This window comes from Lepisosteus oculatus, chromosome 11 (genome assembly GCF_040954835.1).
Source record: "Lepisosteus oculatus isolate fLepOcu1 chromosome 11, fLepOcu1.hap2, whole genome shotgun sequence".
NCBI classification, from domain to species: domain Eukaryota; kingdom Metazoa; phylum Chordata; class Actinopteri; order Semionotiformes; family Lepisosteidae; genus Lepisosteus; species Lepisosteus oculatus.
In genome coordinates, this window is record NC_090706.1 from 4,512,166 (window position 1) to 4,582,781 (window position 70,616).

At 39.5% G+C, this 70,616-nt stretch overlaps 2 protein-coding genes across 5 annotated transcripts; both read left to right on the forward strand.

The window, feature by feature from the left end:
- Nucleotides 1-8,310: 8,310 nt before the first annotated feature.
- On the forward strand, nucleotides 8,311-31,501 carry LOC102692751 (thyroid hormone receptor-associated protein 3). Of its 4 annotated transcripts, none has more exons than XM_006631371.3 (12): nucleotides 8,311-8,411; nucleotides 8,814-8,933; nucleotides 17,233-17,399; nucleotides 20,527-21,444; nucleotides 22,779-23,555; nucleotides 23,721-23,893; nucleotides 25,002-25,107; nucleotides 25,490-25,574; nucleotides 26,834-27,021; nucleotides 27,868-28,051; nucleotides 29,083-29,232; nucleotides 29,602-31,501. In XM_006631371.3, exons 3-12 carry the CDS (start codon nucleotides 17,266-17,268, stop codon nucleotides 29,833-29,835), a joined length of 2,949 nt encoding a protein of 982 aa, XP_006631434.1. In that variant the 5' UTR covers nucleotides 8,311-8,411; nucleotides 8,814-8,933; nucleotides 17,233-17,265; the 3' UTR covers nucleotides 29,836-31,501. The 4 variants fall into 4 exon arrangements, with proteins under 4 accessions (XP_006631434.1, XP_015204189.1, XP_015204191.1 ...); XM_015348703.2 differs by having other exon boundaries at nucleotides 29,086-29,232; XM_015348705.2 differs by lacking the exon at nucleotides 29,083-29,232.
- Nucleotides 31,502-34,255: 2,754 nt separating this feature from the next.
- Nucleotides 34,256-59,830, forward strand: sh3d21 (SH3 domain containing 21). Its single transcript, XM_015348807.2, has 18 exons — nucleotides 34,256-34,473; nucleotides 36,551-36,708; nucleotides 36,907-36,964; nucleotides 39,130-39,242; nucleotides 40,243-40,327; nucleotides 40,700-40,773; nucleotides 41,649-41,697; nucleotides 45,083-45,177; nucleotides 45,717-45,815; nucleotides 46,509-46,560; nucleotides 52,633-52,713; nucleotides 53,637-53,754; nucleotides 55,135-55,205; nucleotides 56,556-56,683; nucleotides 57,492-57,560; nucleotides 57,900-58,069; nucleotides 58,468-58,531; nucleotides 58,851-59,830. Exons 1-18 carry the CDS (start codon nucleotides 34,470-34,472, stop codon nucleotides 58,890-58,892), a joined length of 1,530 nt encoding a protein of 509 aa, XP_015204293.2. The 5' UTR covers nucleotides 34,256-34,469; the 3' UTR covers nucleotides 58,893-59,830.
- Nucleotides 59,831-70,616: the final 10,786 nt, after the last annotated feature.

The window sequence follows — 70,616 nt, forward strand, 5'->3', positions numbered from 1 at the left end:
TGACAAAGTATATAATTAACTGAAGCAGTCTTTCCACTCAAATTTTACAACTAGGTCCATGCAACTACAGTTTTCTAAAATGCAATAGCATGTTATTTGTGATACATAAATATGCATATACCAAACATGAACTTAGCAGCCGTATTTTTTTAAAACTGAATCAGTTTCTGTATCCTGTTTCAATTCCTCATTGAGTCGATCGGTTATCCACTAAATGCACTGTGCCGTCAACAAATTATATGCCAATAAAAACTATATTTGCTTCACCACTTCTTGATTTCCTTCCAAACATCCCTACATGCTGACACAGTCCAAGGCTCAGCCCGGTAACGTCTAGAAGGCGTTAATGCATTTTGAACAGCTGGGCTCCCATCAGTGTCACTGACAACAGCCAAATCCATGAACATTTGTACTTGCTATCTGAGTGAGTATCCAGGTCAGGTCTCCTAGCAGACTGGACTCTGGACCTTTTTGGAAGTTGGTGGCTGATTCCAATTTTAGGATTCGGGCAGTCATTGTTCAGTATAGCCTGTATTCCATGCTGACTCATTCAGTTATTCATCTCCACCTGCATGCTGTCTAATGCAACTCTGAGACATAAAAGCTGCAACCCAAATTAGTACTTAGAATTCCAAAGTTCAGTCAGATATCCCGCATTCAGAACTAATGTATTTCTCTGTGACATGAATGAAAAAGACATTATATGCCTTATCAGACGCAAGTCAAATGACTGAATTGCTCAAATTTGCTGTGCCATGGAAAAATGCTCAATTAGTCCCCACAGACGTGCTCTGTAAACAAATTTTAAAAATCCTTAACAGATCATATTGGGTCAATTGGCTTCAGGGCATACTGTCAGTGCCTCCAAGTAGTTTGCCTGGAAACTCGCCGGTATTCCAATTGGAGCCAAAACAGCTTAGATCTTTTCCTCCTTAATGCAGCCCAGGACACAGAAAAAAGAATGACTGAAGGGAACTGTTCTGTAGCTCAACCACATTTTAATTTGTAATTGCTGGTCTTCACTATGGCTCCATTGAAGGGACTCTAATGAAAGTCTGGGTCTGTAATTAAATATCTGTGCTTTGTAAATCGGAGCAGATGTTAAAGTGTTGTGGTGGACAGGGCCACAGCGATATCCAGCTTTGGAAGCTGTCAGGAGGTTGTACTGTATCTAGCGGCCCTGTTGCCATATTCAGAGCAGTTGTTACAATGCAGCCCTACAGCTGTCTTCATGAAAAGACAAAGTGAAATCCCAAAGGCAGAACCTAATGTGTGACTTAACACAGTCCACAAGTTGTGGACACGCATTTGTGTTTAACACATCTCACAGTTTTAGTGATTGCGATTACTGAAGACTGCTGGTTTGTAAAGTACGTGCTATTTCAAATTGCACACGCGATTCAATAGGTAATTCAGTCTGTACTGCGCAACCTTATCATCCCCATTACAAAGCTTAAGTTACCAACTGAAAAGTAATACTAGTACCAAAGGTGCCATTTGACCAGATATAGTTTTCAGCTATAAAAGCCCCAAAGTTTTTTTTGGGCTCCATCTATGTAGCAGTGCTCTTCTCGTCCTTTGTGGCCTGTTTCTGCCAAGTGATGTGTTATCAAGTTTCAAACACATGCTGAGTAACAAGGCTCAGATTTTAGAAGCTTAATTGAAAAATCAGATTCTAGGAGGAGACGGAAACAAAGCAAAAGCGAGCAGGGACTGAGACTGTGTCTTGCTTCGTTCCAGAAAGTTATGTAGTTTGCGTTCGAATTATCTACAGTATGGAAAAGCACCAATAAAAGAGGTGCCAAGTTCTAAAAACCCTTTGCTGCCGAAGTCAAAGATGTTTTTTTATGCAACATACACTGCTAGCACTAGCGTCCATCAACCACCCATGTGATTTTATTTTAGGATTTGTTTTTTATTTTAGCAGAATAATATCTGTCGGTTGAGACAAATAAAAGTTTAATATCTTTACATATTAATATACTTTTGTGCTGAGGGTTGCAATGTGCTGTTGGATGTGAGTAAGGAGTGTTTAGATGGGAGCCTGCTGTTTTTTCTAACAAAATAATTCCGGTTAAAGAAATATCATCAAGCGCATTAATCTTTTACATGTGAGTAATATTGTTGTTTATGTAACTTTTACATGTCCTGTGTTGGATATGTATTTTTAATTGTTTGAACTTCCTACTCATAAATACATTATTTTTCAAAAACTTAGGACTAGAACTGTTAATTTGCTAAGTATTTAACTAATAATTAAGTGAGCCAATATGTGTTTGAAGGAAGCTGAATTCATCTCCCTTTTCATCGCAACCTTTAATCCAAGAAAAGGTAATAATAATGAGGCTGAAATGTACTTCTGTGGATTAATTTACTGATATTTTTTTCTTTATATTGCAGTGTGATGCTACTAGCTCATAGATTAGATATTCATAAAAATGTATTTCAATTAAGATGAAAGTAAACAATCTTTTATCATTTTGCTCATTATTTTCTAACAGCCTGCACTCTTGTATAGTCAAAAAGAATAAGTTCCTGTTTTTGAAGAAGTGATTAGCCTCGACTGCACTAACCATTAACAGATGGCAAATACTGTAAACCCATGAAAGTTAAAATAAATTGGCAGCTTTATAAAGGGGAAAATGAAGAGAAAAAGAAGCCTAGCTCAGTAGGAATTGTTCCTGGTATTCCAGCTGCATTGATATGGCAAACTCTCACACACAGACAGCCAAAGGCCTTTGCGATCAGTGCTTTTTGTTTGTGTGTTTCACGAACGTATTTCATCTTTATTAGCTGGGATATCACTTTGTTTTAACCCCACATCCCCAACCCTTCACAAAAGAGATGCTCTCTGCCTTAGGTACTGCAGAATCCAACTCTGGGACTGCATCCTCTCAGTGAGAACAGACTGTTCACATGGGCGTGCGGAGTGGAGGTCATGTCTTCTTTTAACTGAGGACAGAGACTGTGAAAATATCCTGGGATACCTGATCCAAAATAACCGCCTGTATCTGGGTCATCATTCCTGCTGGTTAAGCTGAGAGTGAAACAATACAATGTCCCTCTCGCTCCTGCTCCTCAGCTAGTTTCACACCACCTCCCTTTCTGAAACCCACAGGTGTGGGAACTCTCTGACTTTTTCTGCATTGTTCATGGAGGCCCACACCTGACTTTGGAAAACCGAGACTTTCATAAAGCTTGCAATTGAGAAGAGGCCATCTAGCACATGTGGGAATGATCCAAAATTCCTGAAATTATCCAGGCTACAGGCTGCAGCCACACCCTGGTGGTGCAGCTTAATTGTTGCTGGTTGTCGCCTAATATAATCTCAGGGTGATATTCACATGCCCAGTACCACCCTTAATTTTAATTTTTTTAATCTTTTACATGTTATTTTACTGTTTTTTTTAAATGTTTTTTTTATTAAAATAATATGTATTTTTTCTCTCTTTATTCATCTCAGGGATCCAGTCAAACTGCAGTCATATCCACAACAACAAAATAATGTTTGGGAAGAACACCTGTGCTGTGCCAGCCTTTATCCATGTGACATTTAGATACAGGGTATTTTTAAAGTTATTCAACCTTTCCAGATATTTGTTTCGTCACGAGGAAAGTGCAGTAGGAATCAGAGGAATTTACCACACACACAAATAAGGATATAAGGGATACCAGAAGGGTCATAATATAAGCACTATTTGTGGCCATAATGGCTGACAAGTGAAAGAATAGAGTACATAGCTGTGTGAAGATGCGAAGGGTCTGAGAAGACTTTGTCTTTCAGAGTGCAGTCCCCCTAGTCTTGTTTGAATGTACACCAATTGCCTCTCTGTCTCTTGTCTCTTGTCATATTGTCTCAGTATGCAGTTTTCCCATTTTAGTTTAAATAGGTAAACTAACTTTTTTATGTAACCTGTATTGGTCTGGTCTGCAATTAAACTTAAACTTTTTTATGTTTTCAATGTAATTCTAATGATTAACAGCTATGATGGTTATACTGTATTTATCTGAAAGTCATTCCTCACAGCACTGGCACGATACCCAGCCAAACTGCCTTAACCACTGTGCTGCTTACAACATTTTTTTTGTTCTTCTTTATCACTTATCTGGGGAATGATTAATAAATATACAAAGAGGAATTTATTGGTTTTCTCTGCAGGATCTCAAAAGGTCTTCAACCTTTTTCAGCATCCCTGTCATCAAGCCTTTGAGAACACAAAACGTCAACTGAATAAAAGAGAGAAAAAATAAATATTATTTTAATAAAAAATAAAAAACAGTAAAATAAAATGTAAAAGATTAAAAGTTTTAGTATTTTGGGTGGTACTGGGCAGGTGAATAATATATTTTAGATGAGTATTCTTTTAAACACACAGTAAATATAATATTTTTTATGGTTCTGAAAAAATGAAAAGATGGAACTTTGGTGAATCACTTTATTTTTAAAGTTACTTTCAAGGCAAAAGTAAAACATCTGTGTGCATTACAAGATAGGATGTCAAATTCCCAAACAGACATTTTTATGTTGTGGTGAAGAAAAATAGCTTTGGTTTTCTGACTGACATTTAGATACAGTATTTTTCTTAGTTGATACTTAGCCTTTTTAAACATTCCATCCATTGGTCCATTTGTACATTTGGCTGATTGTACTATAGGCGTTTTCAGTGTTTTAGTGAAAGAAGTTTTGGATAGAATCAGTGTTTAAGTCATTTTTCTTTTGCTTTAATATAAATATTCAACACTTTATGTTAAAGTTCAATTCATTTCCAGCTTTATTAGCCCCTAGGGCAGTGGTACATAACCTGGGGTGCACATACTCCCCTGGCAGTTGCAAGATGCCCTTTCTGGGGGAGCGAGACAGGCCAGATTTCATCTGTAAATCATTAAAAAAACTAATTAAGCACAGGCATGTACTGTCAATACATTGGCTATGTATCAGCAAACCTGGGTATTTTAATGTAAACATAAAATATACGTAAAACATATATTTTTTCATGTATTCTTAATATTAAGTTAAAATAAATACATGATTCTATCTCTTTCATTCTATAGATATGATGTACTGTGTCTCAGGGTTAAAGAACTGCCCTACTTGTACAGTTTTGTCAAGGGGTGAGAGAGCATATTTTGAGAACCAAGGTGCATCTCAGAGAGGAAAGGGAGAAACTCTGTGGGAATTATTTACCAGTGACGTTTGAAACTGCAGATTGCCCTGGAAATAAGTAACAACGCATTGCACACCTCAAAGGAGATGGCTGCCTATAACTATATAAGATGGAGGGGAACAGACAGTAACTATTAACAGATGCTGAAAGAGTCCTGATTCTAGGGAAGCTAAAATAAATCTGGCAGAAACTATACTCCAGCAAGGTACAGTATCCGGTAGGAGGTGGTTTCATTAGCACTATCATGTGAATCGGTTTGATAGATCGTCTGTATTAGCTATGCAAACACAGACAAATTCGTTCTAACACTGCACGTCAGCAGGTGGAGGATACGGGGAGATTGTGCAGATGTTTGTAGATGGGTATTTAAAGTTTGAATCACATGTCTACAACTCACACAAAACCTTATTGATGACTTCTGGAAAGACCCTTTTTTTTAAAAAAAAAACCAACAAACATTCATCATCTCCTTTAAGCTTCTTCAAAGGAAATGTTCCACTTTGGCTTGAGGACTTTCTAGACAGGAATTGTTTTTTTTCCTGATGTCATGACCCTGGGTGTCTCCCAGCAGCACAGGCTGCAGAAGCTGTGGATACCTTGCCAGACAAGTCTAAGTGAATCCTGTTGTATGAGCTCTTGTAGTTGCAGTAACTCTGGGCCTGCATGAAATTAAAGCTTTAACCTATCTGCCAGTGGCAAATCACAAATTCTCTGTAGCGCTCTTGGCAGGAGCCTCCTGCTTCTATCCAATAGAAGCCTATCATGAAGACCAGAGTCTGCAGTTTGTAATTAGCTATTGGGTTAAACTCTTGATGCAAAAAACTTATTGTATACATCATTTCCATCCATTCTTTTTCAGTCTGCTTTTATTGTGAGGGATGTGGCTACATGTGTCGCAATATTTGTTTAGGAAGAACAATAAGAACAATACAGAAGAAAGAGGAAGTTCTGGATCTCCTTTGCATTACAGCCCACGCAGGACTGTTATTAAGCATGCAATGGAGTGCTGTGTGTGTGTTAGACTTGTGGAGGCACGCAGTATTTGTAACTGATTGTCACTACCCTGTGACCAGAGGCAGCACAGTCGCCCCCAGAGCACCGAAAGAAAGCATGCCTGGTATTTTTCAGTGCAGCCACTCTCACGCAGTTTCTCAAAAAGCCTCTACATGTTCCTGGACAGTGTCGTGCATAAGGGGGCAGTTTAGTCCACATGCCCACTAATTCTGGACCCTGCTGTTGGCATTGCCTTAGTTTTCTGTTCTAGCTTTTTAGTGGAAATACCCAGCCTTCATCAAGTGGAGGAAAATGTTGCATAACAAGGGCGAAAATGCCAAGTTTAAAGGACAAAGTACAATACTGAGTTTGTGCTCATAAGATGTGCGTTTTGGTGCTTTGACAGACACATGCAGGTTGTAGTTACTCTTTCTTCCACTGCAGAACACACAGGCCTGTTAAGTAAAATGAGAATAAAAATCTTAAATGTTTCATTCTCGGTCACTGAATCAAATAACACCGAACCTGCTACTGGTTTCATTACATTATTTAGCAGTGCAGGCAGATGCTAGTTTCACCTGTGGAAAAAAAATAAATGTCAGCAGGACCTGTATAGACAAACTGAAACAAACCACTTCCTGTTTGTAGTTGTGCAGTTTTCCAGAAAATCTGCGAATGCACCCACCTGTGAAATAAGTAAGAAATTATTCTCAAAGTTGGTGTCAGATAAAATCAACCCATTTTTCTACCCCCTCCACTAGAAGCACGGGTTAAATCCATTTAACAAGAATAACCTTTGTGCTCAACTTAATCAGTCTGTTTATTGATTTTTTGTCTGTGAATCAGATTATTATTTCATGTGTTCACAGCGTGCAGGACATAGCCTGTTCAATTAGATGATTTCTGCTTGACAGAAGGTTTTATACAGAAATATTTGTACATCGTGTATACTGCTAAACCACAGAAACCATAAGAAGACAAGTCTCTACCTCTTTGAACAGATGCTTCGGTGTTTGTGTGTTGAATTGTACTTACAAGCTAAAATTAGTTTTTTTTTTAAACCCAATAATGCAGTATCTTCCCTGCTAAAACATTTTTTTTTCCTTTTTAGAGCTCTACCTGGATTGTAGTGGTCATTGAGCTGTGCATTATTTTGGTCTGACTCCATGTTAGGAGTAAGTTGCAAGTGTGTGCCAGGAACAGACAGTAAAAGGCATCTGACATTTTAATTTCATTGTACTTTGCCCATTTTCTACACGTAGTCAGGAAGAATCTCATTTACAGAAACAGAAAAGCAAATATTTGCCTTGGAGATGTAACCTTTTGTCAGCGACAGCAGTTAAAGCCCTTTTAGTTGTACCAGTATGTCTGCTGTTGTGTTAATTGCCTTCATATAGTCCAAGAATATTCTGGGTACCCCAGTGATTCCCAAATTATGCATCTGACATAGAGTGCACAGTCACAGTTAAGAAAACACGTCACATATTAAATACAACTACTATGGTATGTCATTCAGAGCTAAATGTACAAATCACAGAAAAAATTGTCCAAATCTGTTTTTTTATTAATGGTCAGTAAAAATCTTTACTGTACAAAAATATTTAAACATTGTGAATATATTATATTTGTAAGCAATCTCCCCATCAACACAAACAGAAATGCTACTTCACATGTAATTATCATGGAATGAAATTGTTATCTTAAGTTTTTTTTAATTATAGTTTTAATTATATGCAGATTCTAATATATTTCCTTTTTATGGAGAGCACACGAACAACATTAATGACATGTTGTCCGAACAGTTGCTACCATGTGTGTGCCAATTTAATCTAACACATTTCTTTGGATGGCCATAAATGTAAACATTTCACTTTTAATACTGGGTGTATTCGGTAGTGCTCTTTTACGTCCTTCAGTGGAGTCACAACAGGTAAACTTTTCCAAATAAATAACATTTTGGAAGGTGTGTTTTTATAAGTTGCTCAAATTCAACGTTTGAACAAAATAAACATCAAAATCCCATTTAGTTATTTATTCTAATCCACGGCTGGGAGCCAGACTGACAGCCAACCACAAACATTGTAGTTTAGTTTAGACTTTGCTCGGACTGACCTCATTACAGTTTAAACATAAAAAAAAACAGTGGCAATCTACTATGCCTCTGAGTACAACTCTCTCGGCAGACATCTTCGCTCCCCCTTCATTTCCGCTCAGCATTTCCATGACGACGCAGCTCTGGGCCTGAGCACTTAGGTAAATCTACGCGACGCTGCGGCTAAAGGGATTAATAATAAAAATAAAACGATACACATGGCGTTTGAGCGTCCGTGCGTTTAATGTGGGTCGTAAAACGGTATTATTAGACCGCGGTTTTGGAGATTTGTTGCGTTTTCCTATTTCTTTAAAGCAAATGGAGGCGGGAAGGAGGTGTCGTCGTGAAACTTGTTTGACAGGGAAAACCAGGAAGGAAATTTGACCTCTTGTGCTGTAATGGAGTGTTGCCATTTGCACACGGCCAGGCGTTTACCAGGTTTTTAACAAACCCTGAAGTTCGTCCTCATTTTTTTTTTTGGCTCCGCGTGGTGTCAGGTTTCTAAAGTGATAACGAACAAGTAGGCAGTATTGTAAACATACATAATTCGTATCTTTCAACAGGTAAGAAGAGAGGAGAGGGTCTAACGAATGGTAGATTGGAAAGCAAAATACGTTTGGTAGTTGTGCTGTAGCACGATTGCAAGCTGGTTTCCAAGAAGCACATTGCAAAACGAAACTGAGGTAAGCTGGTCTTTTCTCCCACGTTTTATCTCATTTTGTGCATTTATTTTCGTACTGCATGCTTCCGCGTCGTGTTTACCAGCATATAATAGAGTACGTGTCGCACATACTTGGTATTTTTCTTTTATCTGAAAGGCATGTTTTAACCATTTGGTGTACGTAAGCTTGTTAACATTCTTAGGCTTTGGATCTGGCGGGTTTCTAACCGCTTTTTTAACTAAAAACGTAAGCAAAGATACTGCGGTTACGTGGACGTGTTTTATTTTTGTATTGACGTAATGCGCATTTATATTATTGCATTGGGTATTCGCGATCGTTTGGACCGTTTGCTGATGTTATTCACACGATAATCAGGTTGACTTCCAGGGCCGCAGAAGGAAGGCCCAAGAAGAAGCCTGGATTTCACGTATCCCTTCCCCCTCGTCTTTTTTTCTTCATGATCTCCCAGGGTTGCGCATTAATGGTGATAGCTCTTGAAACCGTTACAAATTAAGTATATTTTCCTCCTAAACGTACTACCTGTGTAAGTTAAGTAATGCATTTTCTGTTAAGGCTCTGACTAGTAAATTTTCCATACCGACATACCAGTCACATGGTGCGTACTTTGTCATTAGGTATTGCATCTAACAGGGGTTGAAATGGTAGTTTACAATGGCGTTATTGCCGATACAACATATGTAGGGGGCAGGCGAGTCTCTTTCGGCAACGAAAACTAAAAATAACCGATTATACACTGGTGTCATATTTATTTGTAACTCAACAAATATAAATAGCCAAAATGATACAGTAAATCAATGAAAAGATGTTGGGAATGAGTGTGTGTCGAGGAGGGTGGGATTCAGTTGCATTTGAGCCAATCGAGATGGAAAGATTGGAGAAGAGGTTTTGCTGAGCCCTAGTAACAAACTACAGCAGTCTTAATATTCCCTTTTTTGATAAGAAAACGTCTTATATTTTTATACTCTATTGTAACCATGTTCAGTCACTTAACAGTACTCCCCTTTTCACGTGTATAGCACGTGATGAACACTGGTTATGCAAATTCTAATTTGTATGCTGCATATTTTTCATTTCCTTGTTACATAGACAGGGATCCTACATCTACCATTTAAACCATCATTTTTTCATATGTATAATTAAAAACAACATATAGGTAATTTAGAAGTCCCTTTTTGTGTGTATTTTCCTTTAAAAGGGATTTACCCAAATCGGTGGCAGGGTTGCTCTATACATCAGTCTTAGCAATAAGAACATGCATAGCCCTTTTCAATTCTAGTCTAGAAAACATTTTGTTTGGAGAAACACTTCGAGATTTCTGTTTCTCCATTTTCTGTAGCTCTCTAGGCTGTGTTTTGCAGTGTGGTCAAAATTCAGGAATAGCCTTTGGTTATTTTATCAGCCCACATCCCTTAAAATGGAGAGAAAAGACTGATGGTAGTGTTGGCTGAGTGTCTTTTAGCACTGGACATTCACAATGGTTTGGACTGTTTACTGATTGTATTCACATGATTGTCAGGTTAATGTGCATTGCAGCAGAAGGAAGGCCCAAGAAGGGGCCTTGAGTTTCTCCATTGATTCCCATGGTCTTTGTTTTCTACATTATCTCTCAAGGTTGCATAATAATAGTGATAGCTCTAGAAAAAGGTACGTAGTAAGCTAAATTTCCTCCTTAACATACTACCTTTGTATGTTACGAGCAAGAATGCCTTTTCTGTTACCCTGACTAGTAAATTCTTCATGTGGACATGCCAGTTACACAGTACATCCTTTGCCATTAGTTATTACTTCTGAGACGGCCTTCTGAAATTAAACTGAGCTGCCATGGATGGCTACTCCTACTCGAACAGTTTTAAATTCACTCGTTCACTCATCAAAAACGTGAAATCCAAAATTCAAGTTTAAAAAGGCCTCGCACTCATCATTCCTGTTTTGGATGTAGCACAAACAGAATGTTGGTGTTCAGAAACATAACTGAATTTAATCTGTAGCCTGAAAGAATCTTACTTTGAATGCTTCTGATTTTCCTGATCTGTGGGGTCCTGTGCTGGTGAAAGGGATTAAATCTAGTAGTTCATTCTGCAAGGTCCTTAGCCCCTCCTTATAACAAGGAAGTTGTGGTTGATGCAGTGTTTTTTTTTTTGCCATGCTGTAGTTTGTTGGTTTATCTGTTTAAAATCAGTAACATTTACAGAGCTACAGATCATGCTGTTGATTTCAAAGACATAAAGCATGTACTCCCTTCACTTTACGCATTTTCAGTTTTCCTTTATGTATAGGGTGCATAGACTTTTTCTTTCACAGTGCGTGACGTGACTATGTCAAGTATAAGCAAGTTCACAGCTGTGTAAGCAAAGTTCATTGAGAAGGAGAGAAACCAAGGGCCTTCAGTATCTTTGCTGAAGCCAGTACAATTTTAATACATGCATAGAGCACAAGGCAAACTCCCAGGATGGCTGAACGCTACATTTTGCTACACAAGGCTGTGGAAATCTAGGACTGGATTTTTAAATGAGATATCAACACAAGCATCAGCCATGCCTTGTCAAGTTAAATTTGAACGTAATTCTGGGAGAAGACCATATACCTATTGTATAAACATTCTTAGTTTTAAACTGGTTTGTTTTTGGTTAAGTATCCGTTTTTCAATAAGAAATGCCAGGAAATTTATCTTAAATCCAAGAATAACTTTCCTTTATTTACGTTTTGTCTGTGCAGCACATGGGAATGTGAAACCTGGCTCTTTAGTGATCCCCTGTTTTTTGGCATCTAGGAAAAAAGCCCTGGTTTTCTGTCTTGTTGGAATGTCCTGTAACAGCAGGAGTTAAAAGTACTGAAAGGAAGGTCTGATGTACTAGAGATTTGAGGCCTTAAACCCAATTAAAAAAACAGTTTAGAGTGTAAATCTCCTAACATCTGGGTAATTGATTTCACTCTTTAACCACTGACATCCCATTCTTTCTAACTTTTCATAGACATCTATAGGCTTTGGTGGTCCTATTTGGTATTTATTCATGCCCTACCTTGCTTGGCATGTTTATGATGTCTCAGTTTTGTCATTGGGTGCACAAGGGAGGGAGGCAACTTCTAGTTCTCAATACTGTACATTTAGTTAAAATAGACTGAGACAGAAATGTTTAATTCAGCTGTTGAAAGTAACTAAAGAACATTTTTTATTTCTCATGTATGGTGTAAGTCAAGAAGGTTTTAGGGTTATATTTTAAGAATGTTACTTAAGACCAGTGTCAGAATTTCAAGTAGCTTTAAAATAACTGAATTATAGACTTTAAATTGCCTGCCCAGTTATTCTAAGGCTTTTTTCCCAATCAACCATAATCCTAAATGATGTAATCTTAAATATGAATGTTTCTGGCACAGTTTTAGGTAGTTATTCATTTTCCTTTATAGACCGCTGTCAAACTGGCTGTGCCAAAAATGAATTATTGAAAGGAACTTATGGATTGGAGTATGTTGCTCAGGAATGATGTGAGGCATGATGCATTATCGAAGTAGTGAATCTTGTATATGGAAGCAACCTCTTTTTGTACAGCTTTCCATTAAACCATGGATGGATACAAAATGTTAGTCAAAATAGTAATTGGGTATTCCTCAGCAACAATCCTGGGGTTCCTCCAGAAATTTCGGAAACGTTTTGCTCAATGAGAGAGATCCAAATACTCATAAAAATAATAATAACATGACCTTGTTTGTCAAGAACCTGTTGTCCTGCAATACTGAATTATCAAAACATTATTAGAGTTCTGTAACTTTTAGCAATGGGGAGTTCGAGAGCAGCTAGTTCTGGCACTGTTTGCAAGTGAAGTCCCCTCCCCTTCTTTAGGAGGAAAAAAAAACACAAACTTGAGGGTCATTACGGTGATCTTCCCTTAACAAAAGTTTGAAATCTAAAACCTGCAATTTAGAAATTTACTTTTGGCTTCCCTTATTAAGTCACATTTTCTTCTACCAAAGCTTGGTTGAGTGCAGTGAGCCAGGGCCTATGACGATAATGAAAAGGCAGTAGATGAATGTGGAAAACCAGTTTGATTTAAAAGATTTTTGTAGTGGCATTAACACACCACCCCCCACCAGACATAAAATACAAATGCCTCTTAACTTTAAATGACTTAAGAAGTATTCACTTGGAGACTGCATTGACTCACCATTCCAAACACATTTACATTTTTCTTTGCCCTAAATATGTGCTGAGTGGAAAGACTGTAGTGGATTAAGTCAGTGTATGATGCAGTTTGTGTTCTGCTGAAGATTGTAACAGCTAGTGAAGCAAAAGAGGAGGACAAATCAAATTAAGATTCCCTTTTGTTTTTATTACAGCTCTTTATTCTAGTCTGTATAGCTGGTTTTGACTTTAGTTATCTTATAAATTATATATAATAAATCATCCATAGTGAATGTATTATGGTATTATTTATGTGTCATAAGGAATCAAATTACTAAAAAATATATTGAAACCCAAGAGCACAAGAACTGAGACAAGGGCAGTGCACCAGTTTCAAATTACCCATTGATGCATAAACTCCACTGTTAGAATCTCAGTGAAACGCCTTCCATGTTTTAGATGGTGGTGAAACACATTTGGTACAGTTAGTGGAGTTGTCATTTTTATATTGGATATTTTCTAGTTGCCCAGAAGGCAAATCTAAAGTTTGTTGCTTAGGCATTTGTGGACTGCATGATTTGTAGAGTGAGAGCAGTATCACATTACACTTCCATTGTTCCCAGGCACTTTCACCCTAAATGAAATCAACAGGTGAGGGGCTAAGCAACAGCTGCCTCTTTCCAGGGACGGGCTTGGATTGCAGGAGGTGATCATGTCGAGTATTTGCCACACTCTTTTTTAGATGTAAAATCCAAGTGATATGGCCATTCTATACACATAAAGCCCCCCCCTCCACAAACAGCGACAGCTGCTCTTAATTATCATTTAAAGTACTTCACTCTGAAATCAATCCCACCATCACCAACACCCTCCCTTCCCTTCTTTGATATCTGCATAGGTCGCTCTTATTACTTCTGTTACATTAAGACTATTTCTGCTGATACCACGCATACCTCGGCAAGATAATTCTGTCATGTATAATAAAATGTAGACTTAGCACCTCTTATGGAAATAGTTATTCTAGCAAAGGTGTTCATATGGTCTTAACGGTTTCATTAACTTTCTTAATCTATTCTTTACTGTCCAGTGAGAACTTGGTTTTCTGAATGAAAGAGTTTCTTCTTGAATTTAGAATGAACTGCTAAAAAGGAGGAAACACTATGCACTACATATATGGAGGAGAAAGTATCTTTCTTTTTCTAATTTTCAGTCTAGGAAGAGTTTAGTGAATGTTTTAATGAGCTGCTTGATTTACAGAGGGAGAATTTAGTGAATATTTTAATGAATTGCTTGATTTACAGAATTCTTAACTGCTGGCTGTTTATCATATTGTTTTCCGTTGTGGGTATTAAGTGGTACAGAAGCTTCCCTTAAAATGTGCACAGTAAGGGAAATGGAGAGTCTGTCAGCAGCCACAAATATTGTTCTTAGGGAGCCAAGAACAACACCACCGAAAAATAAGGCAGGGGCTCTGCAGAAAAGATCCATAGCAATATCCTGAAAAACTAGAATAGGAGTAATGTAGTGATCAAAGTGTATCATGCCCTGAAAAGACTAAGGACGTCTTCCAAACTGCTTTAAGGTTTGCTTGTAATTTCCCCCTTTAAAGCCCATTAGATTGCCTGAAATGAAATCTGATTTATTTGGATGACACAGTGTATGGAATCGGGTATGGTGTGTGTGGGCTATATAAGTAACATGTTAGCTTTGTATTTTAATATTTTTAAATTAAGGAGTTCAGATTGTACAATCAATAAATAGCCAATCTACCATTAAGGGAGTTAATTCTGCAGAATTTTCATAATCTTTTCATCTGACGCTGTAAATTCTGACTAAAAGTAACACGATTACAGAAATTCTTAGGCGTCACTTTGCAGGAAGTTGTTCTGTTGGAGATGACCAGAAACCCACAAATGACGTAGCTGCAGGCAAAATTACAAGCATTTTTTAAATGAATCTACTGTAAGATGATGAAATGCAGTTTAACACATTGTGCAGAACAGCAGATAAGGATAAAACTTGACTTTGCTGGAGACTTTCTAGATGTTTTTCTTAATCTCTGAAAAATGACCTTGTATAGAACGGGAACTTGTGTATTTATTTTTCTCTACAATTCCAGATGTGTACCTTCCACAACATAAACAAAAATCCAGATCCACTGTATCTTACTTATATACACGCATACTTTTCTGTGCTGTATAGAGAAATCATTGACTGTGGAATAGTTTAAAAAAAAAACTTAATGTATATGCAATGATCTGAAGAATACAATGTAGCCAAAACATTTTTTTTGCATTTCAGCATGACATTAATCTCTACTTGTTCAAGTACTTAATATATTTAAAATCTTTACTATAATACCTATAGAGAATATTTTAATGGTGATGAATGAATATATATATATAACACAAATGTCGGTAATGAGCCTGATTTGAATGCAAATGCATACAAATTTCTAAGGTTTAGTCCCGAGGGGCTTGTGATACCCCTGTAAGATTATAAATCACTTTGTGATTTTTACATGTTTCAGTTCTTGATGTCCCATAAACACTTTTACATTTAGGTAAAAACTAAACTATTAACTTTTACATAAAACAAAAGGCCAAAGGCTAATTTCATCCATGCTGTTCTTAAATTTGTTTTCTCACATGTTTTTCTTTTAAAGCAACATGTTGCTTTTCACAAGCAAAAAATGGTCTAGTGTGTAAAGGTAGCCACAGTGGATAGCGTAATACTGACGTTTCTGCATTTTGTTTCTTTTACTTGTTGCACATCTATTTTTATCCTTTGCTGCTTTAAGACGGCCAGTTGCTGAAGCCATGCCTGAACCAGTGTGAAGGCTGGGCCGGAAGAGAAACAGTCAAGCTGCACACAGAGAAAACATTATGTTTGTCCCTTGAAATACTGTGTTTACGACTTGAACAATCCTACAAAGTGACTTTCCCATTACAGAATTAAATTTTAAAGGTTCTGATCTGTGACAGCAAGTGATCTTTGTGACAAGACTTGAACTGCATTGAGTAATTTTTTTCAAATGAAAAATGAGCGTGTTTTCAATACCTTCTGCGCATTTCAGAAATTCTGGAGAGATGTCATCATCCTAGCAGGGTTGGGGTCAGTTCCAGTTTTTCAATTCCCCGATTCCAGTTTCCTTTTTTACATTTACAGAGTTGGAACAGGTTTAAAAGATGGAGTTGGAATATTATTACGTCCTTGGTTGTCATGCCTTAAAGTGGTTGTGTCTGTTAAATTGGACATAAGTCATTCCTATTGTTGTCCATACAGAGTGTTTTGTCCTGCAGGCAAGTCATTTTTATTTTTTCCTTAGTTGCATTCCTCATTTTAGTTGAAAACAATAGTAAACTAAGATCAATTTAAATTACAGCCCAAACTGTCATCTTGAGATAAATTGGCCCTAAATAAAGAATATTATTGCAACATGATGCAAGCATTTAGGAATTTTTGTAAAAAGGGGCAAATTTAATATTAGTCAGTATTCTTCATGCTAATATTGTATGATAATAGTATTTATGCTATAAGCATCATCAATGTAATGTGTTTTAGAGTTTTCTATAATTTTAACAAGTTTGACTGCTCTCAATACAGTTGACTTTGGGGGAAAGAGCAGCATCAGAGTGAAAAGTGTTGTCTTTTCCTGACTATGTAGGACCCACCTCAATATTCATTAATCAGTTCAGTATGATTTGCTGTAAACATGTTCTATTGCCAGATCTTCAGTTAGTAATTTGTGTACAGTACCCATAGTATACAACAGTGTGACTCATTTTTTATTTTTCCAGACTTTGCTTCATTTGTAGGTGCAAATTTCTAAAAGACTTCTTGAGGAATTAAAAGTTTAAATGTAATCCAAAGGGTTGAGGTTTCTGCTGTGTAGTAAAAGCAAATATAGTTTGAAAATCTAAACCCTTTGCGGGTTCTTGGCCTCCTCTGGAATGGAAAAATAAGTACCTTGAGTGTTAATGATCTTAACCAGACATTTCTGCGTCACGGACATCTTTGCTTTTTTGATGTGAAAAAGCATTACTTACTGGGTTGTCATATGACTTTTTTGTGCTATTTTAGTTTGTTTTGGAATATATATGTGTTGCAGCTGTGCAAGTTTGTAAGTGGAAGATCTGATAAAGCTTTAAATATTAACCTCCCTTTCTGTTATACCAACAGGCAGATCCATAGGCGATAGTCCTCCCGGCAGAGATGTCGAAAGTCCCGGTGTCAAAATCTCCCTCCAGATCCCGTTCTGGATCAGGGTCCAGATCCCCGTCGCGCTCCTTTTCCAGGTCCCGAACCAGAACCCGGTCGAGGTCCCGCTCCCGAAAGCACCGCTACAGGTATCTGCTCTGTCACACTCTCGCTGGGCCTGAATACAGGCTCATGCTGTAATTGAAGTGCTGCGTCTGTGCTTGTGGGTGTTCTGCATTCAAGTTCTCATGTTTTGGTCAAGCGATTGATGCACCTTAAAATATTATTCTTTAAAAAAACTTGAGTGCATGTGTAACGTTTGAGCCTAATGAACTTGTTAGCAGCTGTTCACCTTGGTCATTGATGACTGAAGTGCATTTAATGTTTAATTTAAATTTTTCTTACAAAATGTTTCTTACTTTAAGCTTGCAGTCTTGCTTAGATTAGTACCCTGTAACTTTTTCTTGATGAGATCCTTGTTTTGAAAATGCAACACAAATAGCGTTTCTCAAGTGACACTTGACACATTGTGAACGTTCGGCCAGAAACTTCATAAGTATCGTTTAGTTTGTCTGTATAAGAAAGTATCCTAACGTTCAAATTGTCAGTCTTGGGAAAAATTTCAGGCTCCAAAAGTGTGCTAAGATTTTAGTTGGTTTTAAATTTCATTTTCATCTTCTTTTTTTTTTGTCTGTGTCGCATGAGCTACATTTGATGGACATTTGCTGGTGGTGTACTTTTTATTGTTTCTTTTTTATTTAGCCCTCTGTATTTCAAGTGTTTGTGTTCTAGCAAAAAAAAGTGAGGACAGTTTAAGTTTCTTAGCTCAGTCTGCAAGACCTGTTCTATTACTTTTTTTTGGTTTATGCTGTAGACACAAAATTGTATTTCCTGTGTTGTAAATTCAGATTTCCAACATCTGAATTAATCTTTACGAAAACGACTTCTCCTTAATTGCTTGAGAATGTAGCTTGCTGGAGGTCTGGATCCTCTTATCCAAAGTATGTCTGTAGCTTTGTCTTCTGTGAATGTAGTTGCTTCTGTATGACACATCTCTGCTAAATCAAAGATGTACTGCATGTAGTCTACATTTCTAAGACTGGATAAAGTCATTCATCTCCTGTCTAGACAGATGTTTGAAAATGGTGGCATTCAGACCAAGAACGTGTTTTTGATTAAGTTGTAATTAACGTCCTTTTTCCCCCTTGCTCTGCTTCATCTGCTGTATTGGCTTTTTGTATTGCTTTTTTGACAGTGCAGCTGAAGTTTCAGCTGTTTTCAGAGTGGTTTTCAGTAGTGTATTTTCCTGTCCCATCTTAGTGAGATAAAAATTGTTGTAATTTAAGTTTATAGTTTACTTATCTCTACTGGTACGGCTTTGCAAAAGGCACATGCAGAGAGTTTCGAATTGCATCATTTGATTTATTTGTGCAGCTATTCAAAATTTAAATCTTCTGTATGCTGAAGTGTGTACAAAGATCTTGTAAATGGCATGGCTTTGAATTGAAAATGAGATATAAACGTACTTGCTCCAAAACACAGTGAAACATGTTTCAGGATAGATCTGTGGGTTGAGCTGTCATTTCTTATTTAAAAATTAATAAATGCCAGAAACAAAAGGAGAATAATAAATCTGAACCATGCCAATTAATTGATGAATGAAATGCGAACATGTATCTCGTGTGCTACAAAAAATGCTGATTTAGGAGTTCAGCTGTAGTGATTGAAACAATGTGGTCATATTATTTTTTCCTGTTTTTAAAAATCAAAAATCTGTTACTTCAGGCACAAACAGATCGGACAACTTGAGCACTTAAATTAAATTTACAACAGGCCAGTATCTCTAGTAATTGGCAACTGGAGCCCTCCTGGGCTCGAAGGGATTAGAGTAGAAATTTTTCCCATATGGCCCACGTGACCGCCTCTTTCCACCAGAACCCTCATAAGAGATACAGATTCAGTTTCACTGCCTTGAGTTTGAAATGCTCCGCGTAGTGCTTTCACAATTTGCAGTTGATTCCAATGAAAAAACGCACTGGGTGAGTACAGGATTTGCATGGGTTGCTTTGGCGTTGCACAATCTGATGTTGTCCGAGATTAAAATAAGAAACTTCTGTATTTAAATCCCTGCGTCGGAAGATTTGTTGTATGCTTCTTTAGAGAAGATTAAGAGCGTTTTTGAGTGCTGGTTTCCTATTGCTCTGACGGTTTTGGTAGACCTTGCTGGTTAGAATAGTTTCTCTTCTCCGGTTTTATTTAACTTCGCTGAAAGTTGTTTACAAGTTTAAAGTATTTGGCTTTAGTAGGGGCTCTTAGGCATGTTTAGATTTTGATCAATGTTGCAATACTTCATGAGAATGGAAAAGCGTTGAATACTTTGCTGAAACATTTTTTATGGGGTTTTTTTTATGTGCTGTTGAAATACGTTTGACCCACTTTCAAAGTAATAGTACTGGTTTTGTTTTACTTTCAATAACGTTTTTTGAACCATGAATTTGTAGCCTTCTTGCTAATTTGTATTTTTAAATATAGTCATGCTTACTGGTTTAGAAGGCATTTTGCTTTATATCGCTTTATTCAGCTAACGCAGAAACTAGCAAGCGTGCTCTTTCCTGCCTAACCCGCAGGAACCCGGTTGTGTCGCTGTTTGGCTGATGCTTTTCAAACCTGGTTCTTGGGAGCCACCTAGTGGACACAGCATGCTTTACAGATGTGTGGCAACTCCAAAAGGTCTCAAAATGTCGGTGATTTCTCCAAGAGCAGGATTCCGTTGCCATTTTTTAGTTTAGTTTTTATAGAAAGCTCCTGTCTCCCCCCCACCTAAAAAGTAAAGTACATGTAAGTTTTTCCTATTTTTTGAGTTATAGCCACTGTGTAATTAAATTAAAACTGTCATTGATATACCGTTGGTGGTCCCCTATTAAGAACGAGAACCCTAAATTCAGTTTGAATGAGGAAAGAAAGCTGAAGAATTAGTTGTCTGAAAGCGTGATGTCAAGTTCAAGTTTATTGTCATTACACTCGTATACATGGTATATGGTATAACGAAATGCTATTTAGCTAGCTCTCGGACATAAGTAGTACAAAGAGAAAAACACAACAACAACAATTGTGTAGCAAAAGAAAGACAGAGACAACAGGGAGTGTGCAAAAAAACAACAACAGACGATGTTGTCCTTACGTTACCTTTGCAGGCGCATCCTACCTGTTCTCCCCCAGCTGCGTGGGAAGAGCCTGCGTTTGGCCTGGGTCTAACGTGTTGTTTCCCCCCTCCAGTTCTAGGTCTCGCTCTCGCTCAAGGTCACACTCCCCGCCTCACAACAGGGAAAGGAACTACCCGAGGGAGTACCAGAACAACCGCGAGTTCCGGGGCTACAACAGAGGCTTCCGGAGACCCTACTACTATCGCGGCCGAGGCCGAGGATATTATCCCAGGGGCCGCTACCAGCGAGGCGGAGGTTATGGCAATTACAGACCCAACTGGCAGAACTACCGGCAGCAGCCACAGCAGCACCATCAGCACAGTCCCAGGAGGGGGCGCTCCCGATCCAGATCTCCTAAGAGACGGTCCGGGACCCCGAGGTCGAGGAGCCGATCCCGGTATTCCGACCGCTCGTCCTCTGGTCGTTCCAGGAGAACCAGGGGCTCCTCCTCCTCCGACTCACGCTCCTCCTCCACTCACAGCCGCTCGGGATCTTCGAAAAGGAATGCCGCGAAGGAGCTGAAGGAGAGCGGGCGGCCCGACTCCGCGGCCAAAGAGGCGCAGAGGGCGGGCTCGAGGGACGAGGAGGCGGCGGGAGCAGCGGGCGGCGAGGGCGCCCCCGACAGGGCCTCGGGTAGCTGGCAGGGCTTGATCGACTACGACACCAGCCCCAAGCGGACCAGTCCGGCGGTGCGCTCGGCCATTATTGTCAGCCAGGGCACGGCCCACCCCAGCCCCTCCCTGCAGTCCGTCGCCGTGAAGAGGCCCAGCCCAGCCGTGAAGGGAGGCTCCCCGAGTCCCTCCAGGTCCAGTGCTGCAGCACAGAGCAAATCTCTAGGTAACGCCCCCTGGCAGAGCAGCGGGCCCGCCCCAACAAGCAAGAGCCCGCCGCAGCAGAGCCCAACTGCAGTCTTTTCTGGCTTTGGGTTCTTTTCGAAGGACGATGTCAGGGCAGGAGAAAAACCCTCTTCGGTTTCTACAGCCTTTAAAAAGTAAGTTGAATTTTTCCCCTTCCTTTTTTTTTGTCAGGTTTTCTGCACAGTCTTTAATGTAGAAAATGATTCCATTTTTATGACATTGCTTATCCACAGCATAAGGTTTTTGCAGTTTTGTTGTGGATGGATACCTTTAATTGCAGTCACAGCAATTTCAATTTAAATATCCAGGCTTGATGATTGTTGGTACTAGACTTCTTGATTTAATTACTAATGTTACATCATTTTGTAATTACTTTCAAGTGTGATTTGATTTAATGTTTAGTTTTTGCTCGGTATTTTATCATAATTATTTTTTGTTTCAATTTTTAGTCTTGCTTCAAAGATCGATGGAAGAATAATATTTTTAAATGGGAATTGTAGTCCTCAGCTTTCAAAGTTAATTAAAACCAGTGCTTGGCGGCTTTTCGCGTCTTCTGCTATGCATTAGACATTTTACGCAATCCCAAATATTTAAGAGGTCTCTAAGTAATTGTAGAAGTAAGTATGACAATTTTATATGGATTGTTATGGTCAGTATATTTATGACTATAATATAATATTCTGTATACTGTGTGCATGGTGTATTTTAACAAAGGTATACAAATAACCTTGATTACATTCTGCTGAAGTATTATTAACTTAATCAGCAGTATGCAATAAATTAACCCACTTGATTCCTAGTACTGCCGTAAATGAGTCCTTATTTCTGAGAGATTATTCAGCAGTGCACAGTTATGCCAAGACTGTAAAATCATAAGTCACAGAGTTGTGCTGATAAAGTTTTCCCTGGTTTCTGATACCACACACCTGTGTGTTGAATAATGTAGTCTTAGGTTACCAGTTTGGGTTCGGCTTGGGATACCTTAACTGGGTGATTGTAGTGTCATATGAATGTTGTAGATTGGGGGAAAAACTTTAACTGTGAACGTTTTGGAAACATATCTTTTTAAATGTTAAAAATGTCTGTAACAAGCCTGTACAGAATCCTTTTTGATCTTCTAGTGTGAATATTTTAAAAAAGAATGCATCTAAGTCTGTATGATACAAAGTTAAGAGAAAATCTATCTTCAGGTTCTTGAAAACATTTTTGCTGTACTGTAAAGTCATCTCATTTATGTGCAGGTACAATAAATATTATAATTCAGTTATTGACCTGGTCAGTTTCCATTGTGAAGTGCAAAATATTAAACATTAACCTATGTTTCTGATGAACATTACAAAAAAAAATTTGGCAGCTTTCTGCTACTCTCTGTGGTTGGCATGAAATAGAGGGACGATCAAAAAACTGAAAGAAGGCAAGAAGCACTTGTCAGGTACCAAAAAGCTTTGTTTTTTCTTTTCATGATTAGGTTCTTGGAGGAACACAAGAACAAAATTCAGGTTGCGGAATGGGAGAATGGAAGAGAAAAAGAACAGAAAATGGCCGAGCTTGAGAGGGACAAAGGGAATGGTAAGGCTGGCTCCTTCGACAAGGGAGCTGCCTACAGTGGCCTCAAGCCTGACTACTATAGCAAAAACGAAGAGGAGAAGTACGGCTATGATGATGAGTTTGAGTTGGGCTCGGCTGCAGAGTTCCTGAAGGGGCCTCAGTTCGGTTCTGCAGAAGCAGGAGAAGACCAGGAAAAGAGACACAAAGTCCGGAACCAAAAGGAGCGAGAGATGGAAGATGAGCCAAAGCATAAGAGCAAGATTACCATCACCGCCAACAGGGATATGTTTGACGAGCGGTTCAATAAGTGGGACGAGCTGGCATACTTCCCCTCGGCCAAGGAAAAACTCAGAAAGGAGGAAGACGCGGGCGAAGACGACATCGACGATGTCGAAGAAGAGCTGTACAGGAGCCGGAAGCAGGAGCGAGCTGCAGCTGCGGCGGCCGCAGCCAAGAAGGCCGAGGCCAGTGGCTACCGGGGGTTCTCGCCTGACAAAGCCCCCAAAGCCAGCAGGAAAAAGGAAAAGCAGGGACAGAGCCCCTCCCCTCCAGCCCGGAAGAGCTCGGAGAACAGAGAGAGGGAAATGTTCAATGTCAGGAGGGATGATTCCCCACCCAGGTCTACCCCAGCGTATTCTGGGAAACGCAGTGCTGAAGTCAGTGTTAGAATGGATCCCTTCCATGAGGACTATGCAAGGTAATTTGAGAACAGACATTTTTCTGCCAGAATGTGGACTAACAGTCATTGGCCTACCTCAATAAATGTTGATGACATTTAATATATTCATAAATTACACAAAACTGTCTTCCTTGCAATATTCTAAGGCTTTTTTCTAACTTTTTTTCTTTCGTTTTCATATAGCTCCTCCGGGGTTTTGGCAAACGAACGCCGGTTCTCTCGGGATCTTGTGCATCCAAGCAAAAAAGACCAAGAGTTTCGCTCCATCTTTCAGCACATTCAGTCAACCCAGTTAAGAAGAAGCCCCTCTGAGCTTTTTGCTCAGCACATTGTCACCATAGTTCACCATATCAAAGGTAAACCTTCCCTGGACAAGTCTCACTGGGTCCTTAAGAGATCAAAAATGCCTGTCATTTTCCACACCATACCATCATTTAAAACAGTTATGTTTTCTTATGATGGAGATTCAGATGCTAAATAAATTCTTAAATTCAGAGGAAACTGCATTCCACTTGCAGTGAGTACAGGAACACATTCAACAATGTGTAATTTTTTACAGAGGAATAACTGTACACTGTCCATGCAGTTTTGTACTGATGCCAGTTCTGTAAAATCGTAGTCATCTTGCTTGAACTTGTGAATGGACCTCATGAGTTTCAATATTTGATCAAGAATATTGTGTCTTGGCTAAAGAAAGCTGTAGAGTTGCCAGACTTAAATATAAGTAACAGTTGTTTGTGTTATCAGGGATTTTGTTACAGCATTGTTTTCCAGAGAAGTAAGACATAATTAAGGGTTTCTTAAAAAAGAAGAATCCATTGGAGTTATCCCCCTACATCTCCCTCTTCCATTGAGCCTCTTCTATGATATTACAGGACGTATCCTGGTTTTGTTAACCAATATGTACTGGATTATACAAGAAACAGGGAAGGTGATCTCAGTCTATGGAAGAATGTCACATTTTGTAATTAATCTTTAATTCAAAGCATTAAATCCCAGCTATTGCTTCTGTTCTTCCTGGTAAGTTTAATTAGTTACCTTTATTGGTAATTGCATTTTTTTGTAAAAGGTCTGGTGCATTGCTGTTATATTTAAAAATTCAAATTATTATGATTATATGATCATCAAAACGTTTTGCCATGATGATGCTCAGCAATTGGAAATTGTTCTGTAAACTACAATAGCACAGGCATTGCTATTTTGTCAGTCCATTTTGAAGATCGGTCATTGTACTTCAGCAAAGTTTGCAGCTGAGTAAATCCATTTAACACCATGCCAGTGTTGTCAGATTCCATATGATTCAGTATTTAACCCCAAAATAATGTGTTCCACAAAATGAGCATTGTGCATGTGTTCAAGGATATTTTGCACTGTGCTTAAAGTTTCTGAAATCTCCATTTACCTCTGCATCTGCATTCTGATTCAGAATAAAATGTGAAATTAAATGTTTTGTCTGATCCACAGCACAACATTTCGAGTCCTCAGGGATGACATTAAATGAACGTTTCGCCATGTACCAAAGAAGAGCAGCTGAAATGATGAAGCCAAGAAAGAGCCCAGAAATTCATAGGTAGAATGATCAGAGATTTGTCACATGTATTACTGTATTATAATGTTTTAGGCTTTGTTTCCTTCACTCCTTAGATGTTGGGACAGAAACGTCTATTCGTCTCCAGGATTATATATGTGTAATGTGGAGTAATTTAAGTTTCTTAGTCGGATCTGTTGTCCGTGTATACCTGGTGCCCTTTGTTTTGAAGCTTTCCAGAAATCCAGACAAAATATCCTGTATGTCTATACAGTTGATTTTATTTGTACTTAGTTTAGGATATAATTAATGAATAATCCATCTTCAACGTGCCGAAATACTTTGATTTGCAGAGACACAAATGTGTGATTAAACCCAGGTAAGCATTGTCTCATATACTGTTTTTTTTCTTTTTCTTTTCTAGGAGAATTGATGTTTCTCCCAGTGCTTTTAGGAAACACTCTCATCTTTTTGAGGAAATGAAAAGCTCCAGGGAAAGCAGTTCCAAGGTGACCAAAAGTTTTAATGAGGCCTTTTGAAATATGAAGTTTTGGGAGAAAGAAACAATGGGTCACATCTTAGACTGCCATCTATCTTAAGTTTGTGTTTTTCTTTCAAAGGAGGTGAATAAGTCTAAAAAAATGAACGACATTCTGTTTGTTTTATTTAAATATACCCTCAACGTTTGTGATATGGTTATAATGTGGTACATGGCCACCAAAGCAATTGAGGTGAGCTTGAGGGGGGAAAAATGGAGTGAACTTTGAACCAAGTATCCAAGCTGTCAAAGGACTCTTATCAATTTAATTGTAAGTATTTTTCTTCAACAAGCTGAATGTAAAACACTCTCCTACTAATCATTTCATCTGAATACAGAGGCATGTTGTATTTTTTATCAGTAAATTTTATAATTTATAATTATAAGTTGAAAATGCATCATTGTTTAAAAGTAATGCCTTTGAACCAAACTGAGGTTTCCCCTGTAATCCAGCGGTGTTCCAAAAACAAGCAGTCGTTACTTCCTTCACTGTCTGTCAGTTGTTTCCTTGGTCAGTACTTGTAATAACCTGTTAGTTGTCGTGTCTTATTTTAAATAACCTGACAGCTGTCTTTATCAGGAATTCAGAGCATGTTTCTATACTGTATTCTCTGGCGCTGTACACACCTTTTTGAAATTTTGAATTCTTACACGTTAATGTTTCCAATGTCAAAAGGCCTTATTTATCTTTACATTAAAAAAGCAATATCTCAAGGAAACTTATGGTAGTTGGCACTAGACTAAATCTTGATTGCAGCCCCATAATTTAAACCATGAGCAGCTGTAGTGGATGTAAGGTGATACCTATAGACCAGAGGATAAAAGAGCATGTATTTTTAATCAGATATAAAATGAATAGTCAGTGCAGTGTGGGCATTTTGAGTGGCTTGTTGTTTGTTCTTCATTTCCTTTATCTTATACATCCTCTGTGTATTCAAAAGCCTTTGAACGTCTTTCTAAATTAGAGTGAATGAACAGAAATAACAAACAGTGGTTTAATCATGTTGCATAAAGTTATTTTCCCCTGTGAAGCTGGTGTATGAGCAGTTGTGATTTGTAATGGAAAATGGCAGTTGATGATTTCACTTCAGTTTCAAAAGCAGAATTTATGATCACTGCTCTTCTAATTTGTTCCATTTCAGAACAAGTTGCAACCAAAGGTTATTTATATAATCAGTGCAAGTGTTTTCGGCACCATAATCATTGAAAATAAAAAAAACTGTTTTATAGGATGAAGGTAAAAAAATGAAGACTGACTCAATGGATCTCCGTCTTGATATTGAGCGTCGCAAAAAATACTCCAGTAAGGAGCGAGAGCACAAACGAGATGGGATGAGAGATTCTGGAGAATCCAGGGGATCAAGTTTAAGCAGGGAGAGATCCACTGAAAAATCATCAAAGCATCATAAGAAGACAAAGTAAGTACAATTCTGTTAACTTAGTTCAGGTGGGTAGCTGCATCCGCATGCGTAGGCTGCAAAGGAACAAGTAATAGGTTTATTCCATGCTGGGAAAAAAGAAAGAAAACGCAACGTTTCGGCCGTGGAGCCTTCTTCACACCTGAGGAGCTAGATGAAGCTTAATATCTGTTTACATAGCAGAAAATATATAAGAGTAATGTAAAACACGTTGCACAGAAATCAAGAATAAAAAATATTAAGACCGCATCTTTGCCTCAATGATATTAATCATTAAGAGAACGCAGAAAATAAGATTTTGAACAAAAGAATATTAAGTATACAGATTTAAAAAATCACAAAACTAAAGAACTATTCAAGATACTAAACATGCTTTAAAATAATTCTGAAAAGTTAATGTAAAATCAGGTTACGTTTAAAAAGAACTGAAGCTGCATTTCTAATAAAACGTGATTTCTATGGTATTAGGGCATTATAACAAAAGGGGGCTGCTCTTTTCCTTTTAAGGTGTACTGTAAAAAAGCATGAAAAGACAGTATCATATGACCTTAGTGTTCATTCAGATAAGGTAATAAAACATCTGTATAAAATTTATTGGATATTTAGGAGAAACTGCTTTTAGTGTTTTAAATCTAAGAATTTTAAAACTGATTCTTTAGTGAACTGGATGCCAGTGCAGTGACGCCGGCGCAGATGTTTTATCTTAGTGAGAACCCTGGCATCAGCACTCTGTTCAACCTGTAAGCATGGCAAGGCATAGCATCTATCCCAGCACATGGAGGAATTGCAAAGCGCAGCTGATTGCGGTTTGAACAGATCTGTGTTTTTCTGTCTTTTGCTTTGCAGGAAACGCAAGAAGACCCGTGAGAGATCCAGGTCCTCCTCGGAGTCCTCCTCGTCCTCCCATTCCTTCAAAGGAGGAGACTATCCTGAAGGCCCCGAGCAGAAGGAGGAGGGTTTCAACAAGGCGCGCTTGGGAGTGCGCGATTACGGCGGCCCCATGGAGCGAGGCAGAGGGAGAGGAGGCTTTGTAAGTGAGCTCATTCCATCAGAATAGCCATCTGTCAAAGGGGTCCGCAAGCCTCCATCACAGAGCTCCCATGCTGAAAAGTAAAGAGTGGGGAAAAAAACTTCACTTTTCAGCATTGGTTTACTTTCCTCCTTTGCAGCTTGCACACTGGCACAGCCCCCTGCTCTTACCTCTTCACAAAGACAGTGGAGCAAAGCCTCTTTTGACTTGTGCTAATTAAACTCCTATCGATATTTTCTGTCTGAGCCTTCCAAACGTCAGGTGGCATGGAAACAAGACTTTTGAAAAGGGCCTAAAATGCAGTTAATCTAAAAGAGCAGTTGGAATTTGCTTAATATGGTTAACTGTTCAACCTAGACTTTAAACAATAAGAGGAATTTTTTTTGTGGAATTCACTTATTACAAACAGGGAGCCTTTCATAAAAATATAGTATTGTGCCCAAAGTCTCTCTGGATTAGCACACTTAGTATATTGAAGAAATGACAGTTCCATAAAAAAATCCATTATGTATTCTATTGGATTTCTATTATTTTATTAATTAACTGGGAAACTTGCCAATGTAATGAAGCAGTTCATTTTTGTTTAATTGTTTGGCCCCATTGTGTGAGTTCTCTTTTAATCAAAATAGCACACACTTCAGTCTCTTTCTTGACTGTGCAACTCCATTAACCATTGCATGCAATTATAATTCATTCCTTCCTCTCTGAGGAAATCCACCTCCAGCTATTTCTGGTGGTTCCAGCTTCCATTTGTGTCCTCTAGTTCTGTATCCTACATTAACTTGAAAATAATTGCTCTAACGTTTAGGAGCCATTTCTTATGTATTTAACCCCCTTCCTCACTCCATTTACTACCTCTTAACCCTTAAACTCACCGAGCACTTAAGTGTTTCTCAGTTCAGAGGTTTAGTTTAGTTACTCCCGCCAGGCCCTCTCCAGAATGACTTGTAAACCTTTTTGTGTTGATTAACTGAGATCTCAAAAGGACTTGGCAGCACAACTTGGGTAATTATTCTGGTTTCTTATTGCAGCAGTTCAGAATAAGAGGCAGGGGGTGGAACAGGGGTAATTATCCAGGAAACAATAGCAATGGTAACCCCTCCAACCCTGGCAATCCAGTGCGTTCCAAGGAAGAGGAATGGGATCCAGAGTACACACCCAAGAGCAAAAAATATTACTTGGTATGTTTGTTGGTTTTTTGTTTTGAAAGGCATCTGACTGTTTTCTAGGGTAGTCTAGAACCAGAAGGGAGGATCTGAACTAAGACACAACTGAGAATCTGAGATTTTCGTGTTTATTTTTGTGTTTGGGGGGGGGGGGTGGGGGCGGAGGCTTGGCAGCTTTGGAAGCTGGGATTTTGTCTCGTTTCCACCACCTCATCGAGCCTTTTAATGACATCATCACCAACCCTGTATATTGAAGTGCTCAACCAGTTCCAGTTCAGATCCCATTGTCATTTGCCGCATAGGATCGTTTTCATCCTATCAGGATCAGTCCGAAAGAAACTGAACAGAGACACTCTTTTTTTTTTGTCTTTCCTCTCCCCGCAGCATGACGACAGAGAAGGTGAGGGAGAGAAGAAGTGGGTGGACAATCGCGGAAGAGGCCGCGGCACCTTCCAGCGAGGCCGAGGCCGGTTCATGTTCAGGAAGACCAGCAGCAGTCCCAAGTGGACTCATGACAAGTTCCAGGGCAGCGGTGAGGAAGGGGAGCTGCCCGATGACAGCGACGCGGAGAATAAGGAGGAAGACAAATCGGGAGGCACAGCTGCCACAGAGCAGTAGGTTTCAGGTCAGCAGCTGACTGGAGCCATGAAGGTACCACGTACCATACCGGCTCGCAACCCTAACAACAGCATAACGTACCATCACATGATGTGACCTCTGCACAGAGAACCAAATTACTAAAGAGAGGTTATTAATGACAAGACGAAGCCATTACGCCTATCTTGTATATTGCAAAAAAAAATGACTTCAAATTGCTTTCAAAGACTGATAGGATGGGTTCAGAAAAGTAAAAAGAAATCTATTGGAATTCATTAATACAAAAAGATGATTCATTTTTTGAGAATAAAGCAGTTTCGGTATTCAAGAGGTTTAAGCAGTTGTGCATGATTTCACTTGTTTGGAATGTTTCTTAAACTTTTTATGCAACATTATTTTAATTGATTTTTTTGCTTTATGCAGTAGCACTGGGGCAATATAAAATTGATTATTTTTTTTAATTCAAAAGACCATAAAAAGACTGTACATTTACTATATACACAACCTGTATATAGTATATGATGACTGTTTGATATAGTCAAACAACACATCACATAGATTTTTGGGTTTAAGGACTTTTTTTAATGTTTAATAATGTCCCCATAAAATAATTACTTAAAACCAGTGCAGAAGTTCCAAAAAACAAATTAAAAATTAGTTGGGAAAAATTATTCCTCCCCCTCCTTGTTTTTTCTTTGATGGCTTGATGGGGGTTGGGGTGGGGGGGGAAGTGTTTTTTGTGCCTTAGATGTGTACATATCTACATAAATATAAAAATGGCAGTAATCTTTTCCGGAATTTGTTATGGTGTACTCAGCTGGCAGGATAACAAAACTACTTCCTTGTGGTGGCTTTGGGCAGATCTAAGGACCGGTATTAAATTCTCTGTATAGACCCTTCTTGGACGTGGGACCAATCTGTCGTGGGTTAAAGTGCATTTCAGAAAGACTGACAAGGTTTCTTTTAAATCTTGTTTTGTGTGAAGTGTTTGCTGTCCATCGGAAGTGAAGACCTCTTAAAAATTCTGCAAATATAATGTAATCCAATTAATCGGAATTGCTTTTCAGGTTAGACACCATTAAATATTTGAAGTTCGAGCCTCAGATGAAGTTTTTTTTTAGAAAATTTTACACATTTAGCGTTTATGTTGGCAAGGGGGTTAATATAAAATTTTTCATAAGACAAATGTCGGCTTTTTGCGTGAAAATCTAGATGCTCTTGTAATTGTATTATGTGGGTATTTTTCTATCAATGTATTGAACCAATAGTGCTTCTGCTTTCTTCTGTATTTTTTTTTAATTAACAGTGTGTATTGCAGCAAAGTGCAACTCGGTCTTCCTACAAATATGTATTTGTTTTTTGCTATTCAAAAGGAGAACATTCTATGTAAAAAGGCCGTGTTAATGGCCTTTTCCCATTGAAAAGGCAGTAGTGATTGAAATCAGTAAGTTTAAATACAGTTGTGTAAAAATGTAATTGCATTTTTGTCAACAGACTTTTATCAGTTGCACTGTATTCCAGTTTTGTAGGTTTTGTTCTGGACTGCACTGTGTTTTAATGTACAGGATATTCTGTATGACTATGATTAACATTAGTAATTTTTTTTAAACACTCGTTTTTTTTTTAATGCACCTGTAGCGCGTAAATGTTTTTGCCAGATTGTCAATTAAATTTAATTTCTGGTTGACTTGATTTGTCCTGTCTTCATTTATTCTAGAAATACTGCAGTTTCTGGACGTTGTGTGATATTGAGTGTCTCTTGTCATAAACACTAGCATTATATTGTAATGGTAAACAATTTAGAATAAGTTATTCACTAATGTATGTGGTAAGAGGACTAGCCTCCCAAAATTAATTCACACTGGGTGCTTCTTGTAAATGTCCAAATATAACATGGTTATTATCTGTGCCAACAGACTCGCATAAGATTGCAAACATTTTTAGAATACCAATGTGAATATAAGCTTAAAATCTGCAATATTAGAAGGATTGTTTGATTACTGCAACAGAAAACAAATATATATCACTGCAAACCTTACAGTACTTTCAAAAGATTTTACTGTCTTTAGTTGCGCGTGCTTTAGGGTAAGGAGACAGTGCAACAGTATTGATCATCACTTGAGTAATCATGCTTTGTCCTGTAGGAATGCTGAAGTCAATGGAGTGCCTTAGCAAAATGATAATGGCACTGTTCTTTGAGTCTGTCACCATCGCTATTTGCACTGGAAATTTTGAATATTGGCACTGTCCTTTCAGCTTTGACCAACTTTGAAATTTGACAGAGCTTAATTGAATGATTTCCATTAGATGTAGGCAAGTATAATTCACGTAAGCAAAATAACTTCTGGATTGAATGTTAAATACTCATGGAAAAATTAAACGCAACACCTCCTCTTCCTCCACACTCTGGCCCTCCTGTCTGCGTGGAACAGGCTGAAGAGTGACTCATGCTTGTAGAAGACCTGATGCCACTGCTGATGAGTCCATCGCAGCCTCTGTCTGGCCCAAGGCAGTCGGTGTAACGTCTAGGAGGTGTGAGCAGAGGGCCTCTGACGGGTCGCCTTGCTCTGTGGCCAGCAGCATGGAGCCTCACTATCCTGCCACTGATGCGGGCATTGTGTCTGCCCGCAGTTTCAGCAGCAGTAAAGGTGGCAGATCTGAAACGATCTCTCATCGTCTGATGTCTTGTTAAGCGCTTTGAGTGGGGTGTCCAGGAAAGCGCTTTATAAGTGTAAGCAGTTATTATTGTTGTTGTTCCTGCTCTGGTGTGGTCACTCGAGGGTACCGGATCTTGGACGGTCATCTGTCCTGCCGGTCTGCTGAAACCTCTGAATTCTGGACACAGTGGACCAGCTTAGTCCATAAGGTCTAGCAATGACATGCCTGCCTGCAGCATGCCAATGGCCCTCTCCCTTGCTTCTGGTGACATTCGAGGCACTATGGGATGCATAGAAAACGGACTAAGTGTGGCCTTTCTTTCAGTGACCTAAGCTTTGAATTAAAGCCTTTTTAAAAGTGACCTGATTAGGCATTGTTCCACCTGGACCTCGTTGCGTAAAAGTGCACCTAACTAGCTTTTGTGTGACTGGCAAGTTGCAATGCCTCACTGCACAAGCTACATAAACTATAGTATTCTCATTCCATGTTGCGTTTTTTTTCCATCAGTATACTTTAAGAAACATTTTGTGGACAAATGGGGTGTTCACATCAAGGGTTTGTTTTAGGGATCTGTAAAAGTGTTGATTTGTGATAACTTGTTCTTAAATTGCATTAAGAAATCTGTATTCCACTAGAAATTGTTCTTACTGTACAATATATGCTGTATGTATTGCAGATTGTATCTCATAATGGCCAAAAGGCAAGCATGTTTCTTTAAAAAAAAGTCTTGGCAATTCTTTAAAGAGAACTGTATAACCTGGATTAAATGGGCAACAGTAATAGTCCTTCAAGCAGTGATGGTATATACAAGTGTTCTTTTTATTGGGTACAGTTATCGACCAGGAGTTCTCAAGTAAATTTTCTCAAGTTTAGACGTAAGTAATTTATTGTTTCTCATTCAGCTTGTAGCAGAATTTCCTTATAATGGTTCTCAAAAGCTATACTGTTGATTGCATCCCTTTTTACAATACAAAGGTTCTTAAAACATTTTGCCATCCTTAATGTTCTCCAGACTATCAAATTAAGCACTTCCTTCAGCATAACATTTGTCTGGGGCATTTTTTCAAAACCAGCCGTGTTTAAATTTATGTAATTTTTGCAATCTTGAGCAAGCGGCCTAAACAAGATTAAGCATTTCTTTGTGGTTCTGAGCAGGAAATAAACTGCTATCACTGACTCGTGCTGAAATCTGACATTTTAAGTTTAACCACATTACAGATGCATACAAGGCTGTAATTCTTATTTAACTGGGTTTAGTCCTTTTGCTGATGAAACACAATATAAAGTTCATTCCATCTACCAAACCTACTTGCTGTCCAAGCGATGTAGATTTATTTCATCACACCTGGTTGAAAACAGACTGTGAATGATGTTCAATAAAGTTAAAATAAGCGTGGATATTTAGTCTTCCAAAGGCTAACAACTTATTAACAACAAATAAATTTTAAAGGCCCTTGCTGCTTCTGGATAAATGCATTTAATATTTTTAGGGCATATCTTTGTTCTGAGCTAAATTAGAATGCTCTCCGTTCTCTGTATGCTCTATGGTAGTCTGCTTAAGTTCGTTCATTAAGTTCTATCCCAAAAAAGTATATTAAAAAGAAGCAATTGCATTGTTTTCAAGTGAAGGTATTACAGAAACCCGCAAGAGTCTCTTATCCAATCACAGTGCTTCTGGAATCCTAGAGTGAATATTGCGGTCAGCTGGGTCTTTTTTTTCTGTCTCTCCCTTATCTGCCTGCTTGTTCCAACAAAAACCTGTCCCACCTGTTTTTCTTTCTCGTAAACCCATCCTTCTGGCTTGCTGTGACTAGCTAGAGAACCTTCGATGTGTTAAGTGCTTGATGAACAGGAAGAGCTGCTGCTGCTTTGCTTTTTGAGAGTGGAGCTGGATTTTTAGTTTTTAATTTGGCAGGAAGTTTCTGCCAACTTCCTAACAGAGATCGGCTTCGAGAGTCTGGCATAGAGAAAGGAATAAGAAAACCATTCCAGCAGCGATGGGTAAGTGAGGCTTGCTGTGCGCTTACAAAGTCTTGACGGGAGAGGTGATCTTTTAAAGCGCTCCTGCTGAACGTCCATATCACAGACTTAGTTGTACAAGATGTTTTTTTACAACACATGGTCAGTGAGACTGGGTGGTTGTTAATTGTGGTTGACAGAGCACTTGAATGGCAGTGGGATATGTTTAAATTTATGGTGGACAAAAAATGTACACACTCAGTTGACTTAAGATTTGTGTAGCAAACAATCTCTAAACTAGACTTCTCAGCATTTCTTAAATTAAAAGCAGTGTACCATGCTCCACATTATAAAGTTTCAAATTATAAGTCTGCTATGAATTTTTATAGAGGCACCAAACAAAACAGGTTATAATTTCAGTTTTCAGAATTCCATAAGTTGTACAATACATAATGACATGAATGTTTTAATCACACTAATCCGTTTGGGTAAAGTGACTCATTGGTGAATAATTTCTTTTTACTGTAGAAATTCTTCAGTGCTTTGAAAACAGCTGCTTTTCAAACTCATTGTCCTAAGAGATTGCATAGCATTTTTAAAACTTAAAAACCAATTCATACAAAATATTAATGGGTTCGCTTGTCAAATGGCTAATATTGAAATTTAAAGTTTTGGTTAGTCCTGTGGAGAGTGGGAAATGAACTGTTGTTCCATTATTTCATCAATTAAATAATAGGACCAGTGAAAGAAAATAATCCAAGTATAGGCAGCTTGAGTTGACATGAATGAGTAGGCCAAAAGCTTGGCTAAAAATCTGCCATAAAAATATTAATTAAAAAATGCAGCTGTTATTTGTATTGTATTATATGGCAAAAATTAAGAGCATTGCTGTGGTATTGAGACAAACTATCAAGGAATTCAGGAAATTTGCCTTTTATACTCCTAAACGGATTAAATGGTTTGTTTTACTGTGAGATTGAATCTGTTTTTATACCCAAATGAATATATATATATATCATATACACACTATAGGATAGAGTGGTACCGGTGTACCATTGTGTCTCAAAGCAGTTTTCAGTTTCTAAAGATTATACTTGCTAATAGCTTCATTAATATGTTTCTTTCCCCAGGCAGACAGTAAGGAATGCAATTCCCTTCTTTATAAAAATCGAGCGACAGCGAACAGGCGAGGCTAGCAGCTGACAAAATATTATTCTGTTTCTTTTGCTTTTGCAAGCTCTTTTGGGGGTTTATGGTTAAGAACCAAACTGCAGTTTGAGGCGCCCTTCAAAACAGTGATTTAGAAGGCAGGGAAGGGTGGTTTCCACTGCCACTGTTAATGTGTTTTGACATTAATGGCTTTAATTTAAATCGAGGTTCACCAAAGCTGACTGATGCTGCAGTTAACAGATGTTAAAAAAGTACAAGACTACACGCCTAAACTGAGCTTTTGCAAATATTATCATTCATACCTTTCCATCCACTTGCTCCATTTTCCTAAATTTTTTAAGGAAAACCTGAACAAAAAGACTGTCAAACCCCCATCAGGACATGAGAATTTCCCTGCCTGTTTCTGCAGGTCTGATGACACAATGTTGTAAAATGGGAATTTCTAATCTGTCATATCTGAAGGCCATTTTCAGGGTGTGTTAACTGGAAAACAGTGCTACCACATGTTTGTTTATTAACGCCGGATTTCTTAAAGGAACCAGATGAAATGGAATCGGAGTAAAAGCAGAACACAAAATCTGATGCCTGAAGCTGGATGTGATTCCTGGGCCTTGTAGCTCAGTGTAGAAGCAGCCTCTGTGTCTGAACACATAAGTTCCAACCGGGGAGCCAGTTCAGACATGTTTTGCCTCACTGTGGTGTGCATTATGCTATAAATCAGGCCAAATGAAAGTAACGATTTACTGTTCTGTTCACCTAACCAGGGATTGGTGATGAGGCCATTTATGCTTTTAACTATAAATCCTCGCAATGTTTGCCTTTTTAATTGCTTCCCCACCTTGAATGGCGAGCAATGACGTAAACACTCAGGGTCTTTTTTAAAAGTAGCCCCCCCTCCCCGTCTCCTGGCCACCCATTTTGTATTCATGTTGGTGCTGCTTGTCTGCAGAGGTCCTGGTGCTGATGGACTTTGTGGGTAATCTGGATGATGAGCTGGTCATAAAGGCAGGAGACATCATCAAGAACGTGAAGCAGTCGATGGAAGAGGGCTGGCTGGAAGGAGAACTGAACGGGAAGCAGGGAGTTTTTCCTGCGAATTTCGCGAAGGTACAGCTGGTCTTCTTCGACACTGAACTGGCAGTGGGTCTGCTTCTGAGGTGTATTTGCTTTTGCCTGACTGCGGTGCAAAATGAATGTTTCCAATGTTTGTCTTGGTTTCTTGTTTACACCTTACAGACCACCTCACCGGCCAAAATGTCACTTCCACACAAATGTTATTTCTTGCTCATTTTTGTTTTCCCACAGGAAATACCCGTGTATTTAACAGGGGATTCTCAAAGAATACCAAGAAGCATTCGAACATGTAAGTTGATGTTAGTAACTGTTACTGTTACTACTCGATTCAAAGGAAAAGCGATAATATCTTCATTAAAGAATGCATTTTTCTTTGCACAAATTCCCCAGCATGCCACCATCAATTATCTTGTGCCAGTAAAACCTTAAAACAATCAGACACCTCTTTCAGTTTTGGCACTAATGTGTGTCAAGAACAAGGATTCGCACTATGGCTTTGAGACCAGTGTGCCAGAAAAGTCCTCTAATAACATTTAGTAAAGAATATGGGAATCCTCCCATCTCAGTACTGAAGCAGAAGAAAACAGGAATAAAAAAAGCTTCACGTACCACAGAAACAATTAGCCACACATATCACCCAAAGTAAAGGCAGGTTAGGGTGACATCATGTGTTATGTTATCATGTAGTGTGCACTGCATTTGAAGAACTCTTGTGTTTTGGTCACATATTTCTCAAATTTCTCACTGGGTAAAATGCGACACAGCTTTTGTGTTTATTTTGTCACTTTTGGAGTAAAATTGGCTTTCTTTTTCATTTTACTTTACAGTATGTACAATATTTCCTTAGCATTACGGTGACAGAGAAAAGAAAAAAGTATTGTACTTCTCCTTTCATTCCAGAGATTAATGTGAATTGGCCATTCACTTCTTAACCAAATTATTATTATTTAGGCCATTTAGTGCTATTGGGGAATCTTATATTTAAGCCCTTGCCACAAAGCAAGTTAAATATTTTAGAATTGAAACGGCTTGGGATGAAATTCAAAAGGTCGACTTTTTATTGTACAGCATATTTAATGTATTGTAATGTATGTATTTTTTGTATTCAGCCTTGACCTGGATGATATTAAAAGTTAGCATGGGATTTGTAAATGGTTGAAAGAGGAACCCCATGAAAACACAGTACCGTGACATTGTTAGAAAGTCTGCTCGCTGTGATAAGTCGTGTAGAATTGAGGAACTGGACATCTTAACAAATATTGTCACAAAACTTCAGTGCTTTTTTTTCTGTGAGGTTCTACTGTTTCTTTGCATGCCGTTACACTGCTTGCTTTCTGTGTCGTGTGTCATCAGAGGAAGTGGTTTAGGTTTCAAGTCTAGTGCTTGGTATCGACTTTAGGAGTAGCTGACATTATTTTTATTGGAGAGGAATCCTTTATTGTGTTACCTGCTCCAAATTTTGTTATGGTAATGGGCACAATGCAAATAACAGAGCTAGAACAGAGTGGTATTATAACTACTCTTATGGCCAATCATCCTGCATAGTCTGTGCAAATTACACCTCAAACAGAGTTGCTATGGGGCTGTTCCTGTGTGTCCTAGCCTAGAATTGGGACAATGGGACAGGGTTAAGCTACAACAGAATAAACTAAGCCTCTAGGCAAATATTTCCAAATAACAGCCTTTTCAATATTACTGTTTTCTTTACAACTCTTGCTACATTCATCCATGGAGACTATCCGTTGTGCTTAACTGTTTAGGTTTCAGCAATTTTAAGTTGTGGTATCTGGAAATGTGACATGTCATGCACATACTGTACAGTGGAGGCCACAAGATTGAAAACTGGGAGGCATAAGTCAGCAAAGTAAAACAAAATTAGATATTTCCCAAAACATGGAATTTATTTGTTCAGCATGTGTCCTCCAGGGAATATATTTCAATCAGCTTCAATTCTAAACTAACGTTTAAAACCTTGTTTTAATAATCTCTTTACATATGTGAGGCATTTTCTAGTTGGAGGTTTTCCAAAGTACTCTGAACTTAGTGTGGTCTCCCTCTTGTCTTTATTGATTTCATCACACATGGGTCATATAGGTGAGAGAACTAGGGACAGGAAGACAGATATGCTTTTGGGATCGCTGGGTTTCTCCCTGTTCTGTTCATGGAACTGGTGCTGTTCAGGAGTGTGTATTTGGAGTGGCCACTGTCCTGTTGCATTGAGTTTCACTGATCTTCATTTACAACTCTGTTTTTAAACATATGGTCCTCCTGGCTTGTGGTGAACTCCCCTGAACACGATTCAAAGCTGAAAAGACTAATGCAGAAAGGAGCAAGTGCAGAGTTGCACAGTACTATAAAATGTAAAACAGCAACATAAATCGTAGTGGTTTTCATTGAGAACTTCTAGGAGATTGGCTGTCTGGGAAGTGACTGTGGGAATTGTTATCTTTACAGCAAAAACAGTAAAGAAGAAACCCACAAAGTATGAAGCAGTCTTTGCGTACACTCCCATGAATTTGGATGAGCTGGAGTTGACTGTGGGCGATGTGATTGACTTCATTAAGGAGGTAAAGTGGTAGGAGCCTTCCTTCCCCCACCAAGTGGAACAAGGATTATGGACTGAAATCACCGTGCTGGTGCTGGAGTTTCTGAAAACAGCCAGCACCGTGATTTTGAGCCTTTACTTAACTGGTTCCATTCTTTACCCCTCTGCTTCTACTTTTCTTAGTACCACCATCCACTGTCTCCTCTGTATATTGTAATTGTGTTTTATCTTGTGTATTATTTTTATGTATTGTTGTTTTCATTCTGTAAAGCGATTTGAGAAGCCACCTTTAAAGGCGCTATATAAAATAAAGTTTATTATATTATTATATGGAGAACTGGAGAGAACATGCTGAAACCACATTAGATGGCAAAAGCAGCTCATGTGGTTGTGAAATGCATGTTTACCTCCTTCAGGTATTTAACAGAATATATTACAGTATGTGCCTCCCCTAACTGCAGTGTGGTTTTCATTGACCTTGTTTTGCTGGGCTCCGTAGAGGCATTGTGTGTACTGTACATATGCAGTTATTCTTTCAGAATGCTGTTAGAGGGATTTTCAGATTGCAACCAATAGAAAGCCTTCCCATTCTAAAATGAGGCTGATCACAAACTTTACAGCTCAGCCATTAAATTCTCATTTGAGGCATCAAAGGATTAATGGGTGTTTTAGTTCATACAGTAATAAATTTAGGGAGGAAGCAGGGTATGTCTGTCAAAAGGTATTACCGAGGTATTTCCAAATTTCTTTAAAAAATGTCTAGAGAGGCTTAAGAATCTAGCTGTCTGACTCTGACATAGCTAGATGCTCTTCTGCATACAGTTTATATAGGTGTAATATTTTAAGGAAGTGTCATTTTATAGAAGTAGTTCTGTCGTGGAAAGATCTGAGCACTGTTTGTGCGTGACAAAGTTGATCTCAAACGAAATTCCTTCATCGTGTCGTTATCATCCATACTGTGGGGAAATCAGGCTCTGAGAGCCCACGGAGGTGAACTGCTATTTTTTCCGTCTTGACCACAGATAGAAGATGGATGGTGGCTTGGAGCGAAAAATGGGAAAGCAGGGGCTTTCCCATCTAACTTTGTCAAAGAAGTTTCTCCTAAAGGTAAGGCAGGGCGCAGGCCTAGGGTTCGTTCATCACGGCACTTTCTAATTGAAATCAACAGAGGTGAAGGACAGGTCACAGAGTGTGCTTTCAGTATTGACCCCCTGGTACTAGAGAAACCATTATTTTTGCAGCAACTAAGCTATATTGAGCATAAAAAGAAATACAGTGCAGGATTGCTCATCAAAATATGGAATGATTGCCCTCGCTAAAGAAGCAGCACTTCGATAACCTAGCTAAGGCTTGAATCCCATACTGTTATATATGTTTTTATTGAGTTATCCATATGACTTTGTGTGTATTTCAGATCAGATTTGTGTGGGTGCTACTCCAGTGTTACTGAATGACTTCTTTTCTTTGGGGTCTGTTTAGATGCCAAGTTGAATGAAACAAACAGTGGTGCAAAAATAAGGCCCAAGCTATCAGAATGTAACTTCAATAAAGAGGTAAGAATATCGTACTCAAGTTCCTTGTCCCAAACTGGTGTCAGTATCAAAACACAATACAAAAACTAACAGTTTGGAGGTGTTTAAAGAGCTGACAGCAGAATTGCTGCTTTCTAGACTGATATTGTCAGATCTCTGAAGCTCAGCAAGGCTGGGCCTGGTCAATATGCCGTTGTAAGTGGTGTTTATAGACCAATAGGAACCACTCTTCCTTCTGGACCAGAAATTATAAATCAATGCTACTGGATTGTGAGAGGGGCCACTGTACTTAAGAAGGTGCCATTATTTAGATAATACATTATTTAGCTTCTAACTACTAAATCGTTAGAGATGCTGTGGTGCTATTTGTGATGGTGTTAACCTGGGCGTCTTGTTTAATCTGGCCAACCAAAACTTTCCCTATAATTGAACTGGTGAAGCAGTTTCTCTTTCCTCCACCTGATCTGCTGCAAACTGAAACTGCTGTCTGCCACATGTCACCCAGGTAAATGGTCGACCTGGGTCCCCTCTCACACTTCAATCGCTTTGGAATTGTCAACGGTGAAATACAGCAGTCTTGTTTAATTCTGTTAACATGAATGGAAGTCTGCAAGAAATTCAAATTAATAAAAAAAATATAACTGTGAAAAACTAACACATTTTACTTTCATACTTCCTGGGTATATATTCGATTGTATTTGTTTATTATCACTGTTTAAATATGTAACATACATTTCAATACTTAACCAGTTTTAGTAACAAGGTGGGTGACTATTGTACTGATGTAAGGTTAAGAATAAGCAGCCCACACAATGTTATTGATGAGAATAGCATTTATGGCACATCTGTGGTTGTATAAACAACAGTACTATCATACATTTTCTATTACATTTCAGCCAAAGCAGGAGAAGTCAAGTCTCAGAGTGAAGCACAAAACCAACAATGGTAGGTTTCTGTCATTGGTAGATGCAGAACACTGGGATGAGTTCAGGAAAACGACACAAAAACCTGCTTTAGGAGGACAACCTGAGGGCATTTTCATACTTCTCAGCACAGAAACACCCGTTAAACCTGCTGGACTGTGTTCTATAAAATGCCAGTCAAGCAACTTGGTTTTGAATAGTGTTAGGCAGCACATGGTTTATTCACTGCAGGATGTTTGAGAAGGGAGTCTCCAGTCCAGGTCCTGAATGGCCTGTACAGTTTATCAGTAGGTTTGCTATGTCTCATTAAAGCTGTGAAAATTAGTCCAATTAAAACATAAATTGTCATGCTTGCCCTTGCAGGAGCTGAGGAGTAGGTTAGCGCTACTGCGGCAACTGGCCACGCCTCTGCTCACCTGTCAGTCAGTGCCATTTCCAAGGAAACCCAATTTGATAGGAAACCTGTTTCACCTGCAGGCAATTTATGACCACTCCCGTCTCAGGTGAAGCAGGCTATTTAAAGTCTGCTCTGGCAGGCTTTCCAAACCAAGGACTGGATCTACCTGCCTTGTTATCTTAAATCTGACAATCATCATCTAAAGAAACAGGGAACTGACTGGAAAAACCCTTTAGTAAAAAAGGGCTGCAGGCTGAGAAGGCCTTGTTTAGATGAGAACAGTTAAAGAGGAGAGGAGGCCATTCAGCTCATATAAAAACCATTTAGTAGTTAGCAGTGATGTCATCCACATGTTTCTTGAAAGAAGCCAGGATATTGGCTAAAACAACATGGCTTGTTAGCTTTTTCTGTATTGTTATATCCTTTGGGTAAATAAGAGCCTCTTGTTCGAAGATTTAAATGCACTTCTGCTTTGTTTTCTTGTACTTTTACCCTCTGATTCATGTTTCAGTGTTCATTCTGAAGGAAAGTCCGTAATTCTAATTTAACGTACTTTGATTTGAGATGTAGAGTTATAAGTATCTGGATACTATGGTATCATTTGAAAGTTATACAATGCTTCTGCAGTTAGTGTTAGTGTGCAAGGATAAGAACAAGAACATAAGTGTGCAGTCTAGCACAAGAAGGAAAGTGTTTTTTGCCACCACAGGACTCATGTGACCCTTCTGAAGAAGATGAATGACTGCCATACTCAGACAAAGATTCAGAGTAAATACAGTGGTCACCTCTTGCAGCAGTTTGATTGACTGACCTTGTCATGCCTCCTCTCAGAGTCACGAAGGTGTGTTGGCTCAGCTGATAATGAGCTGATGCTGGTAAAGTTAAGTTGAGTCATGAGGAAGTGCACTGTTTTTGTTCAGATTTACTTCAGCGTTAGTATTTGTCCCCTGGCTGTTTCCTGTAAAGCTCAAACTGATTCTCCCGCTACGGATGTGGCAATAAAGATAAAGATTTTAGCTTAAGTTTCAGAAGCTGCTATTCATATCACAGTTCCAAAGGAAGCATGTCAGCCTATAAGTATTAAAGTAGGTTTTGTGTAAAGATTGGTGTAAAGAGTAAAAAACAACTTTCTAAAATTGCAAGGTTTGGAGCACTGAGGTCTGTATTATGAAACCTGAAATGTGTTTTGTTTTGACTGTTTGGAAACATTTACATTTAAAGACCGCACTCCATTAGATAATACTATCATTTGTTTCTTTGCTTGGAAATACCCACATAGAGATTCACTCCTGTTCTTCCTCCGGCATAGACGTTAGCATACATTTGTTTTGCTATACACATCCTGAACATAAATACTTAAGTGTACCAGTTTAATAATAAAATCACAGCTTTTAAATACATATAAGACAATTTAATATTCAGGCACAAGTAATCTTTCTGGAAGGTTGCTGGAGCTCGCTGTATCACCTGCAAGTACACATCTAACACCACACTCATTCAAGGCCCCTCAGGACAATTCCGGATCACCCAGATGGCATCTTGTACCTCCAGCAACCTTATTTACTGTATCTCTTGCAGTAAATGCCCAGCCATCTACATTGGAGAAACAGGAAGGAGACTCGGAGACCGCTTCAGAGAACATGTTAGGGCTGTGAAGATTAAAGATCTCTCCAAGCCCATTGTTTCTCATTTCACCTCTGACGGCCACGACCACTCTAATCTCTCCGTCTGTGTTCTCAAAGACGGTTTTCCAAACTCATACCTCAGAAAGACTACAGAAACCAAAATTATCCTGCAGCTAGGATCACACCTTCCCCCTTCTCTTAATGACAGACTACTTTTCTTCTAAATTTTCTCCATTCATTGGAGGTTTCATTTCATACCTCTCTACACCTATCCTGACTCCTGACTTCACACCTCTTGATTGGCCTCTCTTTTTGTCCCCTGCTCCCGCCTCTCGCTCCTCCTCTCTCCCAGCTTTTGTTCTACGGCTATATTACCTTTGCTTACTGCCTTGTCTTTCACACCTGAAGAAGGCTTCACGGCCGAAACGTTGTGTTTTCTTTCTTCTTTTTTTCAGCATAGAATAAACCTATTACTTGTTCCTTTGCAGCCTACGCATGCTGACGCAGCTACCCACCTAATTTAATATTCAGTTTAGGGGTTTTGAAATAACAAAGCTTTTTTACGTTTCTGGCAAGGAAATTATTTTTTACTGCATCCTTGTACAGATACTATAATAGTTTCCATAGGCTGTCATGCTTTTAATGAGTTTCTTTAACTGGCTGCTGTTTTTAACTATCCTGCTGAGATCCACAAAGTTGCAACCTCAGTGGATTCAACACTGAGCAGTACGTGTATTAAACAGCACGCAAGTTAGAGAGTGCTACACCAGTTCTTAGACATCTGGATTGATTTTGCTGCTTTTGTGGAGACATTGGTTTATTGCAAGGCAGCAGTGTGGAGGTGTGGTGAGGGCTCTGGGGTATGGCAGGTTGGGTTGTAGGTTCGAATTTCCGGTTGAGACACTGCATTTATACCCTTGACCCAAAGAAACTTCACTCAGATTGATCCAGGCTTTTTAAAATAGGTCTCTAGGTATTTTTCTATTCATACTTTATAACCAGAAGTAAGTATAAATGCTGGATTTGTAATATTTGACCATTTAATGGTCTGTCCCTTTTAACAGACTTCTCTTCCCAAACATTCTAGAGTCGGAGTTGGTTGTTAAGTTGCAGTGCATGGTTCTTAAACACAGTACTCCAGAAACCAGGATATTTTGTTGTGTATCAGCCTCTTAGCTGATCAGTGAGGTTTTACCAAAGCACAAAAAATAATGAGATAATACAAAAACATTTAAAACTAAATTTATATTATATCGAGAATAGGACCAATAACAATTACGCGCATACATTAAGAGGAAATCACTCAGTGTAGGCATTGAAAGACAAAAATGCTGTCAGACAAGACTTGCAATTATAATTGTTTTCCTTTTTATTTTGTCTTTTAGTCAAGGAATTTTGTCAAGTGATGTTTGATTACACTGCCAATGCTGAAGATGAGCTGACCTTAAAGAAAGGGGAAATTGTTACAATTATCAGTAAGGTAAGATCATGGTTTTATAACAACATGTGAACGGACTGATGATGCAGTTAAAGTAAAGCTTTATTTATTGATAAAAAATAAACAAAAGTGTTCAGTGAAAGACATGCAAGCATTGTTTTCTGCCCTTGGGTGGTAATGAATATATTTCAAACGCGTTTTTCCCTGTCTTTTCTGTTCAGCTACTTTGGACATCAGGAATGACTTTAAAGAATAATACACTGCCAAAAACAATTAATGACTCATCACCAGGAATTTAAGTGTGGCTAAATTAGAATAATAAGGAAACAGCCTGCTAACTCTGGTCAATTAAGGGATTCTACATTTGATGATGCACACGGCTTTTCTTGCTATTTTGGGAATGTAAGAATGTAAGAGGGTAACAATCAAGAGGTTCTTTGAATCATTTTTCCAGTTTGCTGGATGTGGATTAAAGAGCACAAAGACTTAGCTCTGTTTTTCCAGCTTCAGGAAGCTATATCTCTGACACAAGTGAATTGTGTGTTTTTACGGTGTGTGTTTGTGTGTCCGTGCGTGTGAAGACGACGGAGGACGAAGGATGGTGGGAGGGAGAAATTAATGGCAAACATGGCTTCTTTCCGGACAACTTTGTGATGGCCATTCCCACACAGCCTCTCGAGGTGAGTGGGAATTCGGGGTGATAACCTGCTCCTGCTGCTCCGCACGGGAGACTCCTGTGCTTTATCTAAAGTTTAGAAAGCCCAAAGTGAGGAAGGCCAGTCCTTCCTAACCAAGGCAGTCCAGGTATCACACAAGACTGACGTGTAATAACTCATTACAAGCCTTAAACCCAGTGCTGAAAATTAGGAGAAAGGTTCCTATGGCATTAATCTTTCAGTAATAATGATGAAAACCTTTCCTATACAAACTTGTGTGTATAGTAAATGATAAGTTCTTTTTTATGAAAAAAATAAGATATTTGTGAAGCAGGAATTTTGCTAGTAAAGCAACATTTTTGGGAAAAATTACACTTCGGTCACCTGGTTGTGGACTCCCACATGATGTTTCGTTGAATTAAAGGTATCACTCATGCTAAATTATTAAAGAACAAAAACTACAAAACCTCAGGGTCCTTCATGATCGGAGCTGAGAACACTGGTCTCAGGACATCCCCTTCTTAGGGAATCCATAAACCTCTTTAAGTTTCCAGCTGGCATGTAAACCCAGTCCTTCTAGAGGATAAACAGGCAATGTGAAAGGTGAGAGAGCAAAAAGGGGACAACAGCATTATAGTTAAACTACTTCTTTCATTGTGCAGAGATTCATTTTCTGCGCAGACCCCTGACAATCTATTGCATCTTCCATTTTTGCAGTCTGGGGACGCAAACCATCCTCCAGTGCGCAAAGGCAGCAGGAAGGCATCGGGTAAGGAACCAGCCGGGCTCGTCTGGGAGCTGGTGCAGATCAGACGTGCACGCTCGTGTTGATATCATTGGGCTTCTGCGGTGCACTGTGACGTTAGGTCCTGTCAAGAGGGAAACAGCCTTCCACATGTGCCCAGTAGTGCGAAACCATTTGTCCTGACGTTTCAAGATTCAGGATTCAAGATTTCTTTATTTGCCATATACAACAAGTCTATTGGAATGCTTACTCATTCAGCTGTACCCAGTAACATTAGAGAAAAAAAAGGCACAGATGACAAACAGACATGGACAATAAATTTAGACAATAGACATTATAATACAGCCAAGACAGGACATAGTGTAGACAGGGCAGTACCTTAAAGTGCTGTCAGCAGTATTTGTGCACGTGATGTGTTTTTGTTTCCTTTTTTTTGTTTTCTCTGCATTCCTTACACTGGGTGCTGGTTCTGCGAGAATGTGCTCTGATTAACCAGCCTGTCCCTCCCCGTTCTTATGCTCACGATCTGAAATTTCTTTGTGCAATCTGCTGTACAGACTTGTTACTTAAGTCTGTGAGTTACCTTTGTACAAAACATATTTGGGCTCTGTTTGCAAAATCCTCTTGGATGTTATTAAAATGAATTACAAATCCTATGGAGCCACTATTGTAGATAATGTGTCTCTAATGTCAGCCCATTAAGAACTGTAAATCCCACAGCTCTCCAGAAAGTATTTCTTTTACTAATTCACCTTGATATTTAATCTTGCACAGTAACTTCATTGAGAAAGCAAGGCTCCACAGCTCAAGAGCAGTGTGGGTCTACTAGTGTCGTAAACAAATCTGTGTTTTCCCCCTTGCTAGGTAGAGCTTCAAAGAATAAAACAGGCAAAATCACAGACCAAAATGCTTTTAAAAAGGTTTTAGCCCATTTTCAAAGACTTTAATCCTTTCAAAGACTATTATCCAGTGAAATTTTATCAGCATTTTAAACATAAGATTCTAATCTTACATAATACATAATGTCAATGCCAATAATCATCAGAGAAACATTTTTTATTTAATTAATACGTTACACTTATATAGCGCTTTTCAGACACTCCAATCAAAGCTTTACAGATAATGGGGACTCCCCTCCACCACCACCAATGTGTACCCCCCACCTGGATGATGCGATGGCTCAACACACATCAGCTAACGTCAGCTATAATCAGCTATCAGTGGGGGGGTAATGGCACCCTTTTATAGAAGGGGCTATGACTGGTAAAGGCCAGGGGGGAATTTGGACAGGACACCACAGTAACATCCCTACTCTGTTCCGGAAGCATCTGAGCTGTGTTTTTTTTAATGGTTATTTCCCTCATCAAGAAAAACAACATTGTGAATGTGTGTGATTGATCCTTCCTTCTGTGATCACAGTTTTTCTTGTCTGTGAGAGCGTGGAACTGTCTGGACATGTCACTGTAAGTTTCAGTTTGAAAAGTGGTAGAACAGCCAGAGCAGAGGGCTGTCTAATCTGAGTGATAAGGGAGTCCATCAGACTGAACGCTAGAAACACTCTTTTTTGATCTCTGGTGTGAGCTATGTTCTGGCCAGTAAAAGGTAAAAAAACAACTGCTGTATTACTCACAGGGAAGCTTGTGGGGCCCCCAGGAGATTTTTTTTGCTGTTGTTGTGGAAAGGTTTTTGTGTTTTGGCGTGCCTGCTTCTCTAATCATTAACTGTTTACTCATATTCATTGTGGTGAAATTCGTCAATGTTTTAAACAATCAGCCCTTTGGAATTTTTTTAACCGTCTCTGGCTGAGTGGTCTTACAGGTGTATGAATTTGCAAACATAATTGACAATGGGTAAGATAAAGAAGGGTTTTTTCCTTATTATTGAGTTTAATGTAGAAACCTTTTTTTTTAATTAAAACAAACACAGTAGATGACTTAAAATACCCTAAGGAATCATGGGACTTTTTCATAGAGATGCTTGTGGTAATAAAAGTCAACATACTATGGAACATAAAAAAAAAATGCAGTAATATTTCTGTTCCAGTTAGGGGAATACAGGGTATGAAGTATTCATACAGTATGTATAAGAACTTTAAAAAGAAGTGTGAAGGTTTTGTCTGTGTTTTTCTGAAGGGATTTCAGGGAGGTCTGATTGAAGCACAGCAGTAGTATGAAACTTGTGCTTAAACATACTGAAACTCTCTTGGTTGGGTAGAAACAAGGAGGTTTTGCTGCGCTAGCACGGTTCATTGCTGAGAGGAAGAACACTGTGAAAGTTGCTGGTGTGCGCCATGTGGTTGGGCGATAGGGTTTGGCTTCATTTGCACAACAGCCCAACTAAGTTAGAACATTGCTGACATCGTGCAACCTACACTAAAGATGTATTTTATAATGCAATGTCAATTTGAAACGAATGAAGTGAAATTTCAGACTATGGTGTGTAGAACAGATACTTGATGCCAAACTAATCCAATATCTCAAGTCATCATTTCATACAAATCCCCTTTGCCATCTTTCAAAAATAAATTACATCATCAGTAAAAATTCCATAAAGTAGCTATAGATATCTTTGTCACATTTTATCTCCTTGTAACATAAAAGTTCCAACAAATAGTTATGTACTCAGTTATATTGAAGTGTTTAATAATTATTCAGTTTTCCAAACATATTTGTTTTCTGTATTTTTCTTAATCTCTTTGAACATCATGGGATTATTTAAAAAATGCTTAGCTTTTAATTTTTTCTAAGCAGCAATTTCTCTGTTAATTTGACCCATTTTAAAGGGTAGTAATACATCACACAGAACAAAATAAGTCTCCTGGACAAAGTCCAAGAAATCTTATTTGTGAGCTACACTATGTTTCCTGCTTACAGGAAACAAAAAAAGGCGAGAAGATGTACTTGCCACGAGAGGGATATTGAGGATAAATGTCCAAAGCAAAACTGCTGCTTGCAAAAACATATTTAACAGATGCTTCCAAAAGAGTTGTGCTTGAAAACAAAACAGAAGGAATACAAAGTCAAAGCAGGGCGATCAACTCAGTGACTATCAATCCATCATGTGCAACCTGCCACTCTATGGACAGATATAAACCAAGATTTGTTGCAAGCAAGTTCGTCAAAACTGATGATGTCCGATTAACACATTTGTTGTGCTTGCTTTTGTCAGTTTCTCTGCTCTGTGACATCCATACAGTACTAGCTCATATGACAGCTCCACATTGACTTTCGATGACTCACAATCGGCAAGCTACAAAGTATGTCGGGAGGAGAGCATGCTAGCTAGAGTGGTACAAAAAAGAAGGAAAGCACTCCCATCATGTTGCATAACGGAAACCCAAAGCAAAGTATAAAAAGTAAAATGTCAGGCTCTGCCACAGATTTCCCATGTTGGAGAAACTAAAGGTCATGAAATAAAAGGCACAGAATGACATCACGTTTTAACGGGGTCCAGAAAGGCAGGAAATGGAGTAGGCCCACTGTTCACTGACAGGACACACTTAAATATTCGTCTGGGTTGTCGGTTGAGTGCTGCTCTTAATCCTCCCCTCCCCAGGTGGGGTGTTGTTCATTCTGTACAACTGTGTCCTGTGTGGCAGAATGGCGTCAAGAAAAAACACCACTATGCAACTGGAGGAGAATGGCGCTGCTAATTCATTACAGCCTGGATTCATTTTTAAAGCGGTCTCAAAAGGCCCTAACCCCTCTTCTTCATGATTCAGTATTTTTTATACTTACACAGTTTCTTACACAGTGTCTTGATTTCCTGTGATCTGCCAACAGCTCTGAGTGCGAGTTTAAACTGCCTGAAGGAAGCACAAGCCACAGACTGGGGCACGTGACTCCGGTTATAGGTAGTCTTAAGCCTTGGAAACAGTTTACAAGTACGTCTTCTGTGGCTCCATTAATGACACCTCAGCTCTATCACTTCAGCATAGGGGGTTGTTCAACCCTCTTTCGGTGACAGACACAGCAAATCTTTCCATTTGTACTCCCGATGCTACTGGATTGTACGTTGTATATTTGTGCTGCAGCACTTAAATACTTCTAAGGTAGGATTTCCTCTTTTTAAAAATAATTGTACAGTTCTTTATTCTGTAACAGAGTTAATAGTGTAACAGGGAGGTAAATGTCACAAAGAAAGGAGCGTACAAGAGCTTCTGATGCATATTTGAAGACCTATAGTTCAGCCAATCAAAAATAGAGGATAACTATATTTGGTGTGTTTTCCAGTTTAGGCACATTTGTTTTGAAATGAGCTTTTCCTTGCTGTATTGACAAAAAGGGGGCACAATTTGCTGATGTTATTACTAGTCTTGACCTCGATATCCTTTTTTTCTGAAGCCTTTTCTATTTCGCTCTCCGAGAAAATATCTTGCTTTTAACATTCAGGTTCACCATGTTATAGTTTCTTGTAGCTGTAACTATCAATGCAAAGGGGACGAGTCGAAGAACAAAAACTCTGTACTTTCTGTACTTGGAGTTCACCTCGTGTAGTAAACCGATCCCATCACCACAAATCATAAAAAAACTAATAAAGATAAAATGACATTGGTATTAACAGGGTTTGCATCTCAGTTTGGGAGTTTTAACTGAAACCATCTGTGGTTTGTAATATTTCCACTATTTCCAATATTTCCATATGAACTGTATTTTATTCCTTTTCAAATAATACATACTGCAGTAAATAAGGTGCCAAGCTGTCTCCTGCGTAACTCAGAATCACCTTTAACTGGTTCAATTCAAGCAGATTTTTAACTGAACCTAAAAAAGGGCAGGCATCCAGATTCTACACGGTTGAGATTCATGAAAGATTCAGATGAAACGTGTGTTTTTTGAGGGAGGGAGAGTCACTAGCCCCTGCAAGGTGTGAAGGTCCCCTGTAACAATTCTAAATAGACAACATGAGGTTTCGCAGTAGAAACTGTACTTGCTCTGTACTGGTCAGCTGATTTTTAGGCCCCATCTCCACAGTCCATTTAAGCCCCACTGAGTGCCTTGTCACCAATCTGTGATGGTGTCTACATCCTAGATAATGTAATACTGTACTGGAAAATCAGACTTCAGAGAAATATACAGAATAGGTATATATTTCATTCTATTGCGCTGTTTTCTTGGAAATATGGATGTTGTCATGCTGATCTATGTTTTTGGAACCTTTACTGTCCCACAATACTTGATTCTATGAGGCACAAGTATTCTGCTGCCCAGATATGGGGGTTATGCTGCCCGATGTTGCAATAACCAATTAATTAAATTATAGAGCAAAGAGGAGGCTCAGGCAAATTTCTACCATTATCGGAAGCCGTTTATTACTCAAAAGTCTCAGGAACTTGGAGCTCATCCTGGAAGCATAGGGCACAAGGCAGGACAACACTCTGGATGGAAAGCGTGTCACAATTCACACACACACGCTTGTGAACATGCACACACAGACATCAATTCACCCAGCCTACAGGGAGCCTGACCAGCTAGAGTGCACCCACACAGAAAAGGGAAAAATACGCCATCTTCCATCTTTGATTTAAACTGATGAATAATTTCTCATCTTCTCTACTGTATAGGGAGCTGTTGGTGGGAAGTATGTAAGATTAAAAACTCAATGAGTTTTGTCACCCCCCCAGCCGACATGAAACCTACACAAGAGGCATCCCTTTTCTCAGATACAACAGAGGACACCAACAATAGAGGAGTACATGTATCTGCCCTGTAAGGCTTAAAAGTGTAGTCAGAAAGGCAAGGAATGTGTGTTTGCATACATAGACCTAGATTCCTCTTTGCAAGTTAAGACTTGTGTGTAACATCGTTACAGAACGAAATCATAGCTCTCCGGGGCATGAAAATGTGTCACAGCTGTTGTCTGTACTATAAACAAATACTGTACAACTTCCCATGTTATTTTTCCTTCACTACAATTATCTTCACGCTAAACTTCACAAACGGATTGTGGTTTCTGTTCTTCTGTGTTTTCGGCAATGCCGCAAAAAAATGTCTGTTTTGAGTTGTCTTCTGGCTCTTTCCAACATCTGCTCAAGATATAATTACTGTGATATTACTCAAACTCAAGTGAGTGCTTTGCATATTCCTTTTGTAACAGTGAAACAAGAGGCTTTGCTCATGGAGAAAAAGATATTTGAACAGGCCCATCCTATCCCCTGTGCAAAAGGAGAGGCAAATGGTAAGAAAAACCCATTTTGACGGTTTTGTTATTCTTTTACAGTATCTATAAAATATTTCTAGTTTAATTGCTCACATTGCCTTTGCATTTTTTTAGGAAAATGCCTGATTCCTACTTTAATATGTCACAAGAAACTGCATTTTGCTCTGCTCACGTCACCTTTAAGCACAGTGCAGCATATCAGGGGACCAATTACAGAAGACGTGTTTATCTACACAAGTCTAATGCCCTTGAAACCAAACTGGGTGAGCTAACACAGGCAGACCATAGAATTTTTTTACCAACTCAATGTATAATAAAATAGCTATACTCATATTTAATGATCTAAGAAAAAAAGTATTCAACAGAGGAGCTAAATCCTATGTTGCTGTAAGGGGCTTGGGGAAGTTCATGTTGCCTGGCTGTGGAAGTGCACAGTGTATCTGCAGTCTGCAGGCAGCACCAAGACGGGTCCCTCAGGTCACATGGGTACAGGAGCTGTTTGCAGTCAAAGGCAAAATGGCACATGTACACCCAACAGTGGACACGAGATCTGCGATAGCTCTGCACAGACTAACCTTCTGCCATTGGCAAAGGCAGAGTCTTGTAAAAACTGTAGAAGGATATTTGGAGTACGTCTTTTTTTAAGGAAGAAAAGCTTATAACGTACTTCTGCTAGGCTATAATTCTTTCATTCTATTTTTTGTCAGAAGCTGGTTCAGACAATGCTGAAGGTCACGTATGACCTTGAGAACGAAGCAGTTATTTGGGTTTTGTTTAGCACAGCTCGCACAAAGCATGCATTTGAATTCCCAGATGGTTTCAGCTCAGTCTGGGACTGCACATACTGCATGAGAATTGAGAGCAGCAAACCTTCTTCTGTCCTGAAAGTTGCGATTGTGTGTATTAAAGAATGCCTGTGGCCACACTCTCTTTCCCCGCAGAGGAGAAACACGAGACAAAAGACCTCAGAAGTGACCCGCCTTCCAAGGTGCAGCTCCCAGTCATCAAAAAAGTTCCTCCCCCAATAAAAACCAAGCCCCCCAAAAACCTTCCCATACGGTGAGTGAATAGGTTTGACCTGTAAGCCTCAGAATGAGTTACTGTAACAGCACAATGCAAACAGACTCTTTCTGGAGAATGACAGATGGATTGGAGAGAAGATCATTTTATCATCCTTTGCTTGATTTGCACTGGTGCCTTGGCAATGAAAAAGCTGTACCTGTGTACACAAGCACAGGAACTCCAGAATCTAGCAGGTCATGTTGAAAATGCCAAGATTTAATTGTAGGGCACATTCTGTGCAATTTTAACCGTTTAAATTGTTTTATATCACATTCAAACAATTTAAACCATTATTTTGTATCATAAACCAGTTCCCTAAATGTTATATCTTTAATTTTGGATTACTTGGTCATGTAATACTTGAGTAGGCACATTTGTTTCAGAGATTTTTTAATATATTACAGAATTTTAATATATTACAGAACCATCTTTTTACTTTACTGAAGTGCAGTCATTGTATAGCTTGATCTCAGCAGCTACACAAGATTGTCACTCTTACCATTGCAAGGGCATTTTGTTTTTGCACCTGCTTCATAAAATACAGACCGTACAGTCACAGATGGCTAACAGACAGTGAGCTCAGCAAAAACAGGATGTAATGGGTGAAGTGTATTTTTTTTAATTCCACCATCAATTTACAGTGCCACAGTATTTGCGTAGCATAGAACCCTTCTGTGCTTCACCATCAAGGAAGTCCACTTGAGATACTGACATTGCTATGCAATCTGAAATTTGCAGTATTTCAAATAGTGTGAATTTCCGATCAGGGGTTCACACAAACGGTACGTTGTGATTAGTGTGAATTTTAGGGTTGTATTTTACTTTTGTTTTAGCTTGTTTAGCCAAGAACTACAAAGGCTTTTTATACAATGCTAAAGTAATTAAAGGAGACAGGGAACTGTTTCATATGGGAAAGCTTTTGGCAGTGATCCATTAAGAACAAGCAGCCAGTGGTTGTAGTGTAATTAGGAGACGACAGGAGACAGCTGTGGTAGTATGTAAATTTGGAAACCAACATCAAATAGACCAACGTGTAAAACTCTAACAAACAGAAGACAGCAGGGACTAAACATTCTTTCTTTAGTCAACTTACATTTATTGCATTGACTGCAACATCGAATCCTTGTAGGGCTAGTCCAATAAATTGAACTAATAAACCTCCCACTGCTTTTGTATTGTAAAATAAAGAAGTTTTGTTGTTTTTTTAGAAAAAGATCTGTTTAATGGATTTGAACATGCCTTATCCCTTGAATTTATCAGTCTTCTTGCCCTCTTTCCACAGTTAAGACATCTTCTTTCTAACTGGAACCTTTGCTGCTATCAATCTTACTTATTTTGATAATTAGCATAGTAATTTTAATTGTTATTCAATCTCAGGCAAAATGGAGACCTGCCTCCCTTGTCACCCAAACATGCAGAAGACACAACTGACAAAGTAAAGGAAAAAGGTGAGGGTCTTTTACTCACAGACCAAGGTTTAGTGATGGCCTGGAAGAGGCTGTGTAGTTGGTGCCTGTTATGGTTATGTTAAGACAGATGTTTTTCCAAGCTATCATTCCTTTCACAACATTGAATACCTGAAGTTTCACAAAACCCCTAAACGTCTGACACTTGCAAAGTATTGAGCTTTTACTCTGGTTAATTCTTCATTTCTTCAGTCATCCTACTCAATGCACTTACCGCCTTAACTTGTAACGGCCTCCAAGCGAGAAAGTGAGAAGCCATTATAGCATTTCACATGCTCATTCAAACGTAGAGATCTGACTGAACCTTAAGCTGCAACTATTTTCTCTTTTTCCAGGATGATAAGAGCATCTGTGCACAAGTACTTACAATTGCAATCACATGCACATGAACTATATATGACAGGTGGCTCTTGATAGAATATTTTAATATACTGACCTGCAAGCTGCAATTTTCCACACATAATTCCATGTTGTTAATGTTACCCCCTGGCCAGTGGAGGCTCTACGAGGAATCACAGTTGACCTGAGGCTCTAAGGATGCAGTCGGGTTACGTCACCTTTCGGTCTTCCCCCTTCTCTAACTTTCAGGCTCCAAATCACTCAATTAATTCATCTCATGTTTCATCTCAAAACGCCACTGGACCAGCGCTCTATCATTGAGATAACCAGCTCAGACCCCTCAGCCTCCGGGCCGCTCCGGAGGCCTCGGACCTATCCACATTTAGATGTGTCCAGATGTTTTGTGTCTTCCGAAAATGTCCCAAACCCTAGTGCTTGGAGTCCGACCTCAACACCACCACGGCAGCTTCCTGTGTACACCTGCAGAGTAACAGTTAACTTTTATATATGTGGGGAAAAAAACAATGTACGGGATGGTGAAACAGTAGAAGATATTTTGCCACTTCATTATTACACAGAATGAATTTGATTAATCTGTCATGCATTATAGGGTTTCTCCCTTCTTCTCCATCCATCTAATTTCTAACTGCTTCTTCCAATTCCGAATTGCGGGGGAGCCGGAGTCTATCCCTGCAGGCAAAGGGCACAAGGCAGGATACACCCTGGACGGGACGCCAGTCCATCACAGGGCACACAGAGGCACAGACACAGACATGCGCACATTGACACCAGGTCCTGTTTTCCCAGAAGCCGATTAACCTACCAGCGCGTCTTTGGATTGCGGGAGGAAACCGGAGCACCCGGAGAAAAGGCACGTGAGCACAGGGAGAAGATACACACTCCAGCCCTGGTCTGGACTGAGCCCAGGGGCCCAGCACTGCGAGGCAGCGATACTAATCTCTGCGCCGCCCTGAATGCTTTGTTTTCAAACAGAGCCAGATCAGTTTGATGGAGTGGACGTGACTACAGACAAACTGTCTCACCCCACCGCCAACAGAGCTAAGCTTCCTGGAAGGAGACCCCCCACCAACCTGCATTGGGGCGCCACAGCTCAGAAACCGGTATGAGGGCACCCCGTCTTTCCAGCAGTCTAAGCCAGTGGCCGTGTCACCGCTGTGTGCGCTCTGAAATGTTTGATCTGGGGAGTGATTGACCTACGCTGGAGGCTGACCTCGTTCAGCTGATGCTCAAGGGGAAAATCGTCAGAAACAGGATTGCGTGCGTTTTTTGTTTTAGGCTACATTAGTCACTTGATTAAAATGTTTGACTTTGGTCAGTAAGTTTTTTTTTTTAGCTTATGCTTGTAGAGAAAAAAAAGGAAGTGATGGTCAGTGTAAGAAGAAATGAAGTATTCACTAGCAAATCTTGTCTTAACCCAATTATATTTGTATTTCACTACTGCTTTTGGCCTTTCGTACTGAGACCGTGCTGTTGTGTACACACCTCACCTGATTTACAATAACCCATATCCTATTTTCTGTAATAATGTCAACAAAACATGTCTATTGTTTTCCAGCCACAAGGGTATTTACTTGTTGAGCAGTCCTTTGTAGCAGATGACATTAAGTGAATAATAAATCAGTTTATTGGCAGTGATATATTTTGGGATTTTTCTTGCTGAAGGCTAGCTAATGTGATGTGGTTCATTACGTCACAACTGAAGGCAATTATGGTACAACAGAGGCAGTTCCCCTAAAGAACAGGGACTTTGTTGCATGCTTGATGGGTCATCAACCTTAATTGTTGTATAACTTGAAAAAGTACACCTGCATGACTTATAGGCGATGGGATTAGTCAGGTGAGAACAATAGACTGCATTATACCGGAGCTAACCAGAGCAATAAGTGTTGTTTTGTTTTGCCAATGTAGGTTCCTAGTACCTCTGAAACTAATGACGAAGTTAGTCAACTTCAGTCAAAGCTACCAGGAGTTCACAAGGTGAAGTATTTCCTTTCACTGTTCCTGTTGAGTGAATTGATTGATTGTCCTAAATTTCACAGTATGTTTTTTTCTGTACAAAGAGCCAAATTGATTGTTCCTACATTTTTTTAAAAAAAATTCTAAGAATGTATTTCTAAATGGGGAGCTTTTGAAAGCAAGCTTATATGCTCCTTCTGATATTCTTGACGAAACAGAACACTTACTTAAAGAAACAAATTGAGACCAAGCACTCAGTGAGCTGATAAGCACATGAAACTGAGATAATCTTAGTATCAATACTAAGTCATATTTAGGATGATTTATTTTTAATGACTGCATCTTCAAATATCTTCCTAGGTAATAGAAAATCCTACAGCAGGAAAGCCTGATCCACTTGCCAAGATCTCTCCCCTACAGAAGCCCGTCCCATCCAAACCCAGAGAGGAGCCCGGGGCCTCAGTGGAGAAGCTGAGAGCAGAGGTCAAGGAGCTGAGCTTGGCTCTGGAGATCCTGAAGGCTCTGCACCTGTGAGTGCCGATCTGATTATAGCACAGCGATCTGCAAAGTGCCACTAAAAAAGGGAACAATTGCAGAAAGTAAAGTAGAGCAAAAGGCATTTAGTACACATTTTATGAAGGTGTAAGCTGCATAACATTAACTATGCAGGTGAAATTACCACTTTTTATCAGTACAGTTTTTTTATAGGTGCATATAGAGAAATGACTTTTGCCTGAAATGTCCCTTTTAACTTTGCATCGCATCTTTACAAATCTTCACTATTGCTAAAAATATGAAATGATGACCTTCACAGTTATACTTTTATGATCCATCAGCTTTTTTAAAAGAAACAACCTAGTTGATTACATTTATAGAAGTTGTCAAGGGTGTCTGTTTTTTAACTAGGTTCTCATATCTTGTGTGATAGGAAAGACACAGAGGACTTAAGGCAGGAGCTGAAAGATGAGAAAGCAAAACGCACTGCACTGCAGGTAAGCACTAAGTGTTTTTTGTCTTTATCAATCGAGATCCTTTACTGCTGTTAATGCATCTGTTAGGTAAAAGACCGATTTCGAAACCAAATTCTTAATTATTCCACCCTACATGTACCCACAAATGAGGGTAAATGTTCATCTGTTCTAGCCTGTAGGATATTCCTTCAAGTCTGTGAATTCATCTGACTTCTGCGGGTGTTGTGTTTTGCAGCAATTGTTTGAAATTGTTTTCTGGTCTGTTTATTTTTTCAAAGTTTAACACCTGTACCGCTTGATAAAGTCACAGTTTGACATGTGCTTGTGTCTTCTTTAACAGGACGAAGTGCAGCTTCTTAAGAAAGCTTTCAACAACCACTAGCATTCCGAAAAACTCTCTTTATTCTTTCCTGGTGTTTTTTTTACTGTGTTACACTCCTGAGAACTTTACAGATGAGCTTATTTTTCCTGACAATTTAGATGCATCTGAGGTGAGAGACGAAGGTATTGCCATTTTGCTGTGGAGGTGGGGGCTGATAAAACAGTACAGTTTTCTCATTTGTTTGGCTCAGTATGATGTACAATTTTGTATTGTATTTTATTGTTATCTCCATATATTTATGTATATATGAATCATGTGTGTATATATATAGGTACACAAAAACCATACCTCATGCCAGAGTAATCAGACTGTAATTACCTGTATTGACAGATACAGTTATTTTTACTAATAAAATGAATGAATGAATAGTCTTTAATGAAATTAAAAATACTTACAACAAAGATAATGTAAATTATTGTATTCCTTAAGTTTTCGGTTTATTATTTTTCTAAAAAACTAGAAAATATAAAAGTCTGCAAAAATGCAGTCTACATGTGGTTGTAACTATGCTTTATGGCCATGGGCCCACATTAGGTTTGATTTACGTTAATTTACTTGACATTTTTAGATTGTTTTAACTTTTAGCTTTTCTTCACAGCACTACCTCAAACGTGCTACACTGTGGTAGAACTGCTGTCTTTTAAAAGCAAGGGGATTCAAGAACTTGATACATTGTGATGATTTTTTAAATGTCTGTTTTATTGTGTTATATAATATAAACATATACGCTATTATATAAGAGAAAAAGTACTGGGTTTTTTTTCTTGCTCTGTTTTAAAAAAAAATAGTTTGGCAAACGGCTCACAGTGGCTCTTATTGCTGTTCCCGTGAGCTGTAAAAGAAAGAAAACTCCTTTTGAAATACTGAGAAATAAACCAGGCTGCTCTTGAACTGTTACACTGCCCGAAACTGAAATAAACTTCTGATTTACAGGAGAAGTGCCAAAAGATTTTAGCCTCTTGGTTTCAGAGCCATTTTACTTTTTAAAAATATATTACTTAATTAATAGTTTTAAACCACTGAAATGTTAATATTCGTTTCCAATAACTTTCATTTTCTATCGGTATTCTATAATTTATCGGTTTTAGTTTAGATCTTCCCAGTGTTGCAATACTCCATTTGTCCACGAGAGGGCCCTTTTGTCCCTTTTTTGTGCTTCTGTATGGAAATACTGGATTGTGTTTAAATCACAGTAGACTTTTTTTTAAAACAATGGAATATTAGTTCAGAAATTCTACTTTAGTGTAAAAAAAACCTAGTGAAAAATTTATATAATAATATTTTATTAAAATAATATATAACATAAAATAATAACGTTTTATATTATATATCATTATAAAAGCTATATAGTTACAAATCAGTACAATTTTATTATACAGCGAAGTTCTCTCAGCATGCTTCACAGAACAATAGATCAAAAGCTCATCCCAATACAATCAGTTCCACAAGTACTCATTCTTTCTTGAGGTTCCTTTGTCTGTTTTCCTAACTGCTGTAACTTTCTCACTTCCAATTCAGGGCTACAGTGGGGTGAGGTGGTAATGCTATCCCTTGTGCCTGGTGGCCATGTCAGCAGCAAACAAATATCACTTTCGAAATAATACATTACCCAACCCATTTGTTTCTCAACACCCCCACTCTAAAGTACGTGTATCTGCTGTTTCTAGGGCACGAGCTACACGACTAGACAACAGGGAAGCATCCTTCTCCTCACCAAAAATCACATTTCTGATTTTTGACATCACAAAAACAGTGGCGTACACAATGCCCTTGTCAGTGTGATTATTACTGTAATGTAACCTGGCAGTAGAGTGAAAAGCATACTGCTACCACAAAACCTACACAAAAGTCTGTGTGGTTTAGTCCCAGAGGACGTGGAAAATCTCTCTTAAATCGTTTTTCTAAGATTTGAAAAGAGTTTCCATCCATCTATTTTCCACTTTATCGAGTACAGGGTTGAGGAAGTGACAGAGTCTATCCCAGCAAGCAACGAGCACAGGGCAGGATCCCAGCGTACAGCCTGGTTGGGCCCCAGTCCATTGCAGGGTAGAGACATAGGCAGACACACACTCACACTAGGGGCCTGTTTTCCCAGAAGCCACTTACCCTACCAGTATGTCTCTGGACAGTGGGAGGAAAACTACAAAAACTCTGGGAGAACATGCAAACGTGCAGATAGCACCTCAGGAATTGAACCCAGGGCCCCACCATAGTCAGACAGCAATCCTAACCACTGCGGCAACCTTTTCTTTGATATAATAAAGAATCTAGCAGTTGTGAGCCACCTAAAATGTGTGAAGGGCTCCAGTTGTAGACCCTAAACAACCTCAAGGGCAACACCTCACAAAACAGACTTAAAAAGAAATGGTAAAGTCACAAGCAGTCTTCATGTATTTTAACATAGTGCATGTAGAACGTCTACATACCCTTTCCAAAGTAACACATTTTGTGGTTTATCAGCGTGGAAACGACACATTTTATCAGAATTTATTTTAGTTTTATTTACACATTGAAACATACTGTACCAACCTCCAAGCATTTTTTTTATTTATTTTGGGGAAAATTACTTGTGTGAACAGATCAGGCTTAAGTTGTGACAAGAACTCATTTGCGCAGTTCTGTTTTTTTTGTGCTTGTACTTTAACTTCTAAAATGCTCTCAGGTTGTGTTCACAAATGAATAACAGAAATGTGACAATCAAAACGTAAATAAAAAACATTTTCTGTTTTTTGTGGAGAAACCAAGAAAAACCCAGATCCAGTAAATACGCTCAGACATGGCATATAACTAGAATGCTTTTTTTATACATCTTGACTCATTTGCACTTTTATCTTGTATTCAGCAGGTTTCACTTTTCAGGGTGTTATACATACTGTAGTAATTTCCTTTTCAAGAGCCGTGCTCTCGTTTGTGTGGGGTGAAATCACATCAAAGACCTGCAAACACACTGAAGCACACATGAACTCACGCTGAGCTGTTACCCCGGTCGAAAGGGTTTATTTGGACCACGGTGAGGGCCTGGCTGGGGTTCAGAAGCCGAAAGCAGTGCTAAGGAAAATGCCATTGTGGGAGTTAGAAAGGAGGGTGTAAAAAAATATGTTGTCTAAGGCTGGGGCCTTTGGTTTGTAACAAAAAAATAAAAACAGCACGTACTCCAGGCCTGCGGAAGACAACGTCAATAACTACCTCTCAGCTGTCATCTCCTGTTCCCACAGAACTCCGCTGTGAGTCAGTGCAGCGGAGTGGCTGTTGCTCAATGATGTCTCGCAGTGTGAAGGTATGACCCAGGACCCACACCTACAAATGTCCACTTCATTCTTAATGTTCAAGGAACATTACCAGGAGCTTTCTACAGAAATGTCACAATTCTCCGGTTCGCTGTAGACATCGACCAGGAATCAGGAAATTGCTACAGAAGCTTATAGGTCACTGTTCGGGCATTTTCATAAGGACCTTGTGATTTTTGTTTCAGTGGGTGGAGTGTGAATATTGCACGTCGCTGGCCTTCCACGGGGCTCTTCACTTTGTTTCTGTGCCTAACGGAAAAATGAGGTGCAATCTTTCAAGGTCCTTACCTGGCTTTCCCACTCCAGCCTGGAAACCGGTTCCACACCAGACTGCTCCTCTCACCAGTGTCCGTGGGTCAGAAACTAGCTGGCTGCTGTCAGCAAACTGTAACAGTGTGCCTTCAGTAGCTTTAATCAATACTGGAGATTTGACGGTTGAAGTCGCAGATTTTATAACATTTTTATGTACGGTTCCAACAGTTGATACCGCAGAGAAGGCGAGGAACAGATGTGTACTGTTTTTCCCCTGGGAGGACAGTCCAGTTAGTCATGTGTCTCTGATACAGGGGGGGTCTGTGTGTGACTCAGCTCTTTGTTGTCATTTATACACACTGTTCCACTCAAGCACACAGTCAGCCCAGTCCCAGCTCTGCTCACAATTAGGGCCTTTTTCATGCGTTTGACAGGACCTCTTGCCTTTGATGATCCCTGTTTAGCCAGGGGTGTGAACTCCTTCACACAATCATGGTTTTGTCCTAACTTGAACGACTCCGCTTTGTATCAGTACTTTCCTCAAACAATCTGTCTTTGACTCCAGACCCATAGGCCGGAACATAGTTTTGTATGACAGTAGCTGTCACAAAAGTATGAAAGTTTGACTAAGTAGATTCACGCTATGGTGTGTAATGTAGATACTTTGGCCAGCCACTGGGGGTCACTGTTTGGCAGTGAAACAGAAATGGTCCATCCCAAACGAGCCCATCTCCCTGGGCACCCTGGCCTGTTCACTGCTGTAGGGACTCTGGACTTGTACCGAGTGGACTGGAGCTGCGGTCTCCAAACTGGAGGACTGAGGACCATTGGGAAGCTCCTACATCAGACAGTCACAAACAAAGACACTCACCCACCAGTTTAAACTACAAAACCTATTCAGGGAAAAAGACAAAAGTGAGTAAAGCCATTTAGTATCAGTCATACTGTAATAATTAATTTGAAAATGCAGCAATATACCATATGTTTTTCAATTAAGAAGAATCATGCCGTTAATTGAAAGGACATGGGAAACCTACCAAAAACACAGAAAAAAAGAAAACCAAAACATTTCTTTTTTACTTCTCAACCCTTCTTACTTCTAGGCTTCATTTCTAAGTGATCATCCTATATACCCTATTAGTGTTGGTGCAGTACTGGAGCAGTCTGAGAGAGCACAATGCATAGATGACCCTATTAAATGAGCCCAAACCTGTCTTAATTCAGAGATCTGTCAATTAAGAAGACAGAAGAAGACGAGTAGTGTATTTGAGGGCACCGTCCAGGTCACCCAGACCTGGAACACCGCAGAGCTCCATAATACATTTCCTGTAGAACTGTGGAAAAAGCAAGTAGTCTCTTTGCAAACCATCCACCCTTGCAGCTTCTTCCTTAAAGACAATGTCAGCTCCTTTTCGGAGGTTCTTAACCTGGGACAGGGTCTGCTGATTATTGTAATGCTATTATGATGAATATGTGCCATGCACTGACCTTAATCTGGTACTCTCTCTAGCGACCTGCGTGTGGAAATCTCTCCTCCAAGCTCCGGCTTCCCTGGGGGAGAGCAGAAATAGGCCGCTAAGAAATCGGCACGCTGCAACGCTTACAAAATACCTCACAAACCGTGAACTAGGCCAGTGAGGAGCTTCTGTGACTTTCAGCCAGTGGTGGGTTTCAGGCTGGTTAAGAGCAGCGCAGTCCGTGTCAGGCCTAAGGCAAAGCTGAGGCTTGTGTCTGCAAGAGTGAAACATGGCTGCCCTTCTCAGAGGCTAGGACAGACGAGCAGGTGCCCAGTCCGTAGTTCAAGCGGCACCAGTCAGATGCGCTTGTTGGGCAATGTAGGGTCAGCACTCCTGGGCTCACAGAATCACACCGTGTGCTGTGTCATCAGAGCCTGCGGCCCTGTGCTTGGGGATTTAAAGCTGTGGCTCCATCATGAGAGGAATCTGTCTGTGCTGTTTCTTCTTCTATGAAAGAGTAACCCAGGGTCCGAATCTCTAGACAAGCTCAATTGGAAATAAGCTGTATTCCCTGATACATGGTTTCTCGCTGAGCTGGTACTTACTTCATCTCTCGCAGTGTCTAGGTTTGGAAATGTCTGAAGTACTGATGTCCTAATCGACACTAGGGGAGCAGGGGTTTTTGGAAGGGTGGGCTTGACGTGTGGGTCATAAAGGCAGACGGCCGGGAAGTAAGTTAAGGAGTTCCTGGGGTTGCCGTGGGAGGCGGGGGTGATAAGGACAGCCTTGCCATGTCTTGCTGGTGCAGTCTGCCACTCTTCCCAGATGCCCTGCCTGCCTCCGTTCCTGTTCCTTTTTGTCATCAGGTACATGAGGTCAGGGCACATGACTATTGACAAGTATCCCATCGCTTAGCTCTGTGCCACAAAACGACATTCTTTCTGACAGCTGAACAAACGCACTGGCAGCCACAGAGGGGACCAGCAAAACCGATAGTGACAACCCAGGCACTGGACAGAACAGAAACAGTGAATGGAGACTCGCTAGGCAAATGCACAGGCACAAATAAGGGGACTTCCAGTTCTTATCCCCTTTAGGCACCATATTACACCATGTTAAAAACTCACTCATTACTAGATATAACATGAGGCAACATTACTAGACTTTTTCAACTTTTTCAATTTTATCCATAATAGGAAGAGCATCTTCTGACCAAGTGGATCAAACATTCTGACTGCATTTAAAGGGTTATTTGTTTCCTGATTGCTTTCACATTTAGCTAGCACATCACACCATGGAGAAAACTGTCGATTATATAACATTATAATAAAGACTCTGCATCATACATACCTGCTCATGTACTGGAAAAGGCTCCAATGAGAATCAGTACCCCTGTTAGTAAAGAAAATACTTCATCACTGTTCTGCTGTTGTCTCTGTTCATATTAGTGTTGCGCCAGATGAAAATCTTAATGCATCGAAAATGCATTTAGTGTGCAGCACTGAAATGCTTCCCCTGTGTACTTCCTGGCAACTTCCAATCAAGACATCATTAGGGAAGCTTTTACATATTTTTTTTGCTGACATACTTAGTTGGCATGGTGAGTTGCAAGTGATGGAAAATCAAGTAGGACACATCTGCTGGGATGCCCAGCATGTAAGAAATGAAAGAACAGTCAGAGAGCAATGATCTTCCCTGCTCCTTTTAATCAGGCAGAATGGCCTCGCAGTGCGGCGATAGAAACTTGGCCGAGAAGGCTTTTATATTCTCTTAACCAGGAGCTCAGAAGTTTTAACTCACTGCTATCTTTTATCAGGGTGTCTTGAGATGTAGGTGACAGGAATACATCACACAACAGTACACAGGGGAAAACACACGTACCTAATTCTGCAGATCTTCTGATTTGCGTTGTCTAAGTATGCAATTAGAAAAAACGGCTTATAAAAGGAAAAGATGGCCTTAATGCAGGAGTTTAATTAAATTGGTCTCATGGGCAGATATTAATTAAATCCCATCTCATTATATCAAAAACCAGCCAATAATTGCTACCCTAGGCTAGAAGGTCCTTAGTGTCCTATGAAAAATTATCACTGGCTATGATATCTGATCAAACAGTACAAATTTCATCAGCTGTGATTACTCCCTAATTCCATTACACACAATTTGCTTGTTTTTCTGTTGCTGTTTCAACAGTGATATTCATAAAATCTTTACGAATACATTTTTTTAAAAAAGGCTGCTTTAAAAACTGATATTGTAGGATACAAATAGTTGGGGTTTTTTAGTTGTCTTTTGAGGGGATTGTTTGTTCATGTTAAGAGTGAAGTGGGTATTGTGCAGATACAGGGGCAATCATAAGAATATAAAAGAAAGAGCTGGTGTCACATGGAATTTTGGCATCTAACATTAGGTCTGCATTAGTCCAGGGAGTGCAAAACAATTCTGGGCATTAATTTAAAAAAAACTCAGATGAGGAGATTCCGGACTCCCCTCCCTTCCCATTTGTTTCAATGTTCATTTTGAACTTCTGAGGAAAAAAAACCCAAAAAACAGTAAGATCTAGAAGAACACATTGCCTCACTTCCAGGAACATGTCTGTACTGCAAACAAGCGTAATGTCAGATGTTAACTGGGGTGGAGGGGTGAGTCGTGGATGATACTGTATATGGTAGCTCTTTCACTGCTCCTGTGAATGGCCTAGATGTCGCAAGGACTGGATCCAGAACCGAGTCTAAAAATACCCACAGGACATGAGTAATACTTGGAGTGACTGTTGCTGAACAGCCTCACTCTGAGAGTCACCATGAAAAAAAACTCCAGTCTCCCTCTCCACTCTCATGTTCTGTGTCACAGAGAATTCCCACTGCGGACCCAGGAAACATCTGAACAGCAGGTACATTGCGACGTATTTTTACAAGGAAACCCTTCTGCTCAGCAGTGCTGGGGCTGTCCCGGTGGTTGAGTGAGAGGTGGAAAGGCTGTGGCTGCTCAGGGAACCCCCTCCCTCCTACTCACCTTCCCCCTTTTAAAAAATAAGAACTGAAACTTCACCTGTAGCCAGGGTATCAGTGCCCACACAGTTGTTGTGGGTTCTACTTATCCAATGTGATGCCACAGTGGCTTGTCATTAGACACCATATCAAATTTCGTGTTTGACTCTAGATAAGGATCTTGCGAAGGGGTTTTACATTAGCCCATCAGTGCACTACTGTACTATCCAGTGCATCAGAGTGTCACTTTCAGTTTCTAGTGCTGGGTACAGTGGTCTTCTACGTCTATGTCCAAGCAGGCATTAAAGAATGTCTCTTCATTGTCTTCAATATTTCTGTCTCACCAGTGTGCTAATGTAACATGTTTGGCATCTTAAACTCCAATTCCTGGAGGCTCAAGTGTCTCCTGGTTTTTGACGCAACCACATTTGCAGTCACATAGCTGGTTTCTGTATAATTGTAACACTTCTATCCAGGCTCTGGGATGACTTATAGGTAATTGTACCTGAAATGAAATGAAGTGAATGTCTTGTGTCATCAACTGGAAAAAGGCCTTAAGAAAAAATCCTAAATATGTCTAATTTAGAAAATAATTAGGCTAATTGTTTGACTGACTAATCAGACAGGAACGAAATCCCTGTATCGTGATATGTAGTCATGCTTGTTAGTGTCCACATGAAACTGCTGAGATGCTGGAAAAGATGGGATAGTATACTGATTTTACCTATAATCATATCTCAGCCCTCATGTTAATGTACAGCAGTAGTCAGTCTGCCACTGAATCATTATTAACCTTTCTCTCCTAGAGCAATTGGAACGGATTGGATAGTCAGACTACAAAGCACAACCCTGTGATTCTGAGTTTGGTAGAGCAAACAAGACAAGTCATCAGCCAAAGCCAGACCATGATTGCTCTGGAAGAGAAGATCTGGGTCATATCAATTACTACACACTATATCATCAGGAGGCGAGGCTGCGTGTTACCCTCCATACAACTGCTAATCTCCTGTTTTGATTCTAGACGTAATTATATTTACAAGTCTCTGACGCTGGCAGGGGAGGATGATAGTGGGCGAGTGCTCTGAATTCCCAGCTTTCTACGAACTAAAGGAGAAGGAGAGGAAAGGAACATGACTGGACAGATACTGACAACTCCTTCACAGAGGCAAAGAGGGAAACCCCAGCATTAAGTAGGAGTGGACTATCCCACTTTGTTTATGAACATCTGTCAGCGTGTGATATCAGTTTGTGCAATGCAGTTTAAAAAAAAAAACTGCGTTATTTGTTTAATAAAATTCTTCATCACAGTGACATATGAATATCCTCTCTACTTTGATGACACCATGTATTCCCTCACAGAGAAGGGCAAATACTATTAACATTATCTGTACTGCAACAACTACTATTGATTGTTTACAGCCAACAGTATTGTAAGGGCAATGACAACCACCGCCACTATTTTCAGTTCCACTACTGCTGCTGGTTCTGTTACTGGTACAGCAACTATTGCTACCCCTATTATTGCTAATACCAGCACTAATTCAACCATGACTTCAGCTAAAACGCATTACCTTGGATGTCAGGGGTTTAACCTTGCGTGGCAGTGCGCAAATACAAACACACAGAGAGAGGGAGGTGGCTCAGTTTTTGGAATCTACCCTAGTTTGTGGTTTATCATTGTTTGGGCACGTACTGTAAGTACTAAATCTCATGGTTTCGAAAACAAACCAACACAAAATAAGGCTCACATTAGAAAAGGAAAACTATCACCATATAATGAGAGAGCCGGCTAACAAAATCCCAGGAAGGAACCAGACAAGACTCAGAGGTTTATAGCCTTAATTAGATTGAAAAAAGGGTTATCATTATTAGAGCTGTGATTAAAATCGCATTACACTCTTCCACTGCAAAAAGAATTCTGTAACAATGCCAATGTTATTCCCAATTACAGCAGTATACTCTCAACTCGGCTCTATTCGATTACGCCCAATTAAACTGACAGGCTGCAATAAAAAGGCCATGGCTGGAATAAATGCAGCAGGAAACAGAAAAGAAAAATAATGATCACATGCCTTCATCCTGCAGGAATAATGAAGAAAGGCTGAAGGCGAAGCACAGGCTGTTGAGCTCATCTTGCTTGTTTGCTTGCTGACCAGCCTATTAATCTGATAATGGGGGGCCTCTTCCCATAAAGACAGGCAGCTATCTCTTCAACAGAGTGGCAGTGGGGGGGCCCGGCCAGTGAAGGAATCCGTGCCTGTCAGAAGGGCCACACCAAGCAGACGGCTGGGCCTGTTTGAGGGGGTTTGAGAGGGACAGGCACTGATCTCCACTTCACCCATACAGCAACAGTCACCTCCCTCCCCCACCCCCCCGTCCAAGTCCTGGTTTGAAGTCAAAAAGCCATTTCTGTGTTTATTCCTCTCGACGCTGCTGCGCTGCAGTAATTATAGGACCCCGTCTGCTGTTTGTGTTTTCAGCAGGGTGGAACCGTGGCAGCGAGCAGTCGAGGTAGTGGAGCAGCCACACCTTGCCCTGACTACCCGACGGCAGCCCCGCTAAAAGAAATTCACCTTTCTTACCACGAGGGCGAGCACAGAACCTGGATCTGACACAGAGAGAGAGGGATAAGGCCTATGGCAAAAGCATGGATCGATGCCACCATGCTTACCATTACCGATACCACTATTCACTACTAGTCCTCTAGGAATACTTGTGCTGATGAGGGGAGAAGAGGAAAAGAGGATGTGACGGAGGACATCTACCTGATTTCTGTCCTGTCTTACAGAGCTGTGTTCAATACAGGGAGGGCCAGTGAACTGTGTTCAGTTGTTCAGCTGTGTATCCAAAACAGTGAGGCAGGTCTTAATAACCTGGTCAGGGCAGGCAGTGTATAAACTGTTCCAGAATAGGTAGACTCTAATATAAATTGATGGGGATGTTAATAAATTAATTATGTTTCTTGTACAATGTGCTGGCCGTGCCATAACAGAACTCTCAATATGAATTTGTATTGTATATAAAGCCTACTATCACCACCATAAGCATCCAATCTGTCTTCTGAAACTATAATTGTCCTGCATTCCTGTGCCTATGAGCACCAGCAGCAGTTAATATATGACTTGGGCACAGCCCAGCAGAGCACATTAGTTGAACAGCAGCTCAAGTTAATGCAGCAATGAGTGAACAGGGTTAACACTCTAACCTTCTCCCTAACGCCTCCTAAAAATCACACACCGCTTGGACAGTTTGAACCAAGTCACTGACAACATTGTAAGGTCTGCTAACTTAGTCTCTACAATAAGAGATGTATCCCAGAAAAAACACAGACATGGGAAAGCAATGTTTTTTTCTATTTAAAAAAATAGGAAAAAATTACCAGAAGTGTGTAGCTAGAATAAATTGAACACAATTGGCAGTGATGAAAGAAAAAATATCCAGGTCTTTGTTTCATTTGAAAGTAAGACACATGAGAAGCAATTAGTACATGTACAGTGAAATCATTGTCCACAATAGAAAATCACTAATGCAAAACTGATATCTATGCATACCTACCCCCACTTAAACCCATTAGAAACATAAACGGGACAGGTAAGAACACTTTCAGAATGGTCTCAGGATTCATACCCTTTCCAGAAAGCCTTATGTAGCCTGAAATTGAACAGGCATCTTTCCCATGTACAATACAGTATGTGTCCTGATTACGTTTTAAGCTCACATCCTATCTGGTCACTGAAA

Bases quoted from the DNA above. Each gene is read 5' to 3' on its own strand.
- sh3d21 (XM_015348807.2), top strand. The intron at 45,178-45,716 runs GTAAGATCATGG...GTGCGTGTGAAG, and splicing joins TTGTTACAATTATCAGTAAG to ACGACGGAGGACGAAGGATG. The intron at 45,816-46,508 runs GTGAGTGGGAAT...CCATTTTTGCAG, and splicing joins TTCCCACACAGCCTCTCGAG to TCTGGGGACGCAAACCATCC.
- LOC102692751 (XM_006631371.3), top strand. From the start codon at position 17,266: ATGTCGAAAGTCCCGGTGTCAAAATCTCCCTCCAGATCCCGTTCTGGA. The intron at 21,445-22,778 runs GTAAGTTGAATT...TTTCATGATTAG, and splicing joins GTTTCTACAGCCTTTAAAAA to GTTCTTGGAGGAACACAAGA. The intron at 23,894-25,001 runs GTAAACCTTCCC...TCTGATCCACAG, and splicing joins CATAGTTCACCATATCAAAG to CACAACATTTCGAGTCCTCA.